At 47.7% G+C, this 70,295-nt stretch overlaps 2 protein-coding genes across 3 annotated transcripts in view; one reads left to right on the top strand and one right to left on the bottom strand.

The window, feature by feature from the left end:
- Positions 1 to 25,997: 25,997 nt before the first annotated feature.
- Positions 25,998 to 57,590, top strand: BCL9 (BCL9 transcription coactivator). Of its 2 annotated transcripts, none has more exons than XM_076351704.1 (8): positions 25,998 to 26,028; positions 45,377 to 45,683; positions 47,268 to 47,584; positions 48,509 to 48,698; positions 49,166 to 49,265; positions 49,705 to 51,934; positions 53,857 to 54,117; positions 55,408 to 57,590. In XM_076351704.1, coding segments are annotated over exons 1-8 (4,524 nt in total). In that variant the 5' UTR covers positions 25,998 to 26,027; the 3' UTR covers positions 56,526 to 57,590. The 2 variants fall into 2 exon arrangements, with proteins under 2 accessions (XP_076207819.1, XP_076207827.1); XM_076351712.1 differs by having other exon boundaries at positions 47,271 to 47,584.
- Positions 57,591 to 65,871: 8,281 nt separating this feature from the next.
- Positions 65,872 to 70,295, bottom strand: part of ACP6 (acid phosphatase 6, lysophosphatidic) — a 7,905-nt gene continuing 3,481 nt past the window's right edge. The window contains 6 exon segments of the mRNA XM_076351614.1: positions 65,872 to 66,043; positions 66,372 to 66,537; positions 66,745 to 66,840; positions 68,217 to 68,317; positions 69,038 to 69,073; positions 69,075 to 69,171. Of these exon segments, the coding sequence (XP_076207729.1) occupies positions 65,903 to 66,043; positions 66,372 to 66,537; positions 66,745 to 66,840; positions 68,217 to 68,317; positions 69,038 to 69,073; positions 69,075 to 69,171 (637 nt within the window). The 3' untranslated portion in view covers positions 65,872 to 65,902.

The following is a 70,295-nucleotide window of genomic DNA, read 5'->3' on the forward strand; positions in this document are numbered from 1 at the left end:
TGCTGATGTCTAGAAGGAGACTAAACGGGTAAATCGGTTTTCCTTTGAACTGGTTGGGCGTTGCTCCAGTCAGCTGCTCTCGCCTCCGAGATCTTCAGTGGCGGCTCAGGAGTTGGTGGGGCTGGCAGTAAACAAAACATATTTCACTCCTTCAGCCTGGATTTTGTGGCGTTGGGGGCTGTCAGACAAGAGGATTTCTCCTCGGCAGTTATTCAGTGCTGGTCCTTCATGGCAGAGACACTCGAGCCACCGGCATTGCTCCTACCCACTGGAGATGTGAGCACCACTCACTGATTCTCCCTGCCCTACACCTAAGGGTGCAGGCATCTCAGGCATCGTAGTTTTGGTAACAGTCTCGCACACACAAACACATTATTCCTGTGTCCTGTAAGCAAAGTCATTGCCCTAAACACCATTTTGGGACACACGTGGAAGCAAATATTTCTGGTATGTGATGTGGACTTCTGTACATAACTGAGTTAATGTCATCCCTGCTTCACCCTTCACTTGTCCCGTTTGAGAAGCGGCGGTCTCGGACACGGAGGTCTTGCAGAACTTGCGATCCTGACACTGATTTGAGGGGCAGCCTTAGGCAAATCGCTTTAAAGCTCGGATCGATCTTCCTGCTGACATCTGCAAAATGGGGGTAATGCTTGCCCGCCTCCCAGGGAAGGAGCAGCACACCGAATTGCTTGTGTATGGTTGTGAATTGCCGCATGCTCCTGTGCAGACACTACGGTGGGCTCGCACACCATTGCACGAACAAAGCGTGCGCTTTTGCACCGAGCGTGACTCATGCTACGATAAATTTTGCTAGAAGTATGCGCACACTCGGCGCTCCATTGGACAGTGAATTCTGTTTTGTCCTTCCAGCAGAAAACAGCGCAACTTGCCAGTGGCACGGACTGTACATGTATTCCCATAACAACAATATTATAAACATATGGTAAACCTGGTATAACAACTGCTGTCCGTGTCTCCACGCAAAACAAGGAGCCGATTAACAAAAACTTGAGGCTGTCTGAGGCTGTATCTCCCCAGACTGTGATCTCATCAGCTTTCCCAAGCTAACCGCAACCTGGTCACTGCTCGGATTGTAAACCTGGGGGGGGGGGGGGAGCAGTTTGCAGGAATGGCTATTTGTGATTCAGTCCGCTTCCCTCTGACTCAGTACTGAACCATCCCTTGGTAGGGTATTTGGGGATAGTATGCTTAGGACGTCGCGCATCAGTTTAGTTCTTGGAAGAAATTCTGCAGTACCCGGGCTTGCTTACAACTGAGTTTTGTCTCGGCATCTTTTGTAAAAACAAAATCCTAAAAACTACTTCTGACTATTAAAGGCGCCATGGTAATTTTTGCCAAAAGAAGGGGGGGGGGCGCGGGGGTGGTCTTAGCCCTGGGCACTTTGCCAGCCTTGAACTCAGGAAATTGCAGTCTATCTAGGTAAAACTCCCCTATAGTTTAAATGAAAAAAAGTATTCATCTCTTACTGTCTTAAAGGGTTAGCGCTGTGTTTCTCTGGAGCCTTAAACAGACAGTACATTCTAGCTGGAGAGGTGGTTACAGTTGCTTGCTGGGAGAAGAATTTTTTCTGCAAAAACTGGGGCTTTTTTGCATTTTTGGGATGCTTCTAATTGCGAAATGCTGTATGTATTTTAGGTTATTGCAAGGCTTGAATGAATATGCAGATCAACATACAAGTATAAGTGCAAGGAAATACACTGGTGTGGTGTTTGCGCAGGGGGCAGGCAGCTAGCAAATACATGTTTTTTCTGTAGCAGAAAAATAAGGACCAGTTTTTTAGTCTTCTGTGTGAGCATCTGGGGGCTGGATTTTGTATGTTTAGCAGCAATTGCTTTTGTAAGCTGCTGCTAAGGCACGTAACTGGCCATGTGCAATTGCAGTAATGGAATGTGAAAATGCAACTACACACAGACCTGTAATCTTGCATGCAAAATACTGCTGGTCTGGTTCTCCAGGTACAAAAAATGGTCTGAGATTGTACTTGCCTTTCCATTTAACTGCGTTCACCTGCATTTTTCAGGTGGCAGCTGTGTGTATGGAGTGCTGAATGATTACCCTTGCTATTTTTGCTCCAAGAAGAAGGAGGAAATTAAATCATTACTAGTGATCGGGGTAGTACATGTGTAGTGGTAAGCGCAGGATAAGGTTGGGAGGGGGGGGTTACAATGATAATTTCGTAACTCTTTGAAATCCTGGGGAAATACATGGGTGAAGAAAGAGAGTGAAGAGGCGAGCTTCCGTTCCCGCTACAGACGAGGAGTGTTGAACCATTGAGTTAGTCAGTGGTGTCAGGATCTGGCCTCACCTTCTGCCAAATCCGGTACTTTCAGAGCCCCCCAAACCAGAACATGCATTTGGGCACAGGTGGATGCAGGGCTGAATATTGACACCGTTGAGGGTGTCCTTGGATATTCCGGCCCAGGGCAGCACGGACCGAAGTGTGGAACAGGTTTCCTACTCCTCGCTCAGCGGGTGCGTCTCAGCCCTGCCTTGGCAAGGCAGGGGAGGCTGGGGGGAGAAAGCTCACTTTCTCCACCATTTCACTCTCCAGCTTCTCTGGTGACAGCGATAACAAAGGGCTGCTCGGCATTAGGTGATACGGATCTCTCTCAGCCCACTAAACCTGAGTCCTGCATGTTTCTCACTAGCCCTTGGGGCTTGGGTGTCACTGTCTGCTCACTGCCTGGGGTGGCCTGGGACAGTCCCCCTGGAGAGAGAAGGCTGCACCTTCTCCATGAGGTCCGGAAGCACAGATTTCTTCCTGCCAAAAACTGATTATATTTTGGGGTTATTGCTTGCCATCCTGGGTCCTTGACTGCAGTCACTTCCATTTTGCATGCTGCTCTTTGTAATTGAATCTATCAATGTATATTTAATCCACTTGGCACCACGGTTCGTAACTAGGCACTGCTTCCCAGCCTTCTGTCACTTGTTTTCACAATTACCATCTTTAAGTTAGGGTGGATGCCTGCCGCTCAGCTTTTCGCCCGATTGCTATACTGTCTTGGAGGACCTGTGCTTGACAGTCAGGTCCACAGTCAGCACAGCTCCTGTCCTTTCATCTGAACATCAGCCAGGTGTGTAGGACTCGGGTAATGGAAGCTAAGCCTGTTGGGCTTAATTCTCCTCTCTGCCACTGATTTGCTGTGTATGATCACAGGCAAGTCCTTTAACCTCAGATGGCCTCAGCTGACTTATCTACTCCAGAAAGGTGTTGTAAAGCTTAATTATTGCCAGCTCTTCAGAAACCCCCAGAGGAAAAAAAAGAATTTTATTCAGAAATGTCTCTGACCTCTCTGGCCTTTCTAAGCCGTCTTGGTGGTGCTAGGACATAGTCTCTTTCCTCCCTTAATAATGTTTCTTCAATTTTTCATCTGTACATTCACCCACTCTCTCAGCTGCATGTAAAAATGCCAAGCTGTCTGAAGTCATGGAAATATTTTTATAAGCTTGACAGCCACGACAAACATTCCTCCTCGGCAATAAACAAACAAGGTACACAACCTGCCATTAGCATCAGTTTATAGCAGAGAGACCTTCGTCACTCATTGACGAGGGAATCCTAGACAATTCCTGTGCTAGCAAGCCATAAAGTAGTGTTGTCTGAGGTTAGGAGAATACCAGATCCTTTGGGTTCCTGTGTGCAGTGAGTAACTGGGAAGCTCTGTTTGCCCACGTGTGTACAGGAGTGCAAACAAGCACCAGGTATTTGGTTTATTCAGGGCTCTTACAAACTATATTTGGCTCAGGCATACATGGCGTTGGGGGCTTGGTGTTTGTATGCCCAAAACCCCCGTTTTCCATAGTGGCAGCTGAAACATAAAGGTGGTACAAATTAAACTGGATAAATATTAGACACTTTAAAAAAAAGCTGCAAATGAAAGGTGTTAGTGAGCATTGCAGGAGCAGAGCCCTGGTCACACAGCCTCCCGTGCACCCCACTTCTATTTTCCTTGCAGCTGGCTATAAGCTGGTAGGGTTGGTGAGTACCTGAACCCGCACTTCAACGTCTTCTCCCCACAGGTAATTCTCCATGTAAGCACTCAGACATTGCTTGTTTTGGTGCATTCTAATTTAATTTATTCTGAATATGTCTAAATCCAGATCTCCAGAGACTTTGGTGTTGGCGAAAAAGAGCAGGTGCTGCTCTTTTTCCTGTGCTACTTTGGTTTATCTCTCGTTCTTCTAGCAGGCCCTCTTCCTACCATCTTTGGGTAGTGGGCTCTCTCTGGTGTGTTCAGGAGAAGAAAGTCAAGACTGTTCTTCACCTATATCTTTGACGGAACACTTTAAATAGGGAGCTAAGCTCCTTTCTACCGTCTCACTCATTCACTGCCTCTCTCAGTCTCTGCGCCTTAGTTCCTCCCTTCTTAAAATGAGGATGACAACTCTTCACTCTGCTTTTGCAAAACCTTTGAAAGCGAAGGAGAAAAAAGTGCAGGGTTTCCTTCTTCCTTCTCCTGGTGACCATAAATCTCTCCTCTCCTCTCCTCTCCTCTCCTCTCCTCTCCTCTCCTCTCCTCTCCTCTCCTCTCCTCTCCTCTCCTCTCCTCTCCTCTCCTCTCCTCTCCTCTCCTCTCCTCTCCTCTCCTCTCCTCTCCTCTCCTCTCCTCTCCTCTCCTCTCTCTCCAGAGTTCTTATTATATTCTGTCCCTCTAGGTCTCCTCTGCTTCCACCGCTCTTGCAATCTGTCTCTCTCTGCTGTTTCCACATCCCCTTCTATTTGCAGCTCCCTTCCTTCTGTTCATGTCATTTTCTTCTCTCACCCTGTATCTTCTACCCTCCCCCACTATTCATGTGCTGCACACTCTTCCTATCGCCTCTCTCTAGTTTATTCCCCAAATTCCTCCCTTGTGTGTCTCTCTGCCGTGGACCCCTTTTTGTTGTCCTCGGCTGCGTGTCCCTGCAGCCCGGCTGCATGGGAGCTGCTGGCGGGGCTGGCTGGCCAGGGCCCGAGCGAGAAGGACAGGGCGTGGGATCGGCTGGACAGCCCCCCGCTGCGGCCACGGCCCGGCCGTCGGCCAGGCGGGGTGGAGCTTGCCCTCTGACGGAGCAAGGTGAGACTCCCTCCGCTTGTGGGCCACTGGCTTTGGACGGGGCTGCCTCAGGTCTTGTTCTGAGCTGCAGCACGGTTGTCACTTCAATGTCTGTGTGCTTTATTTCTCCCTTGGAGCCTGATGAAGTCTGTAGTCTCAAATTTTGTCTCCTGATGTCACCTTACCTCCTTGGACATGGCCTCGTGACTTGTTCTAGTCCTGGCCCGTTGTCCTACTCCCGTTCCCCCAACTTCCCCCTGGCTCTGGACACTCTGCCCTGAAAACGTGGATTGTATTCTGCCTGGCTGCTTGGAGACATCTGTGGTTGTCAAGAGGAGGGTGACTGTCCCCCTGTGTCGCTCCCAGCTGCATTAAGGATCCCATGCTCTGCCAGGGAAAGCCGTGATGGAAGGGGGAGAGGACTAGCACCAAGCGTCTGGGGAGGCCTCTGCATCTTGTTGGAGAGTTGCATTGAGCCAGCAAGCCAGTGCCCAGCGGGTCAGGACAGCTGCGCTCTGTTCCTGGGAGACTGCGCTTAGCAGGGGAAGAGAGTTGCTCTTTGGATGGGACAGGGGCAGCAGGGTCACTGCATTAGGGAGAATCCCTCTCCCATCTGCCCGAGAGAGCCACCTGATCCCATGCAGAGGCTATCCCACTATCTTATGTGGAACAGAGTTTCCTCCAAGTCAGCCGGAGTGGATGCAGCCTATTTAACCACCTCCTTGCAGGGACAGGATTTTGGCTGCAAGGATCCTGGCCAGCAGCGACATTTGAAAGGTGGTGGGTTTTTGGATATCCCTTCATGGACTCTGCTTGGCCGCCCACAACGGCGACATGTGGCATGGAGAAGTCCTTTCCCCAGGGCAGGGAGAGGTGGCTGCAGCTAGGCTGATGGGAGAGCCAGGCAAATCAGGGCTCATCAGGTGTTCCTGACAGCAAGGCATGAAGAGGTCACGCAGATGGCTGTGTGTTGAAGTTCATCCAGTGTCCTACAGAACAGGGCATGGTGACTTTCTGGCCTCCAGTGGAGTTTAGCTCCGTTTCTGGGTAGCACCACATTTGCCCCTGCCAGCTGTGTCTCAGTCCCAGGCTCACAAAAGTCATGAGCCTCAGCTCTCCTAACCAGACAGTTCCCGATTTCTCCCTTCTGTCTCTGCAACAGACTGGCCCTTCCTTAGCATGCTGAGATGGTATCCCTCACGCTCCATGCAAGGTGCCATACACCTTTTCCCATTTTTCCCACAGCCGTTTCTCTCCCTCTCTGTACCTGCTTCACCTGTTTTATCTGCTCTTTCCTTCCTGCTCTGCCTCTGGGCTAGGTCTCTCTCCAGACTCCTCCCAAAATTGTGTTCCTCTGCCTCATGTGCCTTCCCATCTGGCTTCCTTGTCTCTCTGGTCATGCTGTGAGCTGTCAGCAGCCAGGGCAGAAGGACCATTGCAAGAGCAAGGCAGAGACCGGAGGGTGTCTGGAAGAGCAGAGGGGGAAGATCAGGGTCCATTATTTGCTGGTGGCCTCTCTCAGGTAATTGCTGTTAGCAACATGGCAGAAGTCCCCTTCCTCGAGAAGAGTGATTTTCTCATTGCTTCTACTTCACTGTTGGCAAGCTCCTGAAAGGTTAATGAAGTCATTCACTGCAAAAGGAAAAAGCACGTCTTCCTGTGTTTTGCATAAAGAATCTTGGAGATTATGGAGCAGCCCATGTACAGGGCACAGGACACGCAGCTATGTCCTTGAGTCTTCTCACCCAAAATGCAGCTCTGGGAGTATCATGTAGGTGACCTGCCCACTCCAGTTCTTGAGATCAGCTTAGGTTAAAACTTAGGTAAAAAGCTGTGGGGCCCCCCCCCATCTTTATTCATGTTTCATTGTGTCTAATGCGGACTGGGGAGGAGGTACCCAGGAATGCCTACAAGCCTCCCCCTTCCTCCCGTTGCGGTGGATCCTCGTTTCCCACAGATCCTCTTTAGAAAATGCCCTGTATCAGGTTTCATTCCCACTGGATTTTTTCTGTCTGAGAAGTACGGAAAAAATCATTCAATTGGTTTTGAATCACATGAGTGGGAGCAGGAACCAACCCCAGAAGATAAGTGTTCTGACCTTTACTGCACTCAGATAACTGAAAATAATAACAAATAAATACGTCTTGTTTCTAAACCTCAGGCTTAGGGATGCGTTCCTGCCTTATGCAACAAGAGCCTGAGCCAGGGCTCTTGAGAGGGTTGAGGATACGAACCTGGCAGCTGCCTGCAGTAAGCAGCAGCCCCTTTGCTTTCCTTTTGGAAATGCAGCCAGTACCAACCCAGATATTCAGGATGGGAGGGGACAGGGCCAGTGTCCCCACTCTCCTGCCACCTTGCTGCTGGGACCCTGGATGTTTTCCTGTGGCTAGTGCTCCGGAAGAATTATTTCTGGCCCGTGTCTGTTTCCTTGCACTTTCTGCCTCTTCTTTTCGCATATAGGGTTGTTCATATAGGGCCATACAGGCCTGGCCACCAACTGGACCTCTTGCATGTAGGCAGACCCTGAATAAGAGTACGGGATTTGCTCTGAAAAAAAGGTATTAAAACCCCCAAATCGGTGAGTGTTTGAAAATAACTGAGGGAACCTGTCTGGAAGGAGGACACACTGAACTGTGACTCACAGCGAGCTCCCCAGGTCTGGGTCTTAGGTCACTGACTCAAACCTCCATCATTCCCTGCAGGTACCCCTGGGGAGGTCCTTCTGAGACGGCCTCTCTTCGCAGGCCACTGGTGACAGTAAATATTTGTAGACTGCATACTGAAGTGCTGATATGGAACTGGGGTCTCATTGTGCAGTGTGCTGTCCAGGCACCAGAAAGAGACGGTCCCTGTCCTGAAGGACTTACTGTAGTCCCAAATTAGAGCATTTGTGGTGCTTTCTGCAGCGGTTGTGACTTGATGTTCCTCCACCAGGATGTTGCTTCCCTTCCCTCCTCTGTTACGCAGGGAGCTTGTTTGCTTGGTTTCTGCCATCCAAACCACCGTAGACTGAAGAGACGCCTGTATGCAGAGCTTGGAGAGGATGTTAGGAGGTTTCTGGCACTCTGTCAGCTTAAAGCATCTTATTTATTAGAGTCTAATGCCCAGTTGGGATGCGCTTCTGATCTAAAGCTCCTGAATTCCTCCCTTTTAACGCTAAAGATGCCATTCAGAGAGGCCCCCTGGGCCCAATGTGTGCTTCTGCTGAACGCTGCCCTGATCATCTATCTACCACTGTCTTGCTCAGACTTTGGGTTCAGTGATTTTGTTTCTATTAGAAGATCTCCTCCAACTCACCTCTTCCTGCAGGGATTCCAGCAGATACCCAAATAAATATGATTCAGTGGGCCGCGGGCTACTGTATTGCAGCGTATGGAAGCATGTGCATTTTCAACATGCAACCTGATACGTGCATGGATGCTTGCATTCATGTCTCCTAGTGTACTTGGGCTGGAGGAGGTAGCAGCAAAGTCCTTGGCAGCTGGGAGGAAAGGAATGACAGGCTTGCCAGGGGAGGGAGGAGAGAGTTCGGTAGCTGAGACGAGGATTGGGTAACAACTGGAGGGGGAGATCAGATTTAGGATCCATGTTGCTCACTTAAGAAAATAGGAGAAGTAGTACATTGTTTCTTGGGGATTGTGTTATTCCTGTGCATTATTTATTAATCTTCTGCTAATGGTACTGCATAAAGAAGTGGCACTTCTACAGAAATTTCACTGACAGCTGGAGAATCAGTTCCAGGAGGTATTGTAACCAGGTCAGGTTGGTGTAGGGAATCCTGCCGGGCTCAGTTTTGACAGGCTTTGGAAAAGAGAAGATTGTTCAGGAGGAGAGAAGGGGGGGTGTCTGTGACTCACCAGGGAACAATGATTGCTGTGAGGATAAAGGGGCAGGCTGGAAGAAGACCTGGAGACAATGGTGAATTCCTGGGTTCAGCAGCTTCAGGATTCCAGCCTGAAGTATGAGAAAGCATAGGACAATGAAGTGTTTAGGAGGAAGCTTTAGGAGTAATAAAGGCAGCTGGTGAGAGAAAGCCAAAAGTAAAGAGAAAGCAGGTTTTACTACATGTTGTGCCTTGAAGCAGATCCTGGAAGGCTTGAATTTGAGGCAGGAGTTGGAAGAAGGGATGTACAGAAAGAGATGGCCTGTGCAGTGAACGTGGCTGAGCCATTCTTGACTTACCTGTACTGTACGATAGCACAGACCCGCCAGTTTGCAGCCTCAGCAGACGTGACAGGCTAAGCAGAGGTGTTGAGGTACTCTGACTACCCAGGGACTGGAGGCCACGTAGGTTTGTAAAATTCATAGCGCAGACGGATGGGTGCCAGGATGGGTGTTCCCAGCCAGTTCTTGGATACTAGTCCTTCCTTGCATTTGAAAGATGTCCAGTCACTTCGAGAGGTGGGACTGGTATTTTGGTAGGTGGCGTTCTTCTTTCACTCAGCCATGAAACTGAAATCAGCAAATACTGCAGGAGGAAATCATGCTACTGGTGCAACCCATCTTTGGCTGAGAAGCAACTGTTGAAATACTGGCCAACTCATAGTCCCCAAAATACCCAGAAAAAACCGCAGTGCTTAAAGGTTTTGTTTTTAAGCTTTGTTTTACCCACCAGTTCAGCCATGTCAACATTAGGCAGGGAACATCCTACCTACTGCCTGCGACTGTTTCCATAAGCCACAGGCAGGTCTAAATGGTAGTTGCCTTGGTGTCTCTTCTACCCGAGAACCTCAGTGCTGAGCTGGTGCAGAAATTTTGGGGTTGGAGGGGAGGAAGAGAAGCTGCAGCATAAACACAGCTTCATGGGCTGTCCTTTATTTTTCTGACTGCAGCGTAAAGCCAACTTTGTTAGATACAGTCAGACTGTGAACATGGTGAGTCTTGTAGCACAGACGGGCTTTGCAAGGAACTCCGTTAGCTAGAGTCAGCCTCTTCCCTCAGCCATCGCATACAGCACAGCTGAGCCACGTTACTAAACAGTGTTGGGATGTAATTTCTAATTATATGCAGCATTGATGCAAATCATGCAACAAGTACGTATGGCTATTGGTCTGTGTAAGAATTTTTTTTTTTTTAAGTTATTGTAAGTCTTAACACTGCACAGCGCCCTACAGCAAACCTCCTTATTCTGTGCAGCAATCGTGGCGGTATAGGTGGTGCTGAGTGCACGGAGAAGTTGTAACCATCACTGAGTGAGAGCGGTCTGTAGGTTTTGAATGAACCGTGCCGTGATGGGACACAGCTCTGTTGATCCACTGTGTCTATTAGAGCAGAAGGTGACTTGGACCAACCAGCTGAAACGCCTTCAGAGAGCATTTCTCTACCTTGGAAGAATCTGAGATCATCTGAGTTCTGGGACTTGAATTTTAACAAAGCTTATCCATTGGGGAGGGACAGTCCATTTCAAAAGCAAGGTGCTGATGAGTCCAGGAATGATAAAATCACCCTTGGATTTTTTTTGTGTGTGTGAACTCCTAGAAGTCATCTATGTTGGTATAAATGAGATCATTTGGCCTAATTAGTTCCAAGCTTAATTAGCAGTAATTATCCCAACATGGGAGTAATACCCAAGTAGGAAGTACTGAGTCCTCGATTAGATAGATCTCTAATTGGTGTTACAATATTGTAATTAAAGCATGCTTATACGCCTCTGCCTCTGCAAGTGATTTGTTTTATGTCTGATTAAACAGGGAGTCCGGCAGCCTCAAGGAGGCCAGGACATCACCACTGATTGAAACAGTGTATTATTCTTTGTTATAGGAAAGAAATGATGAATCACATATACTAGGAAACACTGTGGGCCAAATTAATCCTTTGAGTAATTGCTACTGGAGTTAGAGAAATTACAACAGGGGTGAATTTGGCCTCAAGTGCATAAGCTCTATCTGTATATCACACAGTTAAACAAATACTCATTTGAACGTGCAGTCTGGCAATTACACCATCAGACGAATGCAAGTAACTTAATCTGCATTTGTGATCACTGGATTGCATGGGTGAGTTTGTTTGGCTGCTGGGTGATCGTTATTAGATTGCACATTCTGCTTCAAATTTTGCAGGAGGTGGTGCCATATGTCCCGGGATGCGCTGCACCCCGAAGCAGCCAGCAGAGTTTCAGGTGGCCGCTGCTGGCTGCAGCGTCCTCTCCTTGTCGAGGTGAGACCCAAAAGGTACCGCTAGGGTCACCAGGAGCACCTTGCAAATGGAGGAGATGGACAGATTAAAGTGTCCTCTTTTCTTCCAGCATTGCTACCTTTAATCTAGCCGGTCTGACCCTCCCTAGCAGAAGACACTTCAGAAGAGTAGGTAAACAGACGTTTTTTGAAGAAGTTTAAGAAAAAGAGAGCGAAACGGGAACTTTCTGAAATTAGTCAGCTTCAAAACATGAAAGCTTCCTATGTCTTTTTAAGAAACCACCTCCTTAGGAGTTGGCAAGTGCGCTGCTTTATTACTTATCTCTTCGCTACATGAGTGGGCGACTGTACTTCCTGATTTTGTTCTTCAGTATAGAGAGATCATCAGCATAGGTCTGTAGAGGACAGTAACTCCTCGCCTACGGAAAGTAGCAAATAGGAATAAGGATGCACGCATCTTCTGGCTGTCACAAAGGATTTCAAAGCACATTCGAGTCATAGCCAAAGTAAGACGTCAGCTTATTTCCATTTTACAGCTGCAGAAACTGAGGCACAAATCAGTTACTTCTCTTGCTGTAGCTCATGGAGCTGGTGTGTATGGCAGCACCAGGAATGCGGTGCAGATCTCACCACCTTCTGCTTCACCCACAAAAACATCTTTCTTTTTCAAGGGAGTCCAGAAGGAAGGAGGTGACTTGAGCAAGGAAATAAAATACACAAAATTCTGTTCAAGCAATATTAGGGATAAGAATTTAAACACCCCGTATATGGGAATTCAAAGCATGGGTTTCCATAGCAGCATTGCTTGGCCATATTGTATATACACTCTTTTGCATTGCTCTCATGATGTCAAAGGGATATTCTAATATCTGTGCATGCAATATGTCTGAATCAGAGTTGCTATGAAACTTAAGGCTGAATTACACCATGGAGGCATATTCTTGTGCGGTGCTGGGAGGAAATAATAGAACTAGGTTTTGTTAGGATTTTTCTCCAGTGATACATTTTTCTTAGAAAATTGCTGATTTGCCAAAACTGTTGCTATTTTTGGGAAAAGTTGATTCCAGTTTTGTGTCCCATCTTGAAAAAAAAAATGGAGAAAAGTTTTGAAGCTGTCAAAATGAAGTAAAGTGCTTCAAGAAGGTAAAATGAAATCTTGTGTTCAATTCACTTGCTCATAGTTTCTAGGTATAAGCTGTGAAAACATGTTCTTTTTTTTCCTGATCAGGTATAGAACGATGATTTAAAATCTCTGAAAATCTTGAAGGAATAAAAAGCATTCCCCTTCACCCTAAATAGTCCTGAACTGTCCTGGGAGTGGGGGGCGACAAGGGAGCGACTGCATCACTCGACACCGTGTGTGGCTGCCCGGTGCGCCACAGTGGGAGAGGTTACCCCCGGAGTACCTCTCTGCCCACCTGGTACAGGCAGTTGTCAGGCAGGAAAAAATGCCTGTGCAGTACTGCTCAAATCTTTCACAAGGCCCAGCTCTCTCTAAAAACCCCCAGTATCACCCGGGTATCATAAGTTTAACCCTTTGGATCAGGAGGGTTTTGAGTGCGAGCCACTGTCTCTCACACCGTTAAACCTCCCTTCAGCAGATGATGGGATCTCGGTGAGGGGGGAGCTGCCGCCTCTCCCTAATGGACGCCCACACTAGGGACGGTGGGACCTGTCCTTCACCTCCGTATGCACGGGCAAAGGGCCTCCTCCGTGGCAGCACGGCTCTTCCCTGCACTTGCCCCGCCTCCGCCCCCTGCTTTCAGCACCTCGTCCATGCTCTGAAACTCTTTGGGGAAGAAGGAGGGATGTTGTGCCCAGGGCTGGGAAGGAGTGGTCGCACTCATGGAAAAGCCCTGTGAGTTGGTTTGGCGCCACTCTTCCTGCTGGCAGCAACGTTTCCTCACTGCCAGCGTTCCCAAACGTTGGTGTAGCCTGTATGCCAATGTCTCCTTTCTCCCTGGTCCCTCACGTTGCAGTTGCTAATTTCTGTGCCTGTGCCTGAAGAGCTGTAGTTTAGACTTGCTTTGCCGTGCATTGAAGCCATTGTTGCTGAGGAAAGAAACTGCAAAAGGGGTGTGGGAGAGAGGAAAAAAGGAGAGCTGATTTTTCCTATGTGGCTGCGACGGATGCTGGGTATTAGAGACAAGCTGACAAACATCTGAATGAGTGGAAGAGACTCCTAACCCAAAGGGAGGAGTTGTGGTTTAGGTTAAAGCCACAAAGGAAGCGAAGGAGGTTACCACTTTCCTGTCTGTGGGCAGGAGGTTCTCCTTGTGCTCATTTGAAGGCTTAGCTCTAGCTCGTTCTTCCCTAGGAACATACTCATCTGTGTACTTCTTGAAAAGCATTCGATCTGGCGTCTGATCTTGGGAGTGCCAAACATCCCCTTTATCCACAGAAATCAGCAGGAGCAGGGAGTTAAAGAACTGGGAATCACAGTCTAATTTATGGAGCCAGATATTCTAAAGCGTCTTGTTAAGCCACGTGTCTTGTTTGGTGCTAGAGCACGTAGTGCATTTCTCCTTGCCTCTTCCTCCTGCTGATTCCACTCGGATTTTTTGTTGTAAATATCCGTTCCTCCAGGGCCTGCTGGCTCCCCACAGGTCTCACTCACTTCTCTCCTGTTCCCGAGTGATTGGCAGATTGCGTAGCCATCCTGCCTGGATCTAGCAGTCTCGCGTGCTGATACAGGGCAGATTCTGAATGCCATCGGGCTCCTACCAGCACGGCCTGTGATCAGTATTTTCCTTGATTTTCGCTGCATGCTTTTCTTTTAATGGCTCAGAGGCTCTAGCTGTATGCGGTCGAAAAGTTTGTTGTCTCGGCTCTATAACTTCACTCTTCTTCGTCTGCGAGTAGAGAGCGAGTGGTTAACCCTGGTGTGCTGCAGCAGGCATGCCAGGAGGGAGATGAAAGAATACAGGATTGCTCTTACAAGAGAGGAAGCCTTATCCTGAGTCTGAGGAGCACTGGCGTGCAAGCTGGCTATCTTAACCCGAGCTATCAACTGGCGACTGCACAGTTAGAACCACTGCCAGTGACAGTGACTTTAGTATGTGCTGCCAGTGCCTTCTGATCACTGTGCGTTACTGTACATGAAAAGAGCATCTGAAAGGTGCTCCCTGAAGAGCCGTTATGTGGTCTCTAACCTTCCATTAACAGCTCACCTTAGCCCCTAACCCTGGCCTTGAGATGCAGCAGAGGCATTTCATTTACCAGGTGTGAAAATCATATTTTTCCATGTGAGGATGATTGCTCTATCAGGTGTATTACAGTATCGTGTTTTTGGGGTTTTTTTAAAGGCTTTGATAGAACTACAAGATATCATTAAAGATTTGTATGTAGCAAATGTGTCCTTTTTTGCAGAGTGTTTCCTTTTAGAGACCTTCATGGTATTGATTTCAAGTAGATTTTCCTCCTCTGTTTTAAAACACTTCCTTTGCCTATGGATTTTCAACATTACTCACTGGATCTGTGTGCAGTATGTTCCCCAGACTATATTATCAAGCCAAAGTCCCTTACTGCTGGCCTTCAGGGACCACTTCTGAAGCTGGAAAGACCATTCATTTGCTGTGTTCACTCAGTCCTGAGCAACTATCCAGCATTACATCCTTCTTACTCCAGGATGTACGCTGTCGTCTTAACTGAGCCGTGGGTCTGCTTTCAGCTTGTGCCGGTGGATCCCAAACCTAGCCTGGCAACAGCCTCGAGCTATCCCTTGCTTGGAGTGAGCGGTGTTTGTTTGGACATTTTAGATGTAAAGGGAAAACAAGCTGTATGATGGGGAAGTGAAGAAACTGGAGTGGTAAGCAGCTGAAATTGTAAGGTCATTTAGTTTTGGTATCAGCATTTTATTGCTCGAACTCATCCTTACGGCCATTAGAGTGGGGTGTGGGGTTTCTTTTTGGAGAGGGAGGAGGACTCAGCAGGGAGGCTGGGAGCGCTGACGCAGCTCAGAGCCTAGAGGAGCGGGGTACCACTGCCCTTTCAAGGGGAAGTGCCCATGAGGAGCAGGCTGAGATCCACCAGCCATCGCTCTGCCTTGGGATGAGGCCCTGGGATCCATGTTCTGCCTGTGGATGAAAGAGCTCTGTGGCAGCCAGCTGAAGGTGTGAGTTCATCCATCTTTTGGTGAATCATATGTGTAAGACATTGAAAACTTGAATTCAGACCCTAAAGCATCTGGCTTACTGTATTTGGCTTTGTTTACTGTAGTGTTATAGCCTTAGGGCCACAGAAAGTGCAGCTTTATTGAAATCATTGGAGTTGTGCTTGCTTATGGCAGCAGGGAGCTGGGGACATGTTTTTTTGGAACGTGTTGCCAAGAACATAAACCCTTTTCTTTGGGAGATGCTTTGTAAGTAAGTGCGTGGGAAACGTTGTCCTAATGGAAACAAGACGCGGAAATGATCGGGTCTCAGAACAACTCTTATTTCTTCCCCACATCTGTGACTTCAGAGTCCACCATCCTAAGGCTCAGTCCTTCTCTCCTCCCTCATTACCATCAAATCTTAGTTTTGAACATCATATACCTTACCAAGAGCTGGGGTGCCATGGGGGACACTGCAGTCTCTGTGCACGGGGGAAATAGGGACCTGGATGAGGAAGCTAGTTGACTTGCATGGGACCCAGGCAGGCCGAAATTGTGTTAACTGGACAAAGCAGCAGCAATCTTTGTTGTCTGATTCTTAAGGGGAGGGTACCTGTGCTTTAGCATTTAAATGTTTACATGCTACACTCTTTGATGCTGGATACTCATATAAAAGCAATTACCAAAAATGCAAGTGGTTCTTAAAGACACTGTAGCCAGAGTATTACCTGCATTCCTTGCACGCTGGCTGGGCTGCTGGCATTCATTTTGCCTTGGTTTGACAGAAAGGGCAGGCAAAAGGTACGGGTTGTGTGTAGGAACAGCCCATCTTGTAAACAAGCCAAGGCACGGGGAGTGTATCCCATGAGAGTTACATTACCAAGGCAGGTCCCCTGTGCAGCACCATCTCACGTGTTAAATGGATGCTCTAAAATATAAGGATATAGACAGAAAAGAAACATGCTGTCCTAGGCATCTCTCAGGACCTGCAAGGCAGGTATTGTAAGCAGATGTATTCATGCTAGGGAATAAACAGATACGATTTAAAATAAGCTGGCAGATTTTGTGCTCAGATGGACTAGGAACATTCACGCAGTCTGTTACTGCAGTTCAGCTGTGAGAGGCCAACACCTTCAGCAGAGAGAGACTAGCAAAATGTTTGGGCAGAATTATGTCCAGTCATGACATCTGTTGCTGAAGTGGTCCAGAGTTTGCACCATAAAAGTGCACAAGTGAAAATGCAGAAGACTGAGGGTGAAGCATTTCTGTAGCTGAGCCAAAACTCTTGAGTGCCCTCTAATAATGAAGACTCCTGTTTTTGTTGGTATAGCCCTCTATCATCGAGAATCTTGCAGATCTGAAAGCCGCTGATGATTACTGCAGAAGAAAGTCAGCACCACACTGATGATAAGCCGATGTCTAAACTAAAGAGCAAGGGGGAAATCTGCTTGTTTTCTTTGGAGGGATCTCACTGTTTTATGTAATCTTTGCACAGCACCTGTAAATCAGTGACTGGTACTTTTGAAATGTATTTCCTTCATCAAAAGCTATTTGAAACAACAGGGAGCACCTATCCATTCAGTCTAAGCTCCCTTGACATTTTTAAATGACAGATAATGAAAACTGTCTTCATTATAACTCAAGCAATTTCATCAGACTGTCACCAGCAAACAATGGCAAATTAAAGACTGAACAACCCTCAGCTCTACTCTCCTAGGTACCTGTGCGAGAATACCCGATGTCTTTTCTACAGCTTCCAGGAAATATGAGAGGTGATTTCTCAGGTGGGGAGAGTTCTGGTATGCGAGGCACTAGAGCTCAACAGGAACGTGTTAAAATCTGTTTGGAAACCAGTGGTCAGATGGCATAAAAATGGAGCACAAATGTGAGAATGATCGTGGGCGAGAGACACGGCTTATCTAACAGAGTGCTGAATTCAGCACTGCCTTCAGTTTATGAATGGATTTAAAGCATGGTGCCAAACAGAGCATATTGCAGTTGTCTAATCCTTAGGTGACCGAGGCAGGCACGATAGTAGACAGAGCTGCATCCAAGAGGACTCATCAGAACACAGCCCAGTCAGCCTGGCATTATTGCTACCTGATCTGCAGGAATTGGTCCAGGCCCCTGAATCCGAACTGCCGAAGGGAAACCTAGTCGAAGGAGCAGCTGTTGAGGTATGGTGCTAGCTTATCTTACCCCGCTTGTCTCTCCCCAGCCAACATTGCTTCAGGCTCACCTGGGCTGAGCACCAGTCACGCAGGTCCTTCCCTCCTTGCGCCCCCCCCCCCCCCCCCCGGTTCATAGACTTAACCAATCTACCCCCCACAGTTAGATTAAAGGGAGACAGAGAGCAGAAGGGGCATTTCGCAATAAAACATCATTTCTATGAGAAGGCCATGGTGTGGAAGAGGCTAGCCCCAGGGAGTGAATTATAGGGGTCCAGAGAAGAAAGAGGCTGTGGCAGAGAGAGGGTTGTTATTGGAGGACACAGGGGGCAAAATGACTGAGATAGGTAGAGGGCGTAGATAAATAGTTGGAAATAGCTGCAATGGTGTGATTTGGAAGGAAAATCGGTCACTACTTCAGCCACCAGCAGTGTTCAGTTTAGGGACCTGAGTGGTAAATTACAGGCAGGTTAGGACTCCAACAACATCTGTGACCCTGTGAAATGCTGGAGAGAGAAAAGTTGCAGTAACAGTGAGTAAGATTCAGATCTCATCTGAGCATGAGTATCTCAAGGTGAAATAACAGAAGGAGAGGGGGTGGGAATATTGATTTCTGCCTCACAAAACAGACAACAACGCCTACTTTTTCATAGCAAGAATTTAACCATTCGCTTTAATGGGCCAGCCTGCAATACAGTGGGGGCTTGGTTTCTTCTTCGTGTGCAATCTAGAGGGGAAATCATGCTGAAGTTATTTTTATTTTATTGTAGCCTTGCAGGAGAGACATGAGCAAATTTTACCCTCAAACACCTGTGCGCTGACTGTAGGGGCAGCTGTAGTCCGTGAGTGTAACCCATCTGTGCTGCTGCCCTGTGGTACAGCAGGCGGGTACCCTGAGCAGCCGGATGCTGGAGGAGCAGCACTGGAAGGCACAAAAAGCCTGTTATGCCAAGAGGGCTGTTGTATGTTTTGGCGACAGATGACTTCTTCTGTCTGTCTGAGGGCAGACTTAGCCTCCTTCCATTTATCCCGTGAGAAGGATGCTCCTAATGAAAGGTGCTTTCTTCAGCTGGTCATGGCTTTCTCAGAAATATTCCTTTGGGAATGAAATTTCCTTTGGTTGGTTTTACACCATGAAAGTGCACTTGTGTGTGCCCCGGCGCTGTGGGGCTGGCATTACACAGAACGTAGCTGCGTGGCTGTGCAAGGGGGCTTGCTGTCTTGGGCTAGGCTCAGCAGGCGGCTGAATGGAAGCAGGAGGCGAGTTTGGCAATTTTCTGAGCTGCTGCCATGTCTTTTCTCATTGAAGTCAAAGGTAGTCATACACATACAAAGCGAGTGTAAAGTCATGGCTGAGAATCTTAAAAGGCTCAAGGGTCAGGCGATTCCACAGCCAAATTCTCCTGGCGGCACCACAGCACTCAGTGTGTGTTAGCGGTTCCCTGTAAAACATGGGGACGGCGTAATGGGAGCAGTGTTCCTGGGCAAACACTGATTTTGGAGTCTCCTGTATGCCAGAATTTCCCACCTTTGTTTAGTATGAATTCATATTTTTCATGTGTTGCATGAGCATATGTTTCCCCAGATTCTGTTTACCTGATTTCCCTTCTGATTCAGTATCTCTTCTCTCCTCCTTCTTCTTCTCCCTTCTTTTTCATCATAGGCGATAAAGCTGAGCATTTATCTCTATGGCTGCGTGGTATTTGCCTCATACCTGCTTACTGACTTGAGAGATGACTTTCTAAATAGGGCAAGAGCTTCCTGCAATTGGAATGTTATAATACGTGGATTTGTTCATCGTGTCAGAGTTTTGACGTGGGATAAACTCTTGAAGGGGGGCAGATCAACTAGAAGGCTCTCTGGAGATCCAGAAGAGTATTTTAACCATAGGCCCAGTTCCGTGCTCCAGCCCAAACGTGATTAAGGCTCAGGTTGTTTGGATGTTCATGTGCGAATAGCAAAACACAAGATCAACCGTTTCTCTCTTTTCAGTGTAGACAGGAAAAGTGAGAGCAAGGCCTTTCTTGCCCAGCTGAGTTTGCCATCATCTGTACACTGTAGCCGTGGGGTGATGTTGTGCAGCCAGTGCTGGTCAGATCCATCAGCCAGTCTCCTTCCTAACAGAGCTCTGTGCAGCCAGTGAGGCAGTAGTAATGGGTATAGGTGAGCTACAGGTGGTCTTATGCCGGCAGTGGGGACAGAGGTAGAGGTGTGTGTATGTGTGTTTTGGGGGGGGGGGGAATGTGTGTGTGTGTATATATATGGATACTGACATTGAAACGGATATGTATGCATTTCCCTCCTGTGTGAATCTGTGAAGTCCCACACAAGTCAGGGTGCAGAGGGACTGTTCACCTGAAGCAAGTGAAGAACGTTCTCTGACATGTGCGGGACTGAGGTTCAGCAAAACTGGGGAGACTCAGAGTAATGTCTAATACCAAAAGACACTGAACTAGAAAGAAAGCCACAGCAATCTCTCCCCCTCCCCCGGGCCTGATTTCCTAATCTTTCAGGAATGATTCACAATAAATAAAAGACTTTCTGAAAGAAGGTTTGTTTTCCAAGTTAACAGTGGATGTTAAACTACCCTTCCCTGTGGTCCTTTCCCATCTCTTTCGCACTGTCCAGCTTTAGACTTCATCCTGCAGCAAGATTCATGAAGGCAGCTCCCCTGTGCCCATGCAGAGAGATCACGGCGGTATGCGAACCGTAATCACCTGGATTCCTTACAGAAATGGGTTGTTTCCTTTCGAGAAGGCTCATTAGAGCACGCAGCCTTGTAAAACTCAAAGCTCGTAAGAAAAAGATTTCATAGAGCCTGATCTCGCTCTTGTCCTGCAGCTCCTCTGATCATTTACACCAGAGCAAAAAGAGGGCAAAACCACCCCAAATCTAAAGCAAACAAACAAAGCAAAACATCCTCCTAATGATGTGTGTTCTTCACTTCCAACAGTGACAGCGTTTTACACCCACCTTGCGCAGGTGTACCTGAATGCAGAAGTCAGGACGCAGTACAGAGAGCAAAGCTCTTAAGGAGTTAGTGGAGCTTCCCTGCTGGAAGGTTATAATCACACTGAAAGAGGGAAATCTTGCCTCAGCAGACAGGAAATATGTGATGCAATTTCAGCACAGAGTTGCTAGAGATAAAATATCCCATAAACTGAAAAAAATTGTAGGGAACACGTTGCATGGCCCAAATGTGCCATGTCAAAGCTAATAGCAAGGGATACTTTAACTGCAGAAGAGGCGGTGTACTGGTTACAGATGTGCGTGATGACTGCATCCTTTACCTGCAAGGAGGAGCGCACATCCCTGATCTTGGTATAGTGGCTGTTGGCAGATTCTTCTTAATGGTAACAGATTTTCTTGAGGGAAGGTTTTTAAGCATTAATTTCTGAAAAGGCTCAATATGCTGTTGCATTTGAGGTGAAACTTGTTTCATGTGGGCGGGAGCGTTGATCTGCGTGAGGGTAGGAAGGCTCTGCAGAGGGACCTGGACAGGCTGGATCGATGGGCCCAGGCCAACTGTATGAGGTTCAACAAGGCCAAGTGCCGGGTCCTGCACTTCGCCACAACAACCCCATGCAGCGCTACAGGCTTGGGGAAGAGTGGCTGGAAAGCTGCCCAGCAGAGAAGGACCTGGGGGTGTTGGTCGACAGCCGGCTGAAAGTGAGCCGGCAGTGTGCCCAGGCGGCCAAGAAGGCCAATGGCATCCTGGCCTGTATCAGAAATAGTGTGGCCAGTAGGAGTAGGGAAGTGATGGTGCCCCTGTACTCGGCCCTGGTGAGGCCGCACCTCAAATACTGTGTTCAGTTTTGGGCCCCTCACTACAAGAAGGACATTGAGGTGCTGGAGCGTGTCCAGAGAAGGGCAACGAGGCTGGTGAAGGGTCTGGAGAACAAGTCTTCTGAGGAGCGGCTGAGGGAACTGGGGCTGTTTAGTCTGGAGAAGAGGAGGCTGAGGGGAGACCTCATCGCTCTCTACAACTACCTGAAAGGAGGTTGTAGCGTGGTGGGTGTTGGTCTCTTCTCCCAAGTACCAAGCGATAGGACAAGAGGAAACGGCCTCAAGTTGCGCCAGGGGAAGTTTAGATTGGACATGAGGAAAAATGTCTTTACTGAAAGAGTGGTTAAACATTGGAACAGGCTGCCCAGGGAAGTGGTTGAGTCCCCACCCCTGGAGGTATTTAAAAGATGTGTAGACGTGGTGCTTAGGGACATGGTTTAGTGGTGGACTTGGCAGTGCTCCGTTAATGGTTGGACTTGATGATCTTAGAGGTCTTTTCCAACCTAAACGATTCTATTCTGTGTTGACTGTGTGGTTGGGGAAGAGGCTCCGCTTCAGAAAGTGGATGATCAGGAGCAGGGTGTAACTTCAGAAGAGAGTAATGCCTCTAGCCTTCACACGTTAAGGCTCCATGTCACCATTTCGCCTACCCTCAATCCCATCTTCAAAAGTTCCTGTTCCTCAGATGTTTCCACCTCCTCTAGTTGTGCCAGTTCAGCCACTTGTGGGGATGAAATCTACATTGGAGCTGGTCTGGCATTAAGGATTTGTTCTTGGTAGTAGGGCTTTTAAAAAAAAAAGTTGGATCATTTAAACAGCTCACCTATGAGTGTGGCTACATAAATAGTTTAACTGGCACAAGTGAGCGGCAATACCTGTGAGAGAGCGTGGCAGGATCCTCTTAAACTGGGTCTGCTGCAGACGGAGTAGTGAAACAGAGCCACGGCCCTACACGCTCTTAACGTTATTTGCATGAGTAGCTCCATTGTGTTTCAGTGGGACTCTACTTACACATGTAAAATTGTTTGCAGGGCCGGGCCCTTAAAGAAAATACAAGCCGCTATTGGGGTGTGCCATGCTCTGAAGCATATATAGAAAGCGTAATGCAAATGTACTTTGCTGGCTGGCCTATCTTGTCTGATCTGTCTGCTCTGCAGAACTGGAGCTCCTGTAGCAACTTTCCTTAGGCTTGGTTTGCTCTAATGGAAGAGGACCCTGCTTTTGAATAGAAGGGCTGATCTTCCGTCCCTGCCGCAGCCAGGGATTTGTGAGGAGAGTGTACGCAGTGTGGTGAGAGCTGTAATGTTTCCAAGATGTTCCTGGATTTGCCGGAGTGCTCTAAAGAGCCGGGACAGCTGGCTTCTCTGGGGCAGCTTTTACAAGCTTGGCCGAGGAAGAGCAAGGCCCCAGTACGGGGGGATGCTCTCAAGGTTGGCAGTGGCGGTCCTGTGGTCTGGGGCTTGGCTACCTGAAATCCTGCCTTACAACCTGTCATGGCAGTTAAGATCATTTGGGAGCCTGTTGTTGGCAGTTCCCATGGTAAAACCCTTCAAGGGCAGCAGGAGGGATTTCTCAGCTGAGAATCCTTGCCTTGGGCATTCACTGCTGGTGGCAGTTTGCTGTGGCAGATTCCCAAAGGTGGTGGTGAAGTAGCAACTTAACCCTTGAGAGTGAAGCAAAACACCTTGATAGTTGCTGTCCGGAGCCCCAAAGAGAGGAAGGAAGAGACATAAAGCCGTTGGAGGGGAGAGGCTTGGTGTGGTTATTTGAGACCGCTGCCTGCAGAGTTGCACAGTCATTTATAACTGTTTGAAATGTGGGGGGATGGGGTCGGGGGGATGGGAGGGGAGTTGGAGGAACCACAGCATCTGCTAACTAGTAGCATTTTATGCTTCTTTTCCCCAGTCTAACTCTGCAAGGGACAAGACAGTGAAGTACCAGGTCGGAGGAGGGAGAACAAAAAAGGCAGTCCGCTAACACCTCGTATTTTATCACTGCTGTTGCACGTGTCAGGATTGAAGCACAGGGTAGGATTTTCAAAGGTACCTTCAGGAAATGCAAGTTGGGTGCCTGGCTTCCTTAGGCTCCTTAGAAAAATCCCAACCTCTACTGCCCAGGGGAAACAAACTTCCTTTCAAGCAAACCACGATGGGTCCCTGATGTTGGTGAGAGCAGGACTGGGTCTTCTGTCTAAAGCACCGCGAGGCATATCTGTTCCTTACACCGTGTTTTGCTGCCTGGCCGGTGTACTCTATACAGCTACTGCTGTTGCAACCTTTCCTGGGCTCAGTCCACTGAGGCGTCTCTGGTGTTGGATGCGTAAAGGAGAGGAGGAACTGTAGGTGTTACATTAAAAAAGACCCATATCAATGTAAGAATAGAGAAGGTTTATACATCAGGTAAAGGAGCGGGCTGAACCGATGGCAACAAAGGTGGTGGTTCAAGTGGAGCTGATCAGTTAGGTTTCACCAACACTTCAGCTTTAGAAAGTGCTACCGTGATCCGTGGAAAGGTACAGGTAGGGCTAGCGTCGGTGGATGAGTTGGGAGGACTGGCCGGAGACCAACGGTTTCCGCCTCTGGGTCATGGATCCTGGGAACTTGTAGCCCAAGGGACTTGTCTGGATAAAGGAACAGGGAGAAGCAAGCAGGAGGCATCAGTGGGTTGAAAGTCTGTCCGGCGGGAAATGTTTGGGGGGGTCTGGTCTGCAAATCAGAAAGGATTGAAAATGGCTGTTAAGAAGTATCCCCCTCAAGGAAGAGTATCTACCTAGGGTAAGAGGTGTGAATTAGCTACTGTTGCAGTGCTCAGGAAGTTGTAAAGAGTTCTTTAACCATGTTACCAAGTGGGCATTGACAAGGGAAGGAGAAGAGAGGGACAAAAAAGGGAAAAGCCCCTTGGAGGTTGAGGGCTGAGCAGAGAGAGGAGGTGGTTTTATCTGCCAGAGCGATGCCCAGTGTGAATGCTCAGTACTGAAGGGGTCTTCTTCTAAAGAGTTGGGTTATTTAAAAGTGGGAGACAGGCTAAAGGGCGGGTCGTCTGAGGATAAAGGGAGAGGGAGAACACACTCCATTTCTATTCACTTTTCTTGTATTGGCAAAACAGGTTATTCAGGCATTGCGGATATGCAAAAATGATCAGCCTGCTTTCTCTCGTTAGGCTGCAGTGGTTCTGTGCATCAGTGTGTCACCGGTGGTTTGGAAAGCTCTTCCTTACAACCCACAAGGTGGCCCATTTTACGAACATTTTGTGGAGGTGAAGGAGAAGGATTAAGTGGATGTTGAAAGCGCTCTTTTCACAGAGTAAGTCGTAGACTTGAAAAGGGTGTGGGGATTGCTACAAATCTTCAAAACTCTTACCTGCCAGCTGGTTTCAAACTACATTGACGTTTAATCCCCCAAACATGGAGCATTTGTTCAGGATAGGGCCCTTGAGCATATTTAGGAGTTGGTAAGTTGTGTCTGTTTGTCATTACTGTCTGGTTCCTCCCTGCTTAGTTTCAAGCTGCTGCTTAACCCAGTGCTTTCTCTCATCAGAAAAGGCCCTCAGATCTCCCAGAGCGGCTCTGTCAGCCCACTGGCAGCTGGTGGGCAGAGTCAAGCTGCTCAGCCACCAGGTAGGAGAAACATGCTTCTCCTCCAGAAGTTCCCTCCCGCTTTCTTCCTGCCCCGCCGATGGCCAGCCGTCCCCTTCCTTCTTCAGAAATACGTGGAAGGGAAATTCCATGCTTGGCGTCAGCGGGCCGAGCGAACGTGCTGCTCCGTAAAGGTGCTGCCTTAACCCGCCAGCCAGCGCCTCTGGGCAGTGCCCCTTTCGGGATGACGGCTGTGCCGGTGGCTGGCTGCAATGCCCACTGCCCGCCTCGGCTTCCCAGCGTGTAGAAGCCCCTCCGCAGGCAGCTGGCGCCTGCCGTGAGGCTGAGGCGGCGCCCGGCGAAGGTGCCATGGCGCAAGCTGCCCCGGCAGCCGAGGTGGCTCTGGGCGGGACGCTGCTGAGGAGGGCTGGCAGGGCACACGCTCCGGGCCGGGCGGCCGCCTTCCCGCAGCCCCCCCGGCCCCGGCGCGCGCCTCCCCGGGGGCCGTGCGAGGCCTCAGGGCTTGGCGGCGGGCGGGCGCCCCCCTTCCCTCCCCGCGGGGCCCGCGCCGTTTCCGTTAGGGGTGCCGTTAGGGGGCGAGCCCCGCGCGCCGCCTCAGGGGAGCGCGAGGTGCGTGCTCGCGCGCCGCCGGGCGGGGCGGGGCGGGGCGGGGCGGAGCGGAGCGGGGGGCGCCGGCTCCCGCGCCCCGCGCTGACGGGGGCCCGCGCCGGCCCCTCCCCGGCTCACCGGGCGCCTCCCCTGCGGCTGCGGGCACCGGGGCACCCGGACCCCTGCCCGGGGCGCGGGGTGTTCTCTCGGCGCTGGACTCCGTGGAGGGGAGTTGGGGGGGGTGTGGGGTGCGCGGGAGAGGCGGTCCCTTTAAGAAGCGCCCTAGGCGCGCGGTCTCTTTAAAAGGGGAGGAGGGGGTGGGGCCGCCTCGAGGCGGGGGACAGGCTATGTTAATGGCGGGGGCGGCGCCGCGGCGAGCGGGGAGGGGTGGGCGGTGCTTCCCGCGGGCCCGGGGAGCGCTCGCCGCGGCGGGCCTGTCCCTTTAAGAGCCCGGCTGCTACCACTGTGTAGGCGAAGGCGGGAGGAGAGCGTGTGCGAGGGGGAAGGGATACAGTCTCCGCCCTCTCGCTGGGGAGGGGCGGGGCGGGAGGCCGGGCGAGACCACTGCCCGGAACGGGGAGTAAGAGGCGGTCCCGCCGGCGGAGTGAGTAGGGGACAGTACCATTCCCGGGGCGGGGCGCGCGCGACGGGCGGTACCATTCCTCTCTCCGGGTTGCGGGACGCGGCGGGAGGGGGGAGGCGGGGGGGGGGAACGGTGTGGGGAAAAGTGGGGGGGAGCGGGCGGGGGGAGCGGGCGAGAGGGGCTGCGATGGGCGGTACCATGTGTGCGGGAAGGAGGGGGGGGAGGCGCTGGCGGACAATGGAGCCTGTGTGTGTTTGCGGGAGGGGGAAGGACCCGCCGTCGCCGGGGGGAGACGCTGCGCCGCCCCCTCCCGCCCGGGGCTGAGAGGAGCCTCGGCCCCCACCCCTCCCCCACGGCCCGGCGGTGAGTGAGGGGGAGGCGGCGCGGCGGGCACCGGGCGACCACCGGCACCGGCCGCCGCCGCCGCCCGCCCAAAGTTTGAGAGTTGGGGGAGGCCCGGGGGCGGTGGGGGGCCAGGGGGGCGCCGCGGGGAGGGGTCCCCGCCGACGGCTGAGGGGAGCGCTGCCCCCGGGATGGCGGCGCCCCGGCGGCTCTGCTGGCGGCCCCCGGGCGCCCGGGGCTCTGCTCGGCTCCGTGGCGCGCTCCGGGGGCTCCGCTGCGTTGCGTGGAGGGGTGTGGAGTGCCCCGGGGGTGTGCTGCCCCGGGGGCTGCGCTCTGTGGAGGGCCGTGTGGGGTGCGGGGGGTGCCCCGGGGGCTGCGCTCTGTGGAGGGCCGTGGGGGGTGCCCCGGGGGCTGCGCTCTGTGGAGGGCCATGTGGGGTGCTTTGGGGTGCACGGGAAGCCCTGGAGGTTGTGCTGTATGGAGGGACGTATGGAATGCTTTGCATTGTATTGTGGTGCAGGGGATGGCCTGGGGGCTGTGCTATATGGAGGGGTGAATGGGTTGCTCTGGCTTGCAGGGGATGCCGTCGAGGTTGTGCTGTGTGGATGGATGTGTGGGGTGTCCCGGGTTGCATTGTGGTGCACGAGATGCCCGAAGAGCTGTGCTACATGGAGGGGTGTGTGGGATGCGCTGTGGTGCAGGGGATGCCCTAGGGCTTCTGCTGTGTGGAGGGATGTGTGGGGTGCTGCGGGTTGCACTGGGGTGCGTGGGATGGCCACGTGGCTGTGCTGTGTGGAGGGGTGTGGGGTGCTGTGGGTTGCAGCTGTGGGGTGCTCTGGAGGCCGTGCTGTGTGAGTAGGGGTGTGGAGTGCTCTGCTGTGCTGAGATGCACTGTTGTGCTTGGGGTGCCCTTAGGGGCTGTGCTGTATGGAGAGGATGGTGTTGGGTGGATTAGAGAGGTAGTTCTGAGTTTTTAATCCCAGTGAGGGATTGGGACGTAGGATAGGAGGGGCTGCAACACCAGGGGTAGGCTGTTGCGGTTGGGGGTGTGGGCTGTCCTAGGAGAAAGAAGCTGGTGCGAGTGGGGCGAGAGCTGGGTGTGGATTCTGTGGTGGAGCTGAAGTGAGGGGCTGGGGCGCAAAGGTCTACAGTAGGGATGTAGGGAGTGGGGTACAAGGTGAAGCATGCAGTGAGGGGGTGGGAGATGGTATGTGGGACATTAGATCGTCTGGGATGTGCTGTGAGGAAGGGATGGGGGGCTTTGTTGTAGGAAGAACTGAAATACAGGTGTCTGCAGGAAGGGATGTGGAGAGATGGATGAAGAAATGTGGAGTATGAGGTATGCTGGGGAGAAATAAGTTGGTATACGAGGGGATGGATGTACTGATGGGAGGATGTGAGGAGCTGGGACTTGAGTGATTGGGAGAAAGGGATATGGGAGTGGGATTGTGGTATGGGGAAGCATTGGGAGCCAGAATATGGGGTAGGAAGTGCTTTCAGCACGAGGGAGGTGGTGCACGTGGTTGTAAAGGGAATTGTAGGGGTCCAGAGCTGGGAAGCAGTGTAGATAGTTCAGGGGAGCAGGAATCCAGGGAAGCTAAGCATGTAGTGTTGAACTGGTATGTGGGATAGTTGTGCAAGAGGAGTTTGTGGGATACTAAGAGTGTGGGAGGGGATCTTGTATATAGGGATCATGGGGTAGAACAGCATCTGACAAGGCAGGGGAAATGTGTTTATTTGGAGGTGTTTCTTCTAGGTAGAGAAGAGGCACTGTGCGTGTGTGCCTGAGAGGGAGTCTGCCCTGGCCTACTGCAAAGGGGCAAATAGTATACGGAAGGCTGTGAGTGGGATGAGAGAGGCTAAATCTGTAGAGATGCTGCACATTCATGAGGTCAAGGGTTGGACGACGGGGGGAAAAATACAACGCTGGAGACCCCAAATGCTTAGGGAAATGATGGGACAGGTGGATGCATGCAAGCAGTAAGGCTCCACTTCTAGGATGAGAGAGAGCACCCTGTATTTCTGTGCTGTCCAGCTTTCTGTCCCTGAGGCCACTGTGTAGGTGATGGGATGATGGGACTAAAAAGGCCTCTGATGATTGAATGTTTGGGATGTGGAAGATGGATGTTACTCTGGGAGGGTAGACAAAGCATGAGGACACAGATGGGAAGAATCCGATGTGACAATCAATTGTGGGTTGTTATTTGGGTATAAAATATTAAGGTGGGATGATTCCATGGTTAGTGGTTTAATAGTAAACAAAATGAGAAATCAGGAAATTGTCATGCAGCAAAGATAGTATGAAATAATAAGTGGCAGTAGGGAGCTGATTGTGGAACAGTTCAAAGTCCACCAATGTGAAAGGGAAGATGCTTTTATTCTCCAGATGCCAAAGCTAACTTGGACTCCGAAACTGATCTGGAAATAACCTTGAACCTCACTTTCTGGGAGAGGAGCATTCAAGTCTTGTAGCTCTTACCTTGTAAAGTAACATCTCATTAGTTTGGGCATTAGCCTCACTGACTTTGGGGCAGAGAGAAAAGGTTGTGCCAAATCAAGTTTGTCTCATTAAGCCTCCCTGTTGGTGACTAGTTGCTTTACTGTCAAAATACAGTTGGAGGAAGCGGGGGAGACAGTTCTTCCAGTTTTGAGGGGTTCCAGCAACATTTTTATTTTCCTTTAAAGTATTTTGTCCTCGATTTCTCTGTGAAAAGCCCACACAGGCATCATAGGATGCTCTGAAGCATCCTTAAATGTATCAAGCTTCTAAAGCAGGAGGGGAAAAAAAAGTGATGTAGATTTTTTTTTTTTTTCCCCCTTCTGTTTTGTTGGAAGATAATATTTGGTCAGTGATTGCTCAAAATATTACAAAAACAAGTGTTGGAAAGCTAGGCAAGGCATTACATGAAATCAAGTAAAAAAAAAAAAAAATCACAGGGTATGGAATGAAAGAACTAACATACCTAAGCAGCTTTATTCCTGTCTTCTTTTTGTTTATCCCTCTCCTGCTTTATATTAGGGCTGTAATGCCCGACTGCTGTCTACAGTGGGGTGTTACAGGTGTTGAACTAGTGAAGTTAAATAGAGGCTAACACACAGTTGTTTTGTGTTCATCCTACGCTTGCAGCAGAGCTGTGTTAGCAGAAGTGTACATGCCATATCCCATAGCAGACTGATCTGCGTTCTCCTGGGAATCACAGGGGTTGCTTTGGTGAGATTTTTATAGCCATTTTGGACAAGTTGGCATGATGGCTCTGTTGTGTGGTGGTGGTTTTTTTTTTTAACAGTGATCTCCAAAGAGATTATTTTTAATGAATGTGTCCTTTTTTCTTACTCGGAGCATAAAAATGGCTCAAGGGCTCATATTCTTTCCCTGTCTCCCTTGCTGGCCCCTCCTCAAACAACAAAAGAAAGGCAGCTTTCTTTTTTTAACTTGGAGTTAGCAGCGATGTCAGTTTTGGGATTTTGGAATTTTCCCAGTGGGGTGGGTACTTTTTTTTTTTGTTGATCTGTTTTTTGGGTTTGGTTTTTTTTGTGGAGAGGGGTCTGGGGATCTTGGGTCTCACTGCACTGTTGTGAACTCTTAACACCTTAATTGAAGGGGTGGAGATGCTGAATCACTAACAAAGACCTCCTTTATCCAAAATGTTAATCAATCATTGACGTTAAATAAGTGTGAACAAAACCAAACAAAAAAACCCCCACCCTAAACAAGTTTTTGTCTAAGTCCCCCTCCCATTCAGCTGCTCATCTTTGGTCAGGTTAACATTAGAAATTCTTTTGGGGATGTATTGTGTGTGTGTGTACGTACTTGGTTTTGGCAGTGTTTGGTAAAAGTTCTGTTGCTGACTTCCCAGTATAGTTTTCCCAATACAGATTATTTAGCTCATAGATGCGATAAAGATGTTTTGGGAGAAACTGCGATCTGCTCTGGTGTGAGGGAAGCAGCTAGACTATGACAGTACTGTTGTAACCATCTTTTTGTGGGCTAGGGGTGTGGGTATAGGTGTCTTTGTTTTGGGGAGGTATTTTGCTTTCCTCGCGTGATCCGTTAATTTGTTTATCGGTCAACACAGTCTTCTAAGCTAGGCAGTACCTGAATTTTAATGTGAAAGAAAAGAAATAGGTTTCTGTTCATACAACCAGAAAGTTTGTAGATCTCTTCTGTGTATTATGAATACAAAGGGTGTGGACTCTTTCTTCCCTGTGCTTCCCCCCTCTTCCTCCCCCCATCTTGCATTTCGTCTTCACAGTTCGTGTACTTGGATTGTTTTCAGTTAGGGTTAGTCCACAGCCAGAGAAACTACATTTGTCACTAAATATCCAAATATAGAAACTAAGGCAACTATAAGCCACAAGGCTAAAATATTCATATACAACAGCTTTTCTGAACAGTTTATATGTTTGAGGTGGATAAGAATGGAGTACCTTTGATCCATATTTCCTAGCTATTCAAGGCCTTGCTACTCTGTAATATGTTGACTTTCCATACCTATTTCTACATGTTTCTTTCTAGATTTTTTCCCTCTTGAGTTCCTGACATGCTGTGTCAATTCTGTTGCCTTACAAACTGTGCCTATGGCTTAGGAGTTTTGTTGGTCTTTTATAAATTCAATGGAGAGAAAAAAAAAAACCCAAACAACAAACCACAACAACTTTATCTTGTGGAGCAATTTACACTCAAGTGAGTATTCAAACTAATTCCCATCTTAAATGTTAGCTGTGTTACCTAGCAGGGCTTGATCTCTTCTGCTTTCTAGAAGTTTACCAGAATTTCTTCAGAGAGATGCAGGCAGCCTTCATAAAATCCTTCTATCTAGTTTGCGTGGCCTTGGACTTCACAGAAATCTCTGTGCCTCAGTAAGGTCTGTGGTCTGTTTACATAGATTTGAAGTCCTTTAACCCAGCAAGATTTGCTATGGGCTTGGATTTCCTGCTTACAAGCTCTGCTGGAGTCCCTCTAGTCTTCCTGCTGGCAAAATGAAGGTGTTAACTCAGGTTTTCGGAGCAATTTGTGAATGGAAGGAGAGTTCGTTGCTGAATTTTTGTCTGAGCACTGCTCTGCCTATTGTATAGGCTGTATACAGCTTTCCCCCTGTACCTTTACTTGTCTGTTAGTGGGTTTTTCTGTTTTAAAAGTTTAATCATTTTGGAGCTGGACCTCCTTTGTGGTAGGGACCATACAAGTGCAAAAGAACGGGAACGTTATTAATAATTAGGAATTCCAGATAATATTGAAGAATTTGAGCAAAAAAACCCCATCTGTTGGGAAATTTGTGAAGAGTTGCCTTTAAGATCACGCAGTCTTACAAATGCTAGTTAACTCAACAACAATAGCAAAACATAAGGTGACATTTTAATGTGTGCTGAATCCAAACGAACTGTTCCAATGTTGACTTTAATTTACATTTTTGAAGAAGCGGGGTTGTACTTTGTGACTATACCCTTTCCTATAGGCCTAGTCACCCTCTGTTAGTATGCCTGTGAGCATTTCTTTTGGTGCTAGAGTTGGCTTTTGAGGAGTCCTTGGTGCTTGCCCGTTTTGACTCTGCACCACCCCTCTGTGTGTGCTAGTACTGCTGCTGGAGCAGCTGTATGCTGAAATGGATCAAGGAACTGATCTGGATTATAAGTACCCTGGCAAAAAAATGATTATACTTAGCCTGCATCAGTTTGCCAAACTGGTTCACTGTTTGGCCATGCAAATGGTTGTACGGGCACATCAGACAGTGTGGTGCAGGGGTGGAAGTAAATATTGGTAGCAGCAGTGTTTTAAGCTGACGTTGCTGCCAAAAGGAATGCTCATCTAACTATACACCTAAGAGTCTGCTAAACTTGCTAAATGTTATTTACACCTGTTTGTTACAGCTTCCCTTGCCTGAGAACAGTTCCTTCAGCTTACTTTGGTTTTTTTGCCAAAAATGTTTCTCATCTCTGAACATATATGCAACGTATAAAAAGAGAAACCCTCTTTAAGAAGCTTTAAACAGGGCAAAAAGAAGAGTATGGTGGTTTAGCTATGGAAAAGTTTCTGCTGCTTCAAGACTGATGATACAGAACATGTAGTGTAAATTGATGATAGACTATTTAGTGTGGTTGCAATTAAGCAGTGAAACTCATACTGTGAGAATCATCAGGAGCAAGCATTCAACAAGAGTTAAAAAGGATCAGATGTCTGTAGGAATATGAAGAATATTCAATTATCGTAATCAGTGACAGTAGAAATTTTGGAAGAGGTATTAAGCCTGTGGTCTAAACCTTGATTTTTATTCTGCTCTAACAGATGTGCTTCTATATTGGGAAAGAGAGGGAGGGAATAGCTTGTTGTGCCTGGGTTTGCTGGGGGGTTCTCGCACACTTCTCTGGAAACTTGATTGAGATCGGTGTGTGAGATGTGCCACTAAACTGCGTAGGCTTCTGGTTGGATCCTGGTGACCCATCCTGGAATCTGGTCTGAGCTACCAAACTGTGGCTATTGTGAAGAGTGAACTGCTGCTACCTGACTTTTTACTCCTACTTCTGTGGGTTGTTCTTACCTGCTCTTCGGCAGAGTCGGATCTCAGCGCTCTGTTTTTGATCTACTTTGACAACACTCATTGAATTTATTTTAAAGACTGTTATGAAATTGCAGTTTACTATATCTGAAGAATGAATGTTATCTTTTTAGAGTAGATAGACATACTCCAAGATCCCTTTTTTTCAGACAGACTTAAAAGCAGGGGTGAGCTTTTCCTTGTTTGGCCTCTGAGAAGGAGCTTGTGGAATAGGGAAGAGAGATGAAAAGTGGAACTGTAAGGTGGTTGGCTTGTTTGTTTTTAAAGCCTAGGCAGAATCAGTGAAATCCTTTTGAAGGAAGGAAAATGGAAAGTATGCTTTACCAGTGACATAATTTCTTTCAACAAAGCAGGGCTGAGAGGTAGTGGAGCAATGTCCTCTGAGAGTTCACTGAAAATTGGGTGCTGTAGTCTTGAAAACAATGCTGATTTTAAGTGCTCCTTAGTGGTACGTTCTGTGGCAAAAAGAGTGTACGATACACGCAATAATTTAACTGCATATAGAATGGAGGGAGAGCTTGCTGCTTTCTGTATTGAGTTCAGAGCAGTTGTGACTCAGGCATGGATAGCCATACAGCTGCCTGCTCAACTCCTAGCGTTTGCAATTACTCTGAGCTGGTTGTCCTGTTTTCATGGCTGTTTGGCCTCTTAAGAAAGCAGTGCCACTGTATTCTTGCTACTTAGCTTTCTGGTGGGGCTGTCTGCATAGTAGCAGAGCAAGGGAGCTTTAAATCGCTGACCCATCTTGTCTCTGGATGGTCTCCATGTGCCTGTTGTTGTCCTCTATGCCTTCTGAACAAAGGGTGCAGATATCTGTTTTACCTTATCAGTAGGGCAGCTGGGACCCATGGGCTTTTTTAAACACAGGTTAGATTGGATTTGGTGATGAACTTGAGAACAGAACCTGGCTCTTACCATGCCTGCGATTTATCTACTCGACCATGTTATTTATGCTCTACAAATTGCTTTAAATCTGTAAGTCTGCTCGTGTATGTTGCATGAAGCCATCTTTGCCACCTTTGCAGTGTGTATAGAATTATGCAAAACCTGAAGGAAAATTCTGGTTTAGTGCTTCACTGATAAAAACACCAGGTAACAAGCAGTAGACCCTTTTTCAGGTTGCTCAGAGCTATGCTCTCTGCATTTTGCTAAACTGACTTCTTCAGGTGTCTTGATATCGCTGTTCCACTGCCTGTGAAATGGCAGTATTTTATCTGTGTACCAATCTGGTTTTGTTTGAGGATTGATTAGAAATGTATTTGCAGTGTAATATAAAACAAAGTGTAGCCTGTTGAGGTGAGCAGCCACAGTTTCTACAGTGAGAGCTGTTACGATGGAGAGTTTAGGCAGTCTTCATGTATGGAGAAGCTCTTCTCGGAACTTTTGCTAGCGGAATTGAACTTTTCCACCGCATTTTATATATATGTATGAGAAGGGAGTAAAGAACTTCAGGCCAAAATGGCTTGACAGCTTGTTAGCAAGAAAATACTTTCTTCTGTCTTTTAAGAAAAAATAAATATATATATAAAAAAAAAATTAACCGTCTTGTGGTTGGGGATAGAAAGTTGAAACTGTCAGGCAAATAGCCACCATCCAGCAGAAATGCTTCTGAATATTCTTGTGAAAGCTAGCTTTGATTTGACAGTTATGAGTCTTTGAAAATAGCGCTCTGTTTATACAGTGCAGTAAATACTTTGAAGTACATTAGGCTTTGCTGTACATGCGTGGCTAACTAGAAGAATATTAAACACGAACTAGAAGAATATTAAGCGCGTACATCTTGTGTTGAGTGAGGGAGGATCCCGCAGCAATTGGAATTGCATGCTCTTCATACTTTTATAAGATCATGTCAAAGCAGTAGATCTGATAATAGACCTGATTATACAATTGCTTAATTTCTTGTCAAAATAACATTTTCACATGCAGTGTTTTGAGCTCTTTTAGGTGACCTCATGTTACTTATCAAATGTCAGTTTTTCATCCCAGCAGCTTTGATATAATCATGTAGCATCGTGGAGTACTGTGTACATGCAGTCTTCGCTTGCTGGAGTTCTTTGAAGTGCCTTACTCCTTAGAAGAGTCATTGCTCTGTTGAAGATCCTACATTTAATGACTAGGAAACCAGTATACGGAAGTACTACACTGTGTTGCTAAAGGTCGTGCTACATCTAACATGCCTAATGTGGTTCTAAAAGCAAAGAAATGAGAGGTTCAATGCACCAGGAACGCATACCCCTTGACACACATCTTACCCAGCAGTAAGCTGCATGGGTTATAGTAATTCTTCAGCTCTGCCCCTGTGGGAATGCCTGCTTTGCAGTGCTGAGCTCCCCAGGTGTGAGTGCTTGGTGCTATGAAACAGCAGGAGGGCTCGTGTAAGGGAGAAGAGCAGAGGGATAGCTGGTGGTGACAGTCCTGAACGAAAACTGGTCTCACGGGCAGTGCTGGAAGGTAGCAATGCTTAGGGGAGCCGTGAAAAACCGCTCATGTGGGATGAGAGAGAGAGACCAGACACCTGTTAAGGTGAAGGTTAACGTGAAGGAAGGTGTGTGGGTCGCCCCCAGCAATTATGACAGGCGTCGTGTGTGACATCCCCTTGCGCAGCATACTGGGGAATTACTGCTTGCTGTAACATTGGGTTTTCCTCGGAGGAGGTCTGTCCTGTATGGACCCATCCCAGCCCCACTTAGCTTACAAAAACTGACAAGAATGCAGCCTGAGGAGTTACACCTCAGGACTGTTTCTTATCTTTCATTCTGGAAGCCTAGTGAAGAGATGCTGAAATGAAAAGAAAAAGCGCTTGTTTTTTTCTGTGCTGAACTGATAGGTGGCTTATTTCTCGCAAGCCTTCTGCTTAAACAGTGTGGTGTTACTACATGTTGAAGAACAAACTGGTGTCTCCTCGGTCCTGTCTTCCCATCCATGATTTCTGATTTTTTTTTTTTTTTTTTTTTTTTGTCCTCCCCCTCTCCACAGATCAGTTTCTGAAGAATGGGCTGCTGGCAAGCTTGATACAGGTGTCTTTTACCTATGGTTGTTCATGCTGATGTCCGTATTTAAATTTTAGAAAAAATAAAACCAGAGAAGTAAGGGAAAAGAGATCACCTCTGGCTCTGAACACATTACCTACTTCCTGAAAAGTAGATGAAGTTTTGACAGAAGGCAAAGCTATGAAAGCAGCCCGTGGAAAGCTCTAGCGTTATCCACCAGACTCCTGCATGTAATGCTGACTGATGCTGGGGCTGTTAACTGCTAACATGATGTAGTAAGCTGCAGAAGCCTGTCATATATTAGGGAAATACTGTTAAAACATTTCTTGAAAAATCCCTTATTGCTAGAGCTTTTGATCTTTATCAGTGTTAACAATAGTAGGAACTCTAGAGCAGACAGGCTGCTGCTAAGGTAAGTGATGCTCCACGTAAACTCTTTAAGAGTTTACATTACTCCAGTCGTAATGTACATAGACTGCTCCCAGCATTGCTAACATAGGTGGAGCTGAACCAATGTTGGCAGCTGCGCTGGAGTACGCCGAGGCTGAGCTGAGGTAAGCGTGACGTCATGGCGCGCTACGGGTTACGCCACAGCATGCCTAACGCCCTGGCAGCAGTCTGGCCAACCTGCACCTGCAAATGCCACTAACGCTGGCGAAGCTGAAAAGGTGTGAGCAGCAAGGGGAAGCGTTCATAGCATTCCTGTACAGAAGCGGATAGTTGTAGCTTAGGCTTTGGGGTGTTTTAGGGTTTTTCTTTTGGCTTTTTTCCCCAAACTGATTTCTGGAACGGTGTCAGAATTTGCCAAGAGGTTGTTCTAGTCCCAGGTGGACCAAGTAGTTCAAGGTTTTTGGTTTTGTTTTGGTTTTTTTTTTTACATAATAGCAGCTGGGAAATTGAAAGGGACTTCAAGTGTCTGGCTGTTTACACCTTGAATCTGCTCACCAGTATCTGTCTCCTCCATTACTTTGGGGCAGGAGTTGTGAAAAGAGTTGTACAAAATCAGAAACTGTCTAGGACAGCCATTCATCCCCATTGTATTAAAAACACACTGAAGTGTTGTTAGATGCACTAAAAATAAAGTTCAATGGACATGTAGTTGTCTTTTTGTCAAAAAGTGTTAGTGTTACTCACAGCTTTTAAAAGTGATGGTTTTGAGTGTAGCGAACAACGTGCCTGTTGCAAAAGATTATTTTAGAATGATTTCTGTAAATACCTAAAAAGAATAATTACTTAAACAGCCTTTACATCATGGCTACTGTTGGTTATCCATTTGCTTGTCAGAAGGAGGAAGGAAGAGAATAGTCGGCGGAGATACCATTGTCTGAGAGCAGGGGATGGTTACATGAGAAATGTCATAAAACACTTTATTCTGTGAGCCTTCAGGTTTGTATTGTGCTTTGTCAGTGATTGTCTTGACTACACTTTTTAAGGACGGAGAGCAAAAGGTTGGACTTTCTGCGGCTGTCCCTGTTTTGAATGGACTTCAGGAGAGCCTGGTTCTTTGGGAAATGTCCATGTGTGTGGTGATAGGAGCTGGGGCGAAAAAGCGTGGGAGGAAGAGTATCTGCACTGTCTTACTCAAGATATGTAGATGGGCAGGCACAGGTAGGCTCAGCGGAGCTACATTTGTATGACCATGCATACCAAATTTGCACAGGGGTGATTAAGTATATTCTTCGAGTTTCTGGGATGTTTATCCTGTGGTCCTAAATTCTTAAATTAATCTGAGCTATTCGAAGGAACTTCTCTTCCTTGTAATGGCATAGAGTCTTGCCCGCTCTTTCCCTGTCAAGGTGCTTGTAGGTCATCAAGGTGTTAATTTTAATTGAGCCTATCTTTGCTCAGCCCCTTTCTCTGTGCTTCAAGGCATAGAGTTAGTTGCGGGCAATAACCTGCCCGTGTTTTAGAGGTTGACGGAGAGGTGCATGCACACTGTGTATACAAGAGGAGTTATTTTCTCTGTGGAGGTTGTAACGAGCCTGGTGAAGATTATGTAGTCCCCACATTCATGTAGCAAAATGAGTTTAGGTGACAAATTCTCGATTCTTCTTTTGATTGAGAGTCACTTCTGGTACAAGACCATGAGCAAAGAGGTAATGCTGTACAGACTTGGGATTAGCAGTGGTTTCTCTGACGTGCATAAGGAGGAATTCTTGGCTTTGGGAAACTGTGAGGACTTTGCATATGCCATCGTTTTTTACTGCCAAGACATAAATGTAGAAAAGTCCATGCTGTTTCAGAGTAAGTTAGGACCATCTAGAAATTGGTGACTGGCTGCGGGTTGCTATCTAATCAGCTTAATATTAACAAGTTAGCTCTTCATGTTGAGAAAATGATTTATAAGTAAATGGGATTTGTGGCTTACTATGGAATGACAGAACATGGTATTTTACCCAAAACAGCTGCTGATTTGGGGAGAGTATGGTCCGTGTACCATATGAGGTGCCCCTGGTGCAAGGGGCCACTGCCTTTCCGGCAGATGGAGCACATGAGCAAATCAGCTGAAAGTCTACTGTGTGATAACTGTGTAGTTTGATTAAAGGATGAGGTCTGCAAACCCTGCAATGGAAAGAGCTGGGACAGTAAGTAGTCAGGCCATCTACTGATGACTTGCTTGAACAAGCAGAGTTGTACTGTGTCCAGATGACATGCGTATTGATACTGTGTCTTTAGCCCCAGCAGTTCTTTAGGTACCTGATGTGTTTTCCGCCCTTGTTTAAGAAAAAGAGCAGAGGGACCTGGTAGGAGAAGGATGCAAGTGTGTTTGAACAACCAGCTTAAGCCTATCCATGCCTGTGCCATCAGTCACTGCTGCCTCCTTTGTGCCAGCACCAGTGAGCATGTGGCCACCTGGTTGGCTGAAACAGGAAGCTTGTCTCCTGAAAATTAATCATATCTTATCTAGAGTTAGTTTTCAGCTGGGTCACAAGTGCTAGTGATGGCTGGAAGGGATAGAGTTGGATAGACTTAGGCTGGTTGAAGTTGCTCTCCTGGGTCCAGCACACACTTGGTGTGCGGAAGGTACGGCAACGTTTTTGACAAACCTATTTGAATGCTGGTGGGTCCAATGCTAGTTGTATTACAAGCACATGCTTTATGCTTTCATGGGAAAGGATGAGGAGGACAGCTTTTTGCTAAGAGGTAGGGGCAGATTTAAAGGTGTTGTTAAAAGCCCTTAGTAGGGGCCATATCTAGAAATCTGGAGTCAGTCAAGGGATTGAAGTGTCCAGTGTCACTGTATCCTCAAGTGTCACGGGGAGATGTGTGGGGTGTAGAATAATCATGTCAATTTATCTATTTGCTTTTACTTTTATATGATCTTAAGGGATTCTGACAGTTCAATAAAAGCATTGAATAACACTTCCTGTGTCGTCCTTGTTTCCCAGTTGCACTCTTTATCAATGAGGTGTGTAATCAAGTATTTTATTAAACAGTAGCTTATTAAAAAGTAACATGCAGTTCAGCTGCAAGTGTGCGAAATAAGCAAGTGCTTAACAAAACTGGTAAGTGCAGCATGTGGTGAAAACCAGTGGTAGCTCTTGGGGATGTCTTGGGTGTCATGGAGTCACCTTTTGCCAGTGTAGCTGTTCTCTCTCTTATGTGGTTGAATGAGGGTCGGAGAAATAGGATGTGCCCTTCCCAGTAAAATTGCGCTGAAGGAGCGCGTCGGTTGATTCATTGCCTTACCCCATCTCTCCAGTTGCACAGGGAATCCACCGGTGGATGCACATGCGGAGGTTTGCTTCCTGGTGGCTGTCAGGATGAGCAGTTGCTCAAACAGCTCCTGCTGCTGCTGTTCTTGGTCCCTCCTGAAGCTGCTGCTCTTCCCGGAGCAGTCTCTTACTCCGCTCTCTCTCTTCTTTCTCTCCCACTCCACTACCACAGCTACAATTCAGGGTGCTGGCTCAGCTTGTGTTCAAAGTCATCGTTTGTTTTCTGTAGCAGCAGGTCCCTAGCCTTTTTTCTTTTTCCATGCTGGCTTTGGGCTCTCACCACCCTCAGTCCAGCACAGACTGACAGTCTCAGAAAGGCCATGGGGAAAAAAGAAGTGTGCTCTTTCTTGTACACAGAGAAAGAGATTTCTTGCCTTTAATGCTCCGTGTCACAGTAAGGGCACAAGTTTGATACTTTTATCTACTTGGTATGCCTTTATTTCATCTCTCCACATTCTTCTTCTCAAAGAGGGAGAAAAGACTGAAGTGAATCAGTGATAACTGCAGCTGTTCCTGCTGAAGCAGCCATAATGCTGTACACCTTCTAGTACCTGACCACTTGTCACTATCAAGCTTCTGTGGTTTAAGGGCATGAAGGAGGAATAAGCTAGTTTGGACCTTTTTTCCCTTCTGTTTGCAGTACAATAATATGGTGGCTACTTCATAGAAGTACAGGGATGGTTCATGAATAAGTTGCCAAAAGGTAAGCTAAGGTGTGCATTTGTGTCTTGTTAATTATTCTGTGGTAGCTGCTTGTGTATGGGCTCTCACCCTTTTGCTCTTAAATTCACCGTGAAGCAAGCTGTCTTGCGCTGACTGTGGGCTAGGACCGTGCAGGTGAGCAGCAGAGATGGTAAACTAGGGGATGAAATTACATTGCAATAACTTCGCTGGGTAGCCTTAAAGATAGATCTTGTCTGATCAGTTGTGTCCCTCCTGCAGTCCTGAGCTATGGTCTGTAAGGCTGCCCTTGCTCCGGTGCTTTGCCAAGTTGAACTTGAATGTTTCAAGCAATAGAGCCCCAGTCGTTTGCTGTGATAGATTCTCTGCATCCTGATGCGTGCTGGTGTTCACATGTTTTCCCTTTCAAGGGAAAAGGTGATTTTTGTTGCTGCTTTGATAGAGGTGTGTCAGTATTGGCACTGGCATGGCTTAGCCTGTATTGTTTCGTTGGGTGGGGTGGGGGAAAGGGGAGAGGAGATATAACTGGGTAATTGGATTCAGGGATGATTGTGCTGCTGTGGTAGGTTTTACTGGATGAAGCAGCTTGTTGCGATAGGTGTTTGTTTCAGCTTCTGTCTGCAGGTGTGACTTGGCTAGATAAAGATGGTCTATCATGTTGATGATTTCATTGTTTGATTTGGCTGGACTGGGTGGAGAATGTAGCTGCATTGTTTGGGACTAGCTTTGTAGTTTGGTTTTGTTGAAGTGGATTACATGGCAGCACATTGCTACATTATTAAGGTGAAGCTGCAGCAGATAATAGTTGGAGAATGTTGGAGGGAAGAGAATATGCACAGGGTTTCACAATGCGTAACTAATTGAGCCTCGTAACAGCTCCTGTGTTCCTGTTGGGAGATCTGGTCAGCAGAATGCATTGGGATTACACAGAAAACCTCTGGTAGTGATTTCAGTTTGCAGTCGTACTTTAACTGCAAGGCTGTCCGTGCTGTGTAAATAGCTGAGAGTGCTCTGAGAGACCACGCTGGCCCCGACAGTGTGAATGTTGTCTGGATTCATACTGTTCTTGCAGCCTCTCCAGTTTTCACAGTGGGTAAGGGAGAAGCTGGCAGGTAGCTGCTCTGTCTTTCTTTACTGACCTCAAATTTACTACTGAGCTGTGCCTCAGAGTCCACGTTTCCTTGTATTACAGAACTTTCAGGCACTTAAACTTGCTTTAACGTGTGAGTGAACATTAACTGATTCAGGGTTGTCTCCATTACTGAAAGTGGGGCTGATGGGTTCTTGGGCCATGAACTCTTTTGGCCTTATAGGATATAACCGTAGTGCAAGGTGGGGCTAACCCCTCTATCCTGGGCAAACTTGCAGTATGCCTTACTTGGGAAGGTTTGCAGTTGTATTCCCTTCTCCCTGTAGTGTAGCACAATGATGTGAAGTTGGAGCTGCCAGAACAGTAGATAGTGCTTCTTCCCTCTAAAACCGGCCTGGTTTTCCCCTAGATATGGCTGAGCGATTGCCTGGCTTTACCTGATGCTTGATGTTTTTATTTATATCTTGTCTGGCTGTGGAGGAGGTTGTATATGCGAAGCACAACTTGGCAGAAGTTGCTGGGCTCGTAATGAGGGAAAGGTGAGCCTTTGAAGAGAGATGGGTGCAGAGAAGGGGAGGTTACATGTCCGAGCTTTGTGCCAGCTTCTCTAAGCACAGATGAGCTCATGGGAATCCAGCTAGCTCAAATGTGGGAGTGCTAAAGCAGGTCTGACCTATTTCCCCTCCATGTGCAGCACGCATCTTCAGACTCTTCCAGTCTGGTGGTGGCTTTTTTGGCGCTGACAAATCTTGCCAGTCTGAGCAGAGGCTTCCCCTTGTCAGTGGTTCAGAGCAAGTTTTGATTCCTCTGCTTCTGTGGCTGGATGCATGGGAGGGACGCACAGCTTGGCTGTGCATTCTTGCTGGTGAAACTCTTCCTCTCCTTTTTCCAGGTGATCTTTTCTTGTGAGACAAGTGGTTTGCAACTCATGGCCTCCACAATGAGTACTGCCGTGTCGTGACACCAGGGGTCTTGGTAAGCTACTTGTTGGAAAGGCAAGAACCGTATCTCCACAAATGTGGATCCATCTCTTTTGTCTCTGCAGCTGAGGTTTTACGTCATTTTAAGCCATCCAAACTGTAAGCTGCAGCCAAGTGGGGTGAAGCTACTTTTCACCTGTTCTCACGTCTTCCTTTGAGCTCACAGTGGCACTGATGTGGTTACATGATCAACCAGATCAGGGGACTGATCCAGCTGAATAGAGATTTCTGCTGTTTCCCTTGGGTTAGTTCCCAGTCAGATCTTTTCCCGATCTGGTCAGGAAGAGAGGTGGTAAGAATGAGTAGATAGTTGAACCATCCCTTTTCCCTGCAGCCATTGCCTGGTATACCTTAAAGCAATCCTGAAAATACAGCCTTCCATATAGCTTGCCAAAATGTCTTAAAAAGTGGCTTGACCATTCACTGTCATGACCCTACCTCTAATTTCAGAGCAATGATAAAGTCTTTGCTATGGCAGGCAGACTCCAGTTGCAAAAATACATTTCTCTAGAGCTTTTCCATTATTGGACCCTAGATTCCCAGACATATGTATGTTAGAAGTGCATTTAGAAAAATCATGAGGCATTCCATTTCACATTATAAAAGATGGTACGTTCCCAGTGTGCAGAAATGAGAAGCGGAGGAAGTTGAGTTGCTGTTGTTCCACCAATGAATATATTGATGTATCCTTTATAGCTCTCTCTGGTAACAAGAAGTTTAAACTGAGATTGGAAAATACAGTTCCCTTGCAGACCATATAAATTCTAATAGATGGAAGATACATGTATATAGGTTAATAAAAAAGTAAGGTTAAGAAATTGGAGAGGTTCCCCCCCCCCCGTGAAGTATTTGAAAGTTTGGTGATGTCAGAAATATTGTGCAGCCAGTGTGATCCTGATTCTGTTCTTCATGTTTTCTCATTGCACTGTGCAGACTGGGAGTCTGAGAAAATTCTCATCTTGCAATAAAAGGTAACATGACAATGCATAAATATCAAAAGTGGAAAAGCAGAGGATGAAACAACTAGAATACTTAAGTTCATTGCGCAGGCAACCGCATTCTGCTTTTAGCATTGAGCTCTGCTCACTTTAATGCTATCGTTTCTTTTTTCTTTTTTACCTGAAATTCACCGTGTTTTCAGTCACACCTTCACCTTAAGTGGGGACCCTGAAGTGTCACTGAGTTCCACTGACTTTTACAGATGCATAAATCTCTTTTCAAAAGTGGAGTTGGGCGCTATTGATAATGTTACGGTTTTGTTGTCAGAACAGACATAGGACCCAAATTTGCATGCAAAGATGGTAAAATTTAGATACTTGTGAAGATGTTCTCTCTTGTCTTTAATGTATCTGTATAGCACCAGCTCCCAATTACAGCATGATAGTAGTAAGAATAGTAATAGATTAACTCCAACATTGTTCTGAAAATCAGTGGGATAACCAGGAGATAGCCCCAGAGAGGCATGTGGATCCTGTAGAGTCTGTGGCTCAGAGTGGAGTTCATCTGATTGTGCCTAATAGGAGGCATTAAAAATTAGATCTTTATTGCAGAAACATTCCCCCACATTAATGGGTTTGTGCAGGACAGTGAAGGTGAGAATAGGGAGCAGGATGATTTCTCTGGGTCATGAAGGAGGCATGTGGTAGAGAGGAGAATCTTTGGAGGTGATGCAGAGCTTCACGGAACACCTGCAGTGTGGAGCCACTATCATGTTAAACTACAGCAGTGCAAAGTCACTAAAAAGTGTAATGACACAACCTCATAACAAGATAAATTTGGGGAACTGGAAAACCATGGTGCTCGATACTACAAGTTACTGATAACTCTCCTTGGCCAGAGGTGGTCATATAGTGCCTGTGTTTCTTAATCCTCTGGTGTCAGCATGTAAGCAAACCAATTTTTGTTTTCTAAATGCAATTTGAACAGTAGTTTCTTCATAAAATTCAAGATACTCCCAGACTGGTGAGATTTATTTTGTTTTGTTTGATATACGCAGGAAGAAACTGCTTCTTTGGTGCTGAGAAGGAATACTGGGAATATTTACATTTGAATAATATTTAACTAGCAATGCTTAATACATTAACAATAAATCTTGGTTAGATTCTAAATTAAGTGGATTTGCATCTGAGTAGGTGAGATGAACAGGAGAGATTTTGTTGAAACATAAACAAGACAGAAATTTGTTCCAAAATAATTTAGCCCAAAGGACGTAAACAGTAATGTTCAATAATTTCCTCCTCCAGAAACAGTTTTATGTGCCTTATTGCCTGCGTCATGCATATTGTTTCTTAGAAAGAAGCTGAAAAAGTGCTTATTTTTGTGTTTTGGGGTTGTTTTTTTTTTAAAGTCTAAATAGTCTGTATAGTGTTGCTGAGCAAATTTAGAGGGGTAGTTCTCTAGTGATCTCTTGGCCTTTATAATAGATATAATGAGTGACTAACCTCTGGTATTTTCAGAGTAATCACAGCATAGCTGGTTGCTTACAGGTGGTCAGGAAGGCATTATATTTTATTTTCCTCCCTTTGTGCAACCCTTAGCACACATCATTGAACATATGTCTAGTTATATTGGACCAAGGAGACAGAAAAGATCTGAGCAGAGTTTATGTTCTTAAGAAATATCAGATTACGGCCATTCACAGGGGAATTCTGGATAGTGAAGTCATGTTGGGGATTTGTAATTTTGGCTTCCTACTGACTTGCTGTGAGGTGTCTTCAAGCTGAGCACAGATGCGGAATCAAAGTGTCCAGATACGAGGCGCTTCCCTGTTTTGTTGACTCCAGAGTGATTTGCTTTGGATGAAAGGAAGATGGCCTCACTGCCTGTAAACTGAATGGCCAGCCAGGGCTGCCTCCGGTTTGAAATACACAGCTGTACTGAGCCATCTGAAAGCTCTCCTCCCGTGTCTTCTCAGTAATGGGGGAAGAGTTGCCATTTACTGCTTCACACCAGACACATCTGCTTGGAAAGTTCCTCACTGGTTTTGTGTTCTCTTCTTGTGGGGTGGTTTTAACAGTGTGCCCTGGAGATGCGAGACTTCCCCTGGGCAGCAGGAGGCACACGTCTAGAGAATGCTGGAGCTGCAGGAGGGAAGCGCCCAGTGCAAAACCAGAGAGGAGCAAAGAGAAAAAAGGCAAGTGGACAGCCAGCATTGAGAGAAGCGGGTGGCAGAAAGTGCTTCGACGCTGCCTCTGGCGGCACACTCCCCAGAGGAACTTGACGAGAGCCCATCTGCGTGCGTGTGAGACTGTGAGCTCAGGATTTCTGTCAATGCATTCCAGTAACCCCAAAGTGAGGAACTCCCCGTCAGGCAACACACAGAGGTAAGGAAAAGACCCTGCAGTCAGCTGCTCTGGATTGGTGCATGGTGCTATCCCAGCTCTGCTGCAGGATTAGCCAAGGACTGGTGCGTGTGACTTACTGGTCCTTCTTTGTGCTCCCATTGGATCCGCCGAGTACCTGAGCACTGGCTGCACAGTGCTGACGAGCCTCCACGTTTGCTAGGCTCAGGATGAGCTGAAAGCTCTAAATCCATGAGGTGCGGATTCTACATTGCTCACACCCTCCTCCCTCCCATCAGGTGTCTGAATAGTCTGTAGGAGAGTAAACATGCTGTTTCTATCTGTTTTGGCTTTTTTTTTTCCTCTTCCCCCTCTTCTAATTATCTGTTTCCCTAACGGGCAGTTGGGCAGCAGAAGGTCTCTCTGTCTGTACTTTCACACAAAACGCCTCCTCTGTATTATTGGCCTGAACAGCCTGGAGAACTGATCAGCTGTGCACTGACATCCTGTGCATCATTCACCTGCCAGTGCAGCAGGTCAGCATCTCTCCTCTGCTAATTTGGAAGGGAAAAAATATGGAAGCAAAGCACTGTTCAGGGACTTACAATGGTCTGATTGACAGCATTCTCGAGTTTGATTATTTACTCCTAGAGGTCTTCTGGAGCTTAAGAGTAATTCAGAGGGAATGCCTCTGGGTCAGATGCCTGTCCAAAGGAGGAAACAGCTTGTGCGAGTCCCACAGTGAAGATGCTAGCAAGCACTGCCTGTTGGAAGTGGCAGTGGTGATAGGAAAACATGATGCAGAAGATCCTATAGCAATGGAGCAACTGGAGGGTGAGGAGGAAGGGGTGGCTAATATGTGTGTAAAACCCAGAGGAACAAAATATTTTTAGGATGCAATTTGCTGAATGGAAGAGGGAAGGAAAGACCCTGAATTTCCCTTGGCAAATTAAAGAAGCTTCATCTGCCCCATTTTGCAGGAGTGTGCAGGGAGATGGTATCCTTCTCTTTCCTTATTCAGAGGCAGGTTGTAGCTGGTTTAATTGTTTTCACGGTCAGAGGTTTGTGTTTTCCTGGCAGCTTGCCCCAATGTATGATGAATGCTGCAGTAATGCTGGGTTTTCCTTGTGCTCCCTGTAGAACTGGATAGGGAGGTGCACAGGCGGGGGGGGGGGGTCTACTCTGATCGGAGCTGCAGTATATAGTTGGGGTCCAGGAGAGTGGTGAGGTGAACTTTATTGTGCCTTGTTTGTTTACTCTGAGCTGGTCTTGGTGTGAGGCGCTTCTCTGTGCACATAGAAACCGTTGTCTTTATTGACAGAAGCCCCAGAGGTAGGTCCTCATGTGACAGCAGTTCCTGGGATCTGGCAGGTCTGTAGCTTGCCCTAGTGCCTTCTTGAGCAATGAGATCCCATCTTGGATAATAACCCTTTCGGGGCATGTTCAAAAAAGCACCTGCATGACTCTAAGCTTGCAGGCATTTTTTATTTGTCAGCAATTGTCTTAGCTTGCAAAGGTGGCAGTGGTTGTTTCTGCTTCTCTCTAATCTGTTCCTACAGGGTTGAATGAATCCATGGTGTGATTTGTCACTTTTTTTTTCTTTTCCTTTTCTTACTCTGTCCCCAGTAGCCCCAAATCAAAGCAGGAGGTGATGGTCCGTCCCCCTACAGTGATGTCCCCGTCTGGCAACCCCCAGCTGGATTCCAAATTTTCCAACCAGGGTAAACAAGGGGGCTCCACCAGCCAATCCCAGCCCTCTCCCTGTGACCCCAAAAGTGGAGGTCACCCCCCCAAAGTGCTCCCTGGCCCAGGTGGGAGCATGGGGCTGAAGAATGGGGCTGGAAACGGTGCCAAGGGGAAGGGGAAGAGAGAGAGGAGCATTTCGGCAGACTCCTTTGAACAGAGGGAAGCTGGGACTCCTAATGATGACCCTGAAATCAAAGGTATGTTTGCTAGGATTCGTGCGCAAGAGCAGACAATTAGTCTGAGTCCTCTGTGAGATGGAGAATCGCTATGCAAGTGTTAGCAAAACATTTATTTGTCTGGGGTTCTGCAAGTTCCAGCCAACGAAGTCTAAAGGTCTTGAGAGCAGGCGAAGAGGAGAGGTTGTCGTAGCTGGCATCGGTAAATGTCCTGTTCACGCTCCGTTAAAGTGCAGACCTGACTCTGGTGGGAAAGTTCCTTTGTAACTCTGAAACTCCCCCAGAGGATTTGAAAGTACAAATGCAACCTGTTGGTTTCCTTCTGGCCTTTGGCCTTTCAGGAACTGTTCTGTTGTAACTGGGGTTTTGAACAATATGCAAGCCTGTTTTGTCAACACAGATACATAACCCGTAGCACCCTGACTGGTAACACAAGCCAGAGAGTTGGGATTTCTGTGTTCTGTTCCTGGCTCCAATATTGCCTCTGTGAGGCAGTGCAAAAACAGACTAGATGTGCAGTTGTCCATCTTTCCTATGTTGTCCATTTTCTAGGTCACCTGGCTAAGGTGGCTTAAGGGGGGGGGGGGGGAAGGAAAGTTTTGCACAGAGTGTTGTCCTTGGGTGCAGACCTATTTATATTTGTTCATTTTAGTGTGTAGTTTTCCTGCTGTTCTGTGTGGCCATTAGAGAATTCAAAGGGATCAGCTCTGGGAACTGCCACTTGCCTTGGAAAGGGGCAAGATGAGCTTTCTCCCAGTGGTGCCTGAAGGGCAGTATGGCATTAGAGGGAAGATACATGGTGTATTAGAAGAATTGCCTTTAGTAGTGCTTGAGGGAGAAGTGGGAAACTTCAGAGGAGGAAAAGCTCTGGTCAGTTTCCAGAAATGGTTTCCAATGAGCTCCCAAGGTAGTGATTCCCCTCTTTTCCCCTTTCTCCCCTTCCAGACTGCAATTCTGCTGATCACGTGAAGTCCCAGGATTCTCAGCACACACCACACTCCATGACTCCTTCAAATGCTTCAGCCCCAAGGTCTTCCACACCTTCCCATGGCCTGACTGCCACTTTGGAGCCAGCGAGTGGGCAGAAGACTCCATCCAAAGTGGTTTACGTTTTTTCTACTGAGATGGCCAACAAGTAAGTAGGTAGATGCTTGAATGTCTTCAGGGAGTGGGGCTTATATTTGTGCTTCCTTTTTAAGAGATTCTCAAGTGCACTTTATCCTTCAAGTGCATTCTTGTAGCAAAAAGTCATTACTTGTTTTGGGGATGCTGAAGGGGCCGGGATGGAGAATGTCGCTACCTCTTGCCCTCTGAGAAGTGATTATTTATTCCTCCGAGGTGTGGTTTTTTTGGCAAATGCTGGTAGATATTGTTTTGCAATCCATGCGGTGAGTAGCAGCCAGGATGGCTTAAACCGAGACATGAACCCTGAGTGCTGATGAGTTTGTAGATGTAAGCATTTTTCTTTTGCTACTCATCTAGAGTGAAATATGTGTGGTTAAGTCTCTCTCCCTTCTGCCAGCTGAAGGATAGAAGGGAGGGCGGTTAAGAAAAATCGATTCTTATCTTCAGCTGGATATGTGCATCTGTCTGTCTTTGCAGGGCTGCAGAAGCTGTGCTGAAGGGACAGGTGGAAACCATTGTGTCCTTTCATATCCAGAACATCTCAAACAGCAAGGCGGAACGAAACACTGTACCCTTGGTAGGGAATACCTGCATGTGGGTGGGAAGGGAAATGGTAAATGTGCTTGTGTGTGTCATTCAGAGAGGTGGATGATTATTTAAACACTGAAATATGTTTTAGAGTGGAAAAGAGAGAGATGGTTGTTGTCCTAGCCTTCTGCAAATAAATGTCTGGGATCATCCAAAGAAGAGCTTGAGCCTTGCGATATTTGGGTAGTATATTTCCAACCCATTGCTCATGCAGAGCTAGCACAGAAGCAAGGGGTACCTGCTGTAATACTTGAGCAAAATACGTTTCTGCATGGCCAAGATGCTGCTCTGTAATCACTGCATGAAGGCTACCCTTCCTTGCAAACTGTGGGCTGGTGGTGTTGAGAACAGGACGTTCTGTTTGCATCTCTGCTTATGTGACACGGCTGTAAGATGGATGAGTGACAACATGTGGCTTTCTCTTGCAGAACCCCCAGATCACTGCACTTCGGACTGAACCCAAGCCCCTGCCACAGCCGCAGCCCCCTGCCTCCCAGGACCAGAACCCTCCCCAGAACGCCAAAATGCAGCCGACTCAGCCCGTGTCAGCGCCGGTATCCAAATCCACTGGCCCCCCGTGCCCCATAGATCAGGACAGTCCCAGTGTGGAAAGCAAAGTGATGTCTGTGGGCAGCCCTGCCAACTCTACCCCGTTGCAGACAGAAGGATTTGGGCAGAGTTCGACCCCCAATAATCGAGCAGTTAGCCCAGTTTCCCAAGGTAGCAATAGCTCCGCTGCAGAGCCCAAAGGTCCTCCCCAGCAGGTGTCTGGTGGGGACCCATCCAATTTGGGCGAGAATCCAGATGGACTGTCACAGGAGCAGCTGGAGCATCGAGAGCGCTCGTTGCAGACCCTGAGAGACATACAGCGCATGCTCTTCCCTGATGAGAAGGAGTTTGCGGGAGGGCAAAGCGGGGGACCACCCCCAAATGCCGGGGTGCTGGATGGTCCCCAAAAGAAACCTGAAGGGCCGATACAGGCCATGATGGCTCAATCCCAAAGTTTAGGCAAAGGGTCAGGGTCTCGGACAGATGGAGGGGCTCCGTTTGGCCCTCAAGGACACAGGGACATGCCCTTTTCCCCAGATGAAATGGGGCCACCACCAATGAACTCCCAGTCAGGACCCATAGGCCCAGACCACCTGGACCACATGACTCCCGAGCAGGTGGCCTGGCTCAAGCTGCAGCAGGAGTTTTACGAGGAGAAGAGAAGAAAGCAAGAGCAGGTGGTTGTGCAGCAGTGTTCCCTGCAGGACATGATGGTCCATCAGCACGGGCCTCGTGGGGTGGTTCGAGGCCCTCCCCCTCCCTACCAGATGACCCCTGGGGAGGGCTGGGGACCTGGGGGTCCAGAGCCCTTCCCTGAAGGCATGAACATGTCGCACGCTCTGCCCCCCAGGGGCATGGCCCCTCATCCCAACATGCCCGGGAGCCAGATGCGCCTGCCTGGTTTTGCAGGAATGATGAACCCTGACATGGAGGGCCCCAGTGTCCCGAACCCTGCCTCCCGGCCTGGGCTTTCGGGAGTTAGTTGGCCAGACGACGTGCCAAAAATCCCAGATGGCCGAAACTTCCCTCCTGGCCAGGGTGTCTTCAGTGGCCCTGGCCGAGGGGAGCGGTTCCCCAATCCACAGGGCCTGCCCGAAGAGCTCTATCAGCAGCAGCTGGCTGAGAAACAGATGGGCCTCCCTCCTGGCCTGAACATGGAAGGCATCAGGCCTGGCATGGAGATAAACAGAATGATGCCCTCCCAGAGACACATGGAGCCTGGGAACAACCCCATCTTCCCTCGCATGCCGGTGGAAGGGCCGATGAGCCCCTCCAGGGGGGACTTCCCAAAAGGAATACCCCCACAAATGGCCTCTAGCAGGGAGCTGGAGTTCGGGATGGGCCCTGGCAGCATGAAGGGGGACATGGGCATGAATGTCAGCATGGGCTCCAACCCACCCCTGGTCCCTCAGAAGCTGAGGGAGGCAGGAGTGGGGCCAGAAGAGATGATGAAACTGCGCCCCGGCGTCTCGGAGATGCTCTCCTCTCAGCAGAAAATGGTGCCGCTGCCGTTTGGGGAGCACCCGCAGCAGGAGTATGGCATGGGTCCCAGGCCTTTCCTTCCCATGTCTCAGGGCCCAGGAGTCGGTCTCCGAAATCTCAGAGAACAGATCGGGCCTGACCAAAGGACTAACAACCGGCTCAGCCACATGCCGCCACTACCTCTCAATCCCACCAGTAACCCTAATAGCCTCAACACTGCTCCCCCTGCGCAGCGCAGCCTCGGCCGCAAGCCCTTGGATATCTCTGCAGCCGGACAGGTGCATTCGCCAGGAATCAACCCCCTGAAATCCCCCACGATGCGCCAGGTCCAGTCTCCCATGATGGGGTCTCCCTCGGGGAACCTCAAGTCCCCTCAGACGCCCTCCCAGCTGGCAGGAATGCTTGCGGGCCCCACTGCCGCAGCTGCCGCTGCCTCCATTAAGTCCCCCCCTGTCTTGGGGTCTGCTGCTGCTTCTCCTGTCCACCTCAAGTCTCCATCTCTCCCCGCACCTTCTCCCGGATGGACTTCGTCTCCAAAGCCTCCTCTGCAGAGCCCTGGGATTCCCCCGAACCACAAGGCATCTCTCACCATGTCTTCTCCAGCCATGCTGGGGAACGTGGAGTCGGGTGAGTGCTGCCTCTGCTAGCTGGACTTGGCTCTTCGGTTCATGTAGGGTTACCCTGAGGTGTGCAGCAAGGGGAGGGGGAGGAGGTTTCTTGCAGGGTGGCAGTGCCGCAAGGCTAGGCGGTGCTTGGCCCAAGGGTCTGGTTGGTGGCTACATGAGTAGAGTGCAAGCGCTTTTCCTCCTCCGGCTGTATTTGGATTTGCACCGTGCCCGCTGTGTGTCGGGGTGAGGGCTGGTCACTTGGAGGACATGGAAGTGAAAGGGTGGGGTCAAGAGGTGTGAAAAGATGTGGAGTGTTGATGGGAGAAATCAGGGGTGGTGGTGTTTGGCTGTTCTGCCACAGCTCCTGGTGGCTGTAGCTTTGTGGAGAAGTTCCTGCTGATGTTATGAAAATGTTTTGAAATAAAGCCTCCTACAAATTGATGCTGAGCATAGTTAGCCAGTTGTGTATCTAGGTATGGTTCCGATACGGTTACGGCTTTCTAGGTTAACCACCACAGACAGGGAGGCATGCTAACGTTTGTTCAGGTTTCAACCGTTTCAGAGAGTTAAACGCCACCGTATGTAGCATTCGGTAGCATGCCGGAGCCGTGCTGTACCTGGGACCTCGGGATGCAGGTGCTGGCACTGCCCTATCTGCTCGTGAACATCTCTGAGCTGCCGGCAGCACACCTCTGCCCTCTCCTTCCCGCTCCCAAATCCTCCCGGAGCTTGCCCCGGAGCACGTTCGCCCCTCCGTCGAGGCTCCCGGCGCCGCAGCCCGGGGCGGCCTTCTTGCCCGGGAAGGTCTCCCGGCTGGGAGAGGCCGGGGGAGGAGGCTTGCCCACGTTGCCCTCTAGTGCCGCTGCGGGTAACAGCGCGGCGGCCGGGTCGTGCCGGCCGGCCGGCGGCGGCGGGGGGGGTAATCCCTCGCACCAGCTGGCAGGATTGCTGGCCGGGTTTCTGTGCTCGGGAGGGGAGCCTGGATGTTCGTGTCCGTCGTGGCTGCTGAGGCTGTGCCCGGCGTGAGCCCAAGCGCCTGCAAGTCAGAACCGAATGCTTTAGTCCGTGCCTAACGTTGTGTTTAGCGAATGCTTTTACATGCAGCTCTTCCAAGGCATAAATGGTTTGGCGTTGCAGGACTTTTATATTCTCCTTTCCTTTCTCTGGGATGAGCCAAGGAACCTGCAGTGAATTTTCAGTGGTAGTACAACTTTGGTTTAGCATCTTTCCTTCACGTGGTTTGGGTGGCATGAAATTCATCGGTGAAGAACAAAGGAGATTGGAAGTGCAATTAAGTTATTTCTAGTTTTGGGAGAGCAGAGGATGATAAGCTAATAGGTGCAGAGAATGTTTCTTTAACTGGAATGAGCAGTAAATATGTGTATATAAAACCTCGAATGAAATAGAAACAAGCAGTTTTACTTGTAGCTGCTGATGTAGCTTGTCAGAAATCTGTCTGCATGTCCCAGCATAGTATCTGCTACAGCTTTCGTTGTGCTGCCTATGTCTCTTGTGTTTGTTTGCCTCCTAAAGAAAAAGGGAAGGGAGTTACAGTTGATGTTTGGTGGGTGGAGGAACAGTTAATTGACTATGGATCTGGATTTTTATGGCTAGACCTGGTATGTAAGTCTGTTGTCTTCAGTGCCTGGAAGCTGAATAGTAGGATTTTCAGATGTACCTGATAATTCTTCATGTGGATTTGTAGAGGCTCAAGATAGTTCCAGTAGAAGTGCAGAATCCAGGATAACAAATGTTAACCATCTTGACCAACAGGCTTATTTTTCTGGTTACCTTTCACAGGCATTGACTGCATTAGTTAGATGATCTCTTGCAATAAAAGGGATTTCTAGTTTTTCAGATTTCTAGGAGAAAAGGGTGGGATTTCAGGAAAAAGTGATATGGAAAAAAAATTAAAGGTTTTTTCTTTCTCCCCCCCCCCAGGTGGTCCACCTCCTTCCACAGTCAGCCAGTCTGCTCCTGTGACTCTTCCTGGAAATCTTCCTTCTAGCAGTCCTTACACAATGCCTCCAGAGCCGACCCTCTCCCAGAATCCCCTCTCCATTATGATGTCCAGGATGTCCAAATTTGCCATGCCCAGCTCTACACCGCTCTATCATGATGCCATCAAAACTGTGGCCAGCTCAGATGATGACTCCCCTCCAGCACGCTCCCCAAACTTGCCACCTATGAACAGCGTACCAGGTAAGAAACTCAAAGAAACATAAGCCCAAGCTATCAGGCAATACAGTGAGGGTGATTTTTATGGAAGCTTCATCAGATGAAGATGGTGAGAGGGAAAAACCTTGAAGAATATACAGCCATGGGTTGTTTTTGAGGAAGGCAGTTGCAGTTCTCTGAAATGGGGAGATGGAAATTCTCCTTGCAACCAGTTTTTTCTGTCCAGAAAGTGTTTAATCTGGAAAACTGTTATGTATGGGAGAGATTTCCACTCAGGCAGACTGGAATTACTTGTGTGAGTGAATGCTGCTCATGAGAATAAGGGTCAGACCTACAATGTGTTACCCAGAGGAAACCGTTCTCCCCCTGTCTTAAGGCAGTGTCACAGAAGCTTCACAGGTTTTTTTTGTTTGGTGGTTTGGGGTTTTTCTTGACACTGAATCACTGGTCTTTTCCTGAGTTTTGTGGATTGCCTTTGTTACAGACGAGAGTGTTAGAGTGCTTTCTCAAAGCAAACATATTTTCATATGGGGAATGTGTAATGGCAGGTGACCTCAACCAGTAAAATAAAACATTGTCCTTTTGGGCTGTCTTGTGGGTGAGCATGTTTATATGAGAAATCCAATCCCTGCTGATAGCTTAATGTTTGTGGGTACATATTTAATACAAAAGTAGGCAGTAGCCCCTCCACCCAATTGAATTAACATAGTTGAAAGAGGGGATGAGTGGATCTTTCATGAGAGCGGCAACTGGTAATCTATTCTTGATGAGTTTACCTGTGGGTCTGCTGTCTGTTTCACGCAGTAATGATCAGAGTGGCTGAATATACCTGAGGAAGCTGGCTAATTAAGTTCATGATGATAGCTCATTAACCTCATTGATCGCCACCTCCTAGTCTTAGGAGGGTTACCTGATTTATCACTTCTTGAGTTTTGAAAGGAGATTCGGTCACCTCCCAGTGGACAAGTGTCCATACGCTGATAATCTGTCACAGACATGTTTGTTACTGCCTGCATCATCTAGACTGCCAGGGAAGTAGTAAAGGTATGGGTTGGATTGAGATCCTACTTACAGAACAGGCTTTAGTCACTTTTTGATAGGGCAGTGACAAGCTTAGGGAGGCAGCTGTGCAGGTGGCATACATCTTCTGGTTAAAATAACATTTTCCAGAGCCACTACTGATGGTTTTTTTACTAGCACTGATTTTTTTTTTGTGTGTGTGCACAGATTTGGTAACCTTGCATAAAGCTCTCTGATAGCTTTATTGATTGTTATTGGCTGTTATCTAAATGTGATTCCTTATTTCTTCCCTAGGAATGGGCATTAATTCTCAGAATCCTCGAATTTCAGGTCCAAACCCAGTGGGTCCAATGCCAACCCTTAGCCCAATGGGAATGACCCAGCCTCTTTCCCATAACAACCAGATGCCCTCTCCAAATGCTATGGGACCCAATATACCTCCTCATGGGGTCCCCGTGGGACCCGGCCTGATGTCACACAACCCGATGATGGGGCACGGTTCCCAGGAGTCTCCAATGGTACCTCAAGGACGCCTGGGCTTCCCACAGGGGTTCCCTCCCGTACAGTCCCCTCCACAGCAGGTGCCATTTCCACACAATGGGCCCAGTGGTGGGCAAGGCAACTTCCCAGCGGGAATGGGCTTCCACGGAGAAGGACCTCTGGGGCGTCCTACCAACCTGCCCCAAAGTTCGACAGATCCAGCACTTTGCAAGACTGGAGGCCCTGGCGGTCCAGACTCCTTCACTGTTCTCGGAAACAATATGCCTTCGGTTTTCACTGATCCAGAGCTGCAGGAGGTGATCCGTCCTGGAGCCACGGGAATACCAGAGTTTGACCTGTCCAGGATCATCCCGTCGGAGAAACCTAGCCAGACACTACAGTATTTCCCTCGTGGGGAGGTGCCAGGCCGCAAGCAGCCGCAGGGTCCTGGGCCTGGGTTCTCCCACATGCAGGGGATGATAGGAGAGCAGACCCCGAGGATGGGACTAACGTTGCCTGGCATGGGGGGCCCTGGGCCAGTGGGAACTCCGGATATCCCTCTTGGGACGGCTCCGTCCATGCCAGGTCATAACCCGATGAGACCGCCTGCCTTCCTGCAGCAAGGCATGATGGGGCCGCACCACCGCATGATGTCACCAGCACAAACGGCGATGCCTGGCCAGCCCGCGCTAATGAGTAACCCCGTGGCTGCCGTGGGCATGATCCCAGGCAAGGACCGAGCCCCTGCGGGGCTGTACAGCCACCCGGGCCCTGTAGGGTCACCTGGTATGATGATGTCAATGCAGGGCATGATGGGACCCCAACAAAACATCATGATTCCCCCCCAGATGAGGCCCCGAGGTATGGCTGCTGACGTTGGCATGGGAGGATTTAGCCAAGGCCCTGGAAACCCAGGGAACATGATGTTTTAAGCTGCTACCACAAGACTGGATGTTCTGATCCTTGTCAAGATGAGATTCCAAGTCCTGAGCGCTTTTTTGGGAGCTTCAGGAGTACAGTTTGGCCATGCAATAGGTGAAAAGAGACCAGAGGATGCTTTGGGAAATCTCGAATGTATGGAATTACCTGAAAAAAAAAAAATTATTCATTTTAACAGGTTGTTTTTTTTTAAGATTTATTTTTTAAAAATTATTTTTGTGGACTTGGGTATCCCGTGACGGCACCTGCTTTGAGAATCTGTAGCTGTATTTTGAGAATTGCCATTTGTCACAAGTTGCACCATTCTCTGTATGTTTACGTCCTTCGGACTGGCTTCTCCCAGGACTCTTGGTTATTTTTGGGGTTTTTTGTGTACTGTACTATATTGTAAAAGGGATTTTAGCAGAGACTTTAGTCTTTGGGGTGAGAGGAGAATGGGATTCTAGGCTGTTTACTTTAGGTGGAGAATCCATCTTCAGAACTTCGGACTATTTTCCTTCAACTCCAATGTATAGAAAAACCAAACTACGACCTCAGAGCAGAGTATTAATGAAAAGCACAAAAAGGAACTTAAGTTCAGTGAGGGGAATCTTTTAAAAGAAATAAATAATAAGTTAAGGACATATTTTTCAAATTATGGCGTGCTGTCCAGCACCTTCTGTCTCTCCCTCCCACTCTTTATTAAATAGGCTTCTCTCTCTCCGTCCCCCTTCTGTCTCCTCCTATGGCAGCTGCAATACATTGTGTTATTTTGGGGAGTAAATCTAGGAGAGCCTCTCCTCATGTGGGGACTCTTCCCACTTTTAGGAAGGGGCTGGACTTGGACACTGTTACATCCTACAGTAGTCTCTCTCACTGTTTCCTATTCTCCTTTTCTTAGAAACCCCAAGTGATTTTATTAATGTGGGAGTGGAACAGACACTAAAAGTTATCAAGGATTTTTTTTGTGGTTATTTTTTTTTTCCTCCCCAGCGTAAAACGTTCTGTGTAACCTCCATTAAATTTGGTACAAAACCACTCGCCAGGGCTGTGGTGTCAGAAAAATAAAATATATTGTTTCTTACAAAAATGAACTGTCTTCTTTATCCAGTCCAGTTGTTTCTGTGTACATCAGACAGCTGGCCAGATGACTGTTTGCTCTTCCTTATGATCACAGCCAGCCTAGAGGCCAGGTGGGATAAGCTTTGGCAGCTCCTAAAAGTCTGGTCTGTAGGCAGCTGCGTGCTCCTTGCAAGGCACTTCTGTTTGCTTAATCCTGAACTGAGCTTGTTTTTCCTCAGAGTGAGGTCTTACTTCAGAATGCCCCAGGGATGGTAGTTACAGTCTTTCTTCTTCGATTTGTTGAGGGTCAAGGAGTAGATGAAACTTGTTGTCTCTGTCACTTTCTCCTGGTGAGTGTTTGCAGCACTACCAGGTACATGGTTTTGAGCTTTCCGTAAGCAGCGGTGTCTGTCTGCCGAGCGCCGGAGTCCAACACTGTGCCGGGCCACCGGGGTTGTGTGTCCCCCTGGGGGCTTTGGATTGGGTAGGGTCTCTGACTGCCACTGCTCAGAGGCCGAGATAGTGGGGAATGGATGAACTTAAATAACAAAGGTGAGAAAGAAATCGTCAGTGAGCAGATTTTTATCAAGACAACCCTGCTGGGTAAATTGTTGCTTTGCCACAGTTCTCATCGATTGCTTTCTAATCCCCTGTCTTTTCAAACTTGCCTTTTGAGAGAATTTCACCAAGAAGGTTTTATGGTTTTGTCTATGAGGAGTGAAAGACTGGATGCTGAAACATGGATTGGGAGTTGAGCCCTGCTCCTGGAGAAGACCAGGATGAGCCAGATGTGGATCTGTAGGGCAGAGTGTGGGCTCTGTGGCTGTCTGCTCTGTGGTCCCCCAGCACTGTATATGCAGCATGTAATCTCTGTTCTTCCTTCCACTTACTGTTGCTTGAAATTATTTCAATGAGTAGTTTCCTCAAAGGGCTGGCTATTACTGTGAAACTTCATGTGGAGAATGAGTATCTTTAATATGTTTGTGAGTGAGAGTTTTTCAGAGTTAACTGATCCTTAACAGGTGGAAAAAGAATTGCTGTCAGTGGCCGGCTTACCGAAGTTTCATTGCTAGTGTTACAAAATGAGTGAAGCCATGCACCATTGGAGGCATGCAAGCCTCAGAGCCTTCTGTTGCCTGCTTCCAAATTCACCTTTGTGCTGTCATGCAAATTTACAATGATTTTGGGTGAGAATTACTCTTTTGACAAAGTGTAGGATGCATGTTGTGGTGCTTCCCTCTAACAAGACAAGCAGCGTGCCTGAAGCACGGGCTTGTCAAGATTTTAGAAAGAGCTGACAATGACACAGTAAGTGTTATTTCTGTAGAGCGGAGTTACCTCTTCTTTAAATGGTTGCACAGCTCCCTTCTGAGGACCTTGCATGGGAATTGTCACAGTGCAACCTTTTAAAACGTTGCCACTTCTGCCATGACTTCTGACTGGTTTTACCATGTTGAACAAAGCGAACTTCTTGATCGACATAGAAATAACCTGCAGGGTTTGGGTTTTTTTAACAGTCTTTCTGAGTGCCTCCTGTGCCTGTTGAGGTATTTTGAATAGCAGAGGATTTGAGGTGACTGCGACTTACTCCATAGAAAAATTAGCATAGGGGATTCACTGTTTCAAAGCCACTTGATAGTGAAAGGATACATTTTAAAGATGCTGGATAATTAAAGTTCCTTCTGTGTCCGTCTAACTTAAGATGCTGGCATTTGGTATCTTAATGAGATTTTTTTCCTACAGAAAATGCAGAAGATGTGGATTCTCCTGAGTCCATGTAGGTGCACTTAACCTGAGTGGCATTGCCTGGTTTGCACCAGCTGATGGACCAGAGATGCTAATGCCTTAGCTGGCTCTGGTCAGAAAAACAACTCAGTAGATGTAGACTGAACTTCTCTGATTCTGCTTCTCCCCTTTTCGCTTCGCAAATGAAAGAGCTTTCTAGCTGCCAGCCTTGCAAATTCACCTTGGGATCTGTAAGTGAGGCTCTGTTCTCTCCTGCTTATTTTTAATCAATAGTAACTGTGACTCAGCTCTGGTAGTCGTGGTGCAGTTGAAGATGGAAAGTGGGGTTGCCATTTTTAGTTTTCTTCCCCTCCCCCTCTTTTTTTTTTTTAAACTTTCAAATCCTCCTCCTCCTCCACCTTTGTTTGAAAGAATGAAATAGACTTTATTCATACATGCTTGGCTGCTCTTCCTCTCTAGTAACATGGGAGGACACAGTCTGCTGTTCAAATTATCTCATCCCAGATGGCTGCGCAGCCGGAGTGCGGAGAGACTTAAAAGGTAAACCCAGCAGATGGTGAACTTCTGAAACGCGAAGTAATGCGCCTGCTAAATCAAAAGTTTAAAATATTTCAAATCTGTTTGTTTTAAAGTAGTAGACTTTAGTTGCAGACAGGTCATCTGTGAAGTACACTGGCAGTTTCAAGCAACGTCTAAATAAACTCGTGCTTTGTACCTGTGTCATGGGCTAGCTAATCTACCAAAGAACATGACAAGTGAGTAGCCAGCCTTACAAGTTTAGTCCTGACCTCCTAGTGGTATCTAATGGGTAACATTTCAGAAGACAGACCAGTATGTGGAGATCTAATCTGCATCAATCTTGGCTGGGATTTGAATGCTGGTGGTGCTTCTGGTACAATACCGGTATCCTGACTTGGAGTAGATGTGGGTGCCCGACTCTTCCTGAGGGTAAGTGTGAATCTGAACACACTTCTTAGACTGTTGGAATGCAGCGTTTGTTGTGCCAGAGTGCTGGGGCTATTACAAATATGGTATACACAGGGCTTAATTTTGCGGTGCTTGGTATGCTGACCGTCTATTATGCTACTTTTCATTCTGGCAGAAAAGGCTACGTTTCATTGGTGGTGCTCTTCTGCACTCATGATAGTGAATGCTTTCCTCGTGCAGCCCTGGCAGGCTGTTGGCTGAAACCTGTTCCCTATTTTGATACTTCTCGAGGAGAAATGATCCATGTTTGATATAGGCCTGTATTTAGTAGAGCGCGCTTCACTGTATCGATTGGTATTAATTCTTAACCTAAAAAAGGTAAGTTGTCTTGCATATGTGCTGTCATCTTTCTGGTGAGGTGACCTCTAATTGAAACATTTCTCAGTTTTTAGACAGTCCACATAGTTTCCAATAATTTCTGTTAATGCTGTTTGTTGTGGTAGATGTGTAACACTTCGCTTTATCATGCTCTTTCCACTTAAGGTTAAAGCGTTATCAGGAGCGTTCTTCAGGCCTTAAAAAGACCCAAACCCAAACTGCTAGCTTTAATATGTTGGGTTTATTGACAAATATACCAAGCTCACTATCCTTTTAATCTCCTTTTGACTTTCAACCAGCAAACTTTTTGTGCTGAGAGATGTAGGTCCTCATGACTCATTACACACTCAGATTTTAAGCTTACGATTGTCTTTGAGTCGGAGCATGAGGCAGGAAAGAAAAGTGATGCTGTTTTGTCTGGGATAGTGGAAACTTTAACAGAGGATGTTTACCATGAGGAGAGAACAAAACCCTAGATTTAAGTTGACATCTTTCCTGCCCATTACCTGCTATACTAACATTGCCTTAAATGAAACATACTGTATGAGGATAGGTTTGCAATGCAAAATGAAAAAAAAAGTCTTTTAAGTTTAAGTTGACCAACCTGCATTAACTGCATTGGACTAAAATAGCGAGGGAGGCAGACTAACTTGGGTTAGCAGCTCCAGCTCAAGTTTGAGGGAACCTGAGGTTGAACGTGTTACTGCTCATGTCAGCAGTTCTTATATTAACAGCCCAGGGTAAGAAAGTTTTGGATTTCCTTTTCTGTCCCCTGGGATTTCTGTCTTTCCCAGTTCTTGCAAAGAGTCGGCCTATTTATGTAAATGCACTGGTTCCTTGGGAAATTGTTGATTTCTGAAAATTTTTATTCCATGTTCTCAGAAATGCCTCAGCTCTTCCATGCTGTGTTTGCAGTTCAGCACTTCTCACTTACCTGTGTCCTTTGGTCTTAAAACTCCTCCACTGTCCCACCAATCCTCTTCTGAAATCATTATTTACACTAGTTGTGGTCAGAAATAACTCCTCCTTCATACCGTGGGCCACGACTACCATGGAGTTGCTCAGTGGGATGAGACCAATGCATGGCCCAACCACTGAGGGGAAGGGTAAGGCTGGAGTGGGGCACAGAGGGCACTGCAGAAACCCTGTAAGAGGCAATGATGAAGTACCCTGTTTCCAGTGGAGGCTTATTCCTAGCTACTGCCAAGAAGCTGGCCTGTTTTTCTGAGGTCTTCTGCTGTTACTGAAATCTATGTTACCCTGCCTAGAGTGATATGATTATTTTAACAGTGTGAATGCAGTGTCCTTTAACAATCTTACGTGCACTAGGACAGCTCACGCTGCCAAGTTCTGTGGGTCTTGACCATGCTGCAATTTTTAACCTGGTTGCTGGTCAGTTTTGCTGGGAGATGCTCCTAGCGCTTGTTTAGGAGAAGGTATGTGAATTCCCCCTTTGTCTACTGGTATGGCCAAAGCTTCTGATGCTGTTGCCTGATGCCCCTTTCCCAAGCAGTCCGTGCTTCACAAATAACTTGCAATCATATGCCTAATGTTTCCATCGCTGTTCGCCAAATACTTTATACTGTGCATAAGAGAGCACTTGATTAGAGCAGAACACACTGTTCTTAAGCAAGGGTAGGCCATTGATTTTTATATAATAGCATTATGTTTTTAGGCTGTATAAAAACTTGGTGGAAAATAACAATCATGGAATCATGGAATAGTTTGGGTTGGAAGGAACCTTTAAAGGTCATCTAGTCCAACCCCCCTGCAATGGGCAGGGACATCTTCAACTAGATCAGGTTGCTCAGAGCCCCGTCCAACCTGACCTTGGATGTTTCCAGGGATGGGGCATCCACCACCTCTCTGGGCAACCTGTTCCAGTGTTTCACCACCCTCAGCATAAAAAATTTATTCCTTACATCTAGTCTGAATCTACACTCTTTTAGTTTAAAACCATTACCCCTTGTCCTGTCGCAACAGGCCCTGCTAAAAAGTTTGTCCCCATCTTTCTTATAAGCGCCCTTTAAGTACTGGTAGGGTGCAAGAAGGTCTCCCAAAGCCTTCTCCTCTCCAGGCTGAACAACCCCAACTCTCTCGGCCTTTCTTCATAGGAGAGGTGTTCCATCCCCCTGATCATTTTCGTGGCCCTCCTCTGGACCCGCTCCAACAGGTCCATGTCTTTCTTATGCTGAGGACTCCAGAGCTGGACGCAGTCCTCCAGGGGGGGTCTCCCCAGAGCAGAGCAGAGGGGCAGAATCACCTCCCTCCACCTGCTGGCCACGCTTCTTTGGATGCAGCCCAGGATACGATTGGCCTTCTGGGCTGCGAGCGCACATTGCTGGCTCATGTCCAGCTTTTCCTCCACCAGTACCCCCAAGTCCTTCTCTGCAGGGCTGCTCTCAATCCCTTCATCTCCCAGCCTGTGCAGGACCCTGCACTTGGCCTTGTTAAACCTCATAGGCCCACTTCTTGAGCTTGTCCAGGTCCCTCTGGATGGCATCCTGTCCCTCTGGCATGTCGACCGCACCACTCAGCTTGGTGTCGTCTGCAAACTTGCTGAGGGTGCACTCGATCCCACTGTCTATGTCGCTGATGAAGATATTAAACAGTATGTACTGGTCCTAATGCGGACCCCTGTGGGATACCACTTGTTACTGATCTCCATCTGGATATTGAGCCGTTGACCACTACCCTCTGGATGCGACCATCCAACCAATTCCTCATCCACCGGACAGTCCACCCATCAAGTCCATATCTCTCCAGTTTAGAGAGAAGGATGTTGTGGGGGACCATGTCAAAGGCCTTATAGAGGTCCAGATAGACAACATCTGTAGCTCTTCCCTTGTCCACTGATGTAGTCACTCCATCATAGAAGGCCACTAGGTTGGTCAGGCAGGACTTGCCCTTGCTGAAGCCATGCTGGCTGCCTTGAATCACCTCCCTGTCCTCCATGTGCCTTAGCATAGCTTCCCGGAGGATCTGTTCCATGATCTTCCCAGGCACAGAGGTGAGACTGACTGGCCTGTAGTTCCCCGGGTCTTCCTTTTTTCCCCTTTTTAAAAATGGGGGTTATGTTTCCCCTTTTCCAGTCAGTGGGAACTTCACCGGACTGCCACGACTTCTGAAATACAATGGATAGTGGCTTACAACTTCATCTGCCAGTTCCTTCAGGACCCACGGATGGATCTCATCAGGTCCCATGGACTTGTGCACCTTCAGGTTCCTCAGATGGTCTCGAACCTGATGTTCTCCCACAGTGGGTGGCTCTTCATTCTCCCAGTCCCTGCCTTTGCCTTCTGTGGCTTGGGTGGTGTCGCTTGAGCACTTGCCAGTGAAGACCAAGGCAAAGAAGTCATTGAGTACCTCTGCCTTCTCTGTGTCCCGGGTAACCAGGTCTCCTGTTTCGTTCTGGAGAGGGCCCACATTTTTCCCTAGTCTTCCTTTTATCCCCGACATACCTATAGAATCTTTTCTTGTTGCCCTTGATGTCCCTGGCCAGATTTAATTCTATCAGGGCTTTACCTTTCCTAATCTGATCCCTGGCTGCTCAGACAATTTCTCTGTATTCCTCCCAAGCTACCTGTCCTTGCTTCCACCCTCTGTAGGCTTCCTTTTTGTGTTGGAGTTTGTCCAGGAGCTCCTTGTTCATCCATGCAGGCCTCCTGGCGTTTTTGCCAGACTTCCTCTTTGTTGGGATGCATCACTCCCGAGCTTGGAGGAGGTGATCCTTGAGTATTAACCAGCTTTCTTGGGCCCCTCTTCCCTCCAGGGCTTTATCCCATGGTACTCTGCCAAGCAGATCCCTGAAGAGGCCAAAGTCTACTCTCCTGAAGTCCAGAGTAGTGAGCTTGCTGTGCGCCCCCCTCGGTGCTCTAAGGATTTTGAACTCCACCATTTCATGGTCACTGCAGCCCAGGCTGCCCTTGAGCTTCACATTCCCCACCAGTCCCTCCTTGTTGGTGAGAACAAGGTCCAGCGTAGCACCTCTCCTCATTGGCACCTCTGTCACTTGGAGAAGGAAGCTGTCATCGACGCATTCCAGGAACCTCTCGGATTGCTTATGCCAATGTTTTGTTTGCTTTTTTGACAGCTTCTAATAGCAGTTCAGTGAGACCTCCAGCAATGTATTTAGTATTCAAATTATTCTGTTCACTGTGCGTGCTGTCAACATGTAATTGTGGTGGGGGCAGGCTAATGAAAGAGTAGAGGTAAATCCAGCCCACGCTTCTCAGGGAGAAGGTACTGTAGTGCCGCCAGTCACATATCTGTCAATGACTTACATTAACATCACTGCAGTCTGTTTTTGCTAAGTTAGAAGGCGTAACGCAGAACCAGAACTGCAGGGCCATTTTAATAAGTGGTCCCCCTATTTCAGCCTTTACATATCCCAAAGAAAGTAGGTCAGGATCCAAGTTTTATTTACTGATTGAAAAATGGGGATTTTGGCAACATTGTGATCCTTAGTACTGTCTTACCAGAAAAAGTGTCATCATCTCAGCTACAAGTACTTCTGTTGGCTATGCTGGTGTATTCCTGCTTCAGCAAGTGCAAAATAGATGCAATGCTGCTCACAGCTGAAGTCGATAGCAGCTCCCCAGACTTCCTTATTTAAAGCATATTAAGCAGAGTTCACCAAGAGTTCTTGTACTTGGCCTGCTGTGGTTCTTTTGCATGTATGCAGCAGAACTCCTATAACTACAGGAGTGCAGGGAAGAGGTCTGGAGGCCTTCTGTCCCTTTGGAGAGGTTTTGTGTGCACAAAAATGCCCTCAAGAAGATGGGGTAGCTAAATGCCATGCAATTTGGGAGGTTCATCTGTCTGCAGAACAACCCTCCAACATGACAAAAGAAAGGGAAAGGCACAGTGGCTTCTGCAGTTCGCCATACATAAAAGCAATTGTTATGTCAAAGCTCTCAGGTCTAGTAGTACAGAGCAAGGGTTTCATCCCACAGTCCCAGCATATGAGGAACAGGTATGTTTTCTCTCATATTCCTCAAGCAGCAGGGCAATTTAAAAAGGTCTGTTCTCTCTCTTGCTGTTTTCAGCCTCTCTGTGCTTTTGTGTGGCTACCTCAGAAGTGAACTCCAGCCATTCCGTTACACGGCTTCTTTCATCTTGCTGCTAACAGTGAAAAGTGACACTGTGCCACCCTGTGTCTGGTAGGAAAAAGTCCCCTCATCTAAAATACCTTTAGAATAGGGAAGGCTGGCAGGAATATAAAGAAAAATAGTCAAAGACTGTGACAATAAACTAATCTTAATTTAAGACAACTTAATCATAAGTCAGTTTGCTGATTTTCTTCCACCTGAGAGCACAGGTTATTGTACTCCTCTGGACTGACTGAGTACTGTGAAAGAACTTCTAGAAATTCTTCGAGTGGGCAGAGACCTGCTCTACATCCTTTCACCACTTGCTCCTGCAAAGGCAAAGAGACAAAATCACAGATCTAGTGCATTGCCAAAGCCCTTTTTTGCTGATACTGATGCGTTCTGCAGCAGGGAAATATGCTAGTCGAGGCAAAGACAGAGAGGCAGAGGTTCAAAGTCTTTGCCTAAACTCGCACTAGATAATAGCCAGCTCAACAGAAAAGATATCTTGGCTACCATGGATTTGCTGTAGGTGTCTTACTCTGTTATCTGGCTTGACAGCATGCTCGGAGCAAGCCTTGTTTCACAGCTTTACACGCATGCATGGCAAAACCAAAAGCCCAAGATTTGTACGAGGGAATTCCCCTGCGATCTTACCTCTCCATGATAAGACAGGCGAACAAACCATTCTTTGGACTGCCGGTGCTGATACAGTTCCAGGGTCACATCTGCAGCATAAGGTGGCCACTTGCCATCAAAGGTGCCCAGTGCCACCAGGAGAAGAATAAGGGTAATGTCATGAGAAGCATAGAGAATGAGCTTTCTGATAAAAAAGGGAAGGAAAAAAAAAGCCCCAAACCTAAAACGTTAGCTGTGTTCCTTCATGGATAGCCAGTTGCACACATGCTTTTTCTAGCAGATGAGCACTCATCGTCTTTACCCCACACATTCAACATCTTTCTGAACCAGCTTTTCATACTGACAGCAAGTCAGAATTTATAACGATTAGAGGAAGAGATCTGCCCTGTACCTGGCCTTTTCAGCTGGAGATGAGGGATCTACTGCTTCTGTAATGTTCTTCTGTAAGGTATAGAAAAGGAGACCAACGCTCATCTGAAGAACTTCTCTATAAAAGAAGCAGACATAAATCTACTGGTTTTTCAACTTTCACATTAAATAATTTCAAACGAACACCTGGGAACCTGCTTTTCTCTTACAAATTGATAACATGTATTGAGTGTAGCTAAGAACTATTAAATGCAATTCCTATGGTTACTTTTTATTTCAGCAGTTGCATAGTCACTGCAGAGATTCTAATGTGATTGCAGACTGGGAGGGGAGGGAGAGGTGTTAACAAGCAGTCTCATGAGGTGTGGCCCACATAAAGGGGAATCTAGAAACTCCTTGATGTTCTCTTTGCTATTTTGTTTCCCTACTTGTGATTTTTGGATGCATGGTTTTCAGCTAGGGAAGATGACTGACTGCAAAACAGCAGCTGAAGTGGTTGGGGTCTTTGGCGGGAGGGGGAGGGGCAGAATTCAAGAAGGTGGCGGCTATATTTAAAAATTAGTTTTTATCCTTGTATTGAACAAAGGGGAGATCTTTAGGCAACTTCTGGTGTGAAGAAACATCCCTCTACCTAATGAATAAGTCAGTGGAAATGGAGGATGAGTGTGAGTGTGACTCTCCCAGGTGTTGTGGGAGTGGGGGAAATCAGTTTTTCAGTACCCGAGATCTCTAATGCAAGTTAAAGAAAAGGCTAAGGGCAACTGCCCTAACAGAGAAGGCAGTCCTGTACCACCACCTGAGAAGAGCTAGTGAATATGGCAGCTGCGAATGAATCTGAAAGGAAAACAGCTGCTAGGCTAGCAACTCAGCCACCTTTACAAACAACTGCGGAGGAGGTAATTAACTGCATGTAGCAGCAGATTCTTTTGCAAGTAGTTACATGTGTGCAGGGCCTGGCATCACCTTTTTCACCAGCACCAACGCTTCTCAGCCCAGCTGTGCAGGTGCTATCCCTGGGATAAACTTCCCAGGTTGGAATTCAGACTGTAGTTGTGCATCTGCAAGGGCAGCCTTGCCTGTGCAGCCTCAGTGCTCAGGCTGGAAGCACCTCCTACTCTCTTCTGCTTTTGCCTTTCACACAGGTTCACTTAAACAACCGTGGCAACTGAGGCATTCACTGCCTACCTCAGTGGCTTACTACTGTTCCTCGGAGACTACTCTCTCCACAACTGTCAGCAAAACAGGACTTAAGCCCACATCTTGGCCTCCTCAGTGTGGACTCCTTTTTCCTAGCTCATGTTCCTGACTCAAGGCACTGAACTTTACACTGAGATGGCTGAGGCATGAATCTCATGAGGGGGCAGTAGCCTCTGGTGGGGGAATGCGGCAGATCAGAAAGGACTTCTGTCTGCCACAGTAAGCTGGTGTAGCTCATCCACCCTGGGTAAGCCTAAGAAAACCCCTAAGGCTGGAGGCAGGGATACAAGCAATTACCTTGAACCGTCTTCCAGAAGGAAAAGCAGCGAGTCAACAGATCGACGCTCAACTGTCTGCTGAAAGTTCTTCAGCACAGGGCAGCTTGGCAAATTGTGAACCTGGAAGGAGAAGATGTAGCGTAACAATAGGGTTTGACCCTTTCTGAACCCAGCCTGAAGACACATGGATGACTGCCCGCAGAAAACAGCTGTTCATGTCACAGCATTTGTACTACAGTATTCATGTGAGGAGTTCTAGGATGGTTTTAAACATACAGACTCGCTCCATGTACCAAAAGGATGGATGTTTGTTCTTGAGGATACATTTCTATGTGAAGGGACTGTAACGCCTTGAGCTATTCAACCAACAGCCATGCCAATTACCATTAGCGCCAGCAAAAAAGAGGTACTAAGGGGGATACAAATATGCCTAGCTCCCTTCCAGTAGCCAAAGCAATCTGGCTCACAGGTAGGATGCTGGAACCAGGATTAAGATGACTCTTAGGTGCTGACTGCTAAAAAAAGGAAAGCACTTTGTAATGGGGTAAGCAAGGCCCAACTGTTCTCTTAGGTCTACTTCATTACACTTGAAAGAGATGCTGGATTTCAAGGTAAGAACACAAATACTGGAGGTGAGTCTTCATCTATCCTAGAGCAAGGCTGACTCCACATCTTGCTTTTTAAAAAGGCCATGCTATTTCTATAAACTTTCTGGATTGCACAGAAAGGTACTGGGGTACCCACTGGTGTCAGCAGGTCTTGGCACTCCGTGGTTTCGTACATATGCATGGTAAAGGGATGTTTCTTTCTGTGACAGTGCAACAGAACTGCTCAGCTCACCTGCTCAGCAAGAACGTTATCAAGGAGGAGAAAAAAAATCCACAGGCTTATCACCATCAATACCCATCTTCTCCTTAATTGTTTTCAAGTCATCAGAGACACCTGGCTGTTGCAGAGCATCCTTCAACTTATGCCTGTCAGGGAATTAAGAAAACAAAAGAAAAACTTCTCACACATCAGACTTCCTATTTTTTCGGGGTTTTTTTGTGACCCCAGCCCAGTGGAGTTGTCTCACATCAGTGAGGGGTAGAAGAGAAGCACCACAGGATACTGAGGGATTCCTGATTTTGCGAGTCTAAGTTGCAGAGCGGACAGACACTGTGTCTAGACGTCAAGGATCGGAGCTGGCTATCTGCTCTTGCAGAGGGGGGGGGGGGAAATTAAGATGAAATGTGAACACCTCAGAAGTGGTTCCCATAAGCAAGGGCTGTGTATCAGTTAACAGATCTGGTCATACTGGAGCAGTATAAGTCTGTGTCTTCAGGGAGTAGCCTTTAATTGCCTCATGAAAGAAGAAAGGGTAGAAGCTTTGAACTGATTGCTGTATGGTGTGGGAAAAGGGAAACACCTACTCACTTGTAGCTTAAATTCACCTCTCGCTTTGTTAGAAGCCATTTGCCTCTTTACACTGTTTTATTTTTAAAAGTTTAGCTGAGAATATCCATGCTACGTACTTCAAGCAAAATATGTTGCATAGGTTTTGTTTTCTCTGACTCTGATCTGCTGGGGAGGAGGTGGGAAAAGTTTAAGTCTGCTTTTTATTTTTTTACTAAGAGCTCTAGTTTCTGTTTGAAATCGAATGTGCTAGGAGTTCCGGCATAGGTAGCCTGTAAGCTGAGGCAGTGCTTCTTACTGTAGCTTAAAAAAATCCACCTTGACGTGGTCACAAAATGTGCTCAGTTGGTGGGCTGGGGGGAGGGAGCGGAAGAGCTTGCAGTTTACTCCCTTTTTGGACAGCTGACGTTACTAGAGGAGGCTGAATGTACAGAGGAGGCTGAGTGTACTGCTTGCTTCTATGGGCTGTGACCTCACCACTGTTAAGAACGATCCTTTGCCTGCAGAGTCAAGTATTATATAATGAGCTTTTGCAAGTGAATTCTGACAACTCTTGAATTTTGGACAAAAATATGCTAGTGTATAATCCAACCAAACTGTAATACATTTGCCTCTCTTGTGTTTCCACCCCATGCCCAACCTGGCACAGGCATTTAGAGTACTTGACTCTGCAAACATGAGTGTTCTTTGTATGTAGGATGTT

The sequence above is a fragment of the Aptenodytes patagonicus genome, chromosome 1, assembly GCF_965638725.1.
Source record: "Aptenodytes patagonicus chromosome 1, bAptPat1.pri.cur, whole genome shotgun sequence".
Classification (NCBI taxonomy): domain Eukaryota; kingdom Metazoa; phylum Chordata; class Aves; order Sphenisciformes; family Spheniscidae; genus Aptenodytes; species Aptenodytes patagonicus.

Bases quoted from the DNA above. Each gene is read 5' to 3' on its own strand.
- BCL9 (XM_076351704.1), top strand. The intron at 45,684-47,267 runs GTAAGGAAAAGA...CTCTGTCCCCAG, and splicing joins CCGTCAGGCAACACACAGAG to TAGCCCCAAATCAAAGCAGG. The intron at 47,585-48,508 runs GTATGTTTGCTA...CTCCCCTTCCAG, and splicing joins TGATGACCCTGAAATCAAAG to ACTGCAATTCTGCTGATCAC.